The sequence below is a fragment of the Prionailurus viverrinus genome, chromosome A2 (genome assembly GCF_022837055.1).
Source record: "Prionailurus viverrinus isolate Anna chromosome A2, UM_Priviv_1.0, whole genome shotgun sequence".
Taxonomy (NCBI): domain Eukaryota; kingdom Metazoa; phylum Chordata; class Mammalia; order Carnivora; family Felidae; genus Prionailurus; species Prionailurus viverrinus.
The window spans coordinates 110,514,409-110,586,497 of NC_062562.1; the positions used below are offsets into that span (position 1 = coordinate 110,514,409).

The following is a 72,089-nucleotide window of genomic DNA, read 5'->3' on the forward strand; positions in this document are numbered from 1 at the left end:
AGAGTAACAAAGTTATTCTGACTGGTAAGGAAACAACAACAACAAAAGACCAAGGAAACTCTTAGCCTTCCAGTTCAACTCAGATGTGGCCTCCTGAATGAAGCTTTCCCCTCTAGGAAAATATTTAGAGTCCCATTGGTTATCTGCCAGCTCACTGTAACTCTTAGCCAAAAGTTAGCTGAGTCACTGTCTCTCACATAGGTGAAGTTAAGCTCACTATTTGGCATGTCTCCTTGAGCTAGTCTAGCTACAGAGTTTGGCTCTACGTAATCTGTTGTCACACCTCCCTTCTAGAGGTGTGGAAATGTTTCCACAGAATCCTCCCCTTGACCTAAAGAAGACGGCTACGCGGAGGGGGGAGGGCGTCGTTACGTTTTACGTCATCACGCGCAGGGAGGGTGGGGCCCTCAAGGGAATGTAATGAGGGGCGTGGCCAAGTGGCATAGGGCGGGGCTACAACGAGCTGGGCGGGGCCGCAGTGGAGTCGGGGCGCTTCTGCTCTTCAGCCGCTGTGCACTGAGTCCAGAGGCAACGCTGGGAGAGTCCCCTCGACGCTCGGTCCCGAAAACGTGATCAGGACCACCGGCTCAAAGCAGAGGCAGCTGCATAGTCTAGCGGACGCTGGTGGTACGGGAGTGCGGCCGAAGTCTGAGCTCTGCAGGCGGGAAGCACCCGGGATAGGGGAAGCCCCAGGAGCAGCGGAGCTGCGCCTCCCTTACCCGAGGGGCCGCGGCGACGGTCACGGGGCGCGGCGCCACAGCGCGCGACCCAGGCCGGTATTGCAAACAGGCTGCCCAGGCTCCTCCTCCACCCGGGCCGCCTACCTGCGGACAGCGCTACGCCGCCTCTGCCGGTGTTGAAGGCACCTGCGCCGCCTTGCTCTCCGGTCTCCGCCCCTCGCCCCTCAGCGCCAGGCCCGGGCGGCGCACCTGGACGCGCGGGGGCTGCGGGAGCCAGGGTTCGGGGCGCGCGGCGTCCTCGCGAGGACGCAGGTGGAGCGGGCGCGACTTCGTGGAATCCGGCGCCGGCCGCTGCAGTCGTCCGGGTCGCTCCGGGTCCCGGGAACCTGGCCGTCTGCGCCCGCTCCTGGGGAGGAGCCGCCGCCGGCGGAGCACCATGAACAGCAGCAGCTCTCACATCACCTACGCCAGTCGCAAGCGGCGGAAGCCGGTGCAGAAAACGTGAGTGTGCAGAGCTAGTCTTCCGCGCGGAGTGTGCGCCACTGCACCCCGGTGCGGGAGGCGGCCCCACCCCGCCTCCAAATCCCCGCCGTGCAGAGATTAGGTTCATTCGCGGTACAGTCCGTGGAATCGAGATTTAGAGGCCGGCCGACAGACCCAGGCCTTGGATTTTTAGTTTTTAATGATCGCGTTTAAAAAAATGCACCCCCTCCCACTTCGCGGTGCACACGCACCCTCCCGCACCCCCACCCATCTGCACCTCTCTTTTCTGTTGTCTTAATTTGTTGACTGGTCTAGCCTGCCCAGTGGGACTGGTGGATTAATTAACACAAAACCGCCTTGAAATCCTCTTCGATTTTTAATATTCTCATTGGTTGGGTTAGAGGACGGTTATTATTTTCATCCTGGTAGGGCCAGATGTTTTAAAGAGCTAAACACGTGCCGTCTGCAAAAAAGGGTCTGAGTTCCTCTGAAGGTATTTTTTGGTCTCTGCAACCGGCTTTCTCTTAGCTCTTATTTACTTATTTGTCAGTAATTTTGTAGCGCTCAACGTGATCATATCGGTGAAATGTATATACAGGGGAGCAGGGATGAATTGAGTGTAGTGGACAGGATACAGCGGGGGATTTGTATTTTCAGCCACCCTTTTGGGGACTTTTCTTACCACTTTTGAAGTGATTTTAGGGTCTGTAAAGTGAAAGATTTAAAGCTGGAATTACTGAAACACGTTTGCATTCTTAGCATTTTTCTCTTTTTCCCTTCCTTCAAAGTTTTATCGATTCTAATAGATTAATTAGAAACTTAGATATTTGTTTTGGTGATATATATTTGTGTGAGATGGTAAATACATTAAAATAATGTTTCAGGAAAAAAATTAATGCTTGACACAGATTGCTGAGATCGTTATATTCACGTGTTTATTACTAATTTGATCTTTGAGCTACTTAACATTTTTTCAAATCTTCATAAACCATTTTAAGAACAGAAACGTTTACTCAGAACAAGTCAGAGTGTACACTTTGCTTAAAACTCAGTTTAGATCACTAATCCAGATCAGAAAAATCACAATTCAGAATTTGTGTTTGGAACCAGTAACAGGTTTAAAAGTTTCATTATTCTGAAGTTTTAATTTCCTTTTAGAATTTCAATTATAGTTCTTCAGGTCTAGACTTGGCCTTAAGAGGAGATACTAACCTATAAGTAGACTGATTAAAATTTGGAAGTCTTATCCTGCAGTGTGGCTGGCATTAGGAATACTGCCTAGTCAGCAGTTTTCTGCCTTGCCAATTCTGTGGCATTGGCTTAAAATACTTATATTTTATAAAGGAGTTCCTTATATAAAAATGTATTTGTCTAACTCGGCCTTGTGTTTGGTGGTTATTTAAAATAACCAGAGGCATCCCAAATGCCTCTTCTATGTATTTGTTAATACAGTAGTATACTTAGCCTAATTATAAAGGCAGTATCATGGATTTTATGTGTATGGTCAGAAAACTTGAAGATCTCCGTGATGAATTTTTAGGTTTTAATCATTGTCATAGCAAAGCATCTAGATGACTTTTTTTAATCAAAAGCCTTAATGTTGTATTCATTATAAAGTTTAACATCTTTGGCTTTTAGTTAGCATTTTATTTATGTAAGATCTATCTTTCGTTGTTTTATTTTAGCGTTTTAATATACTTCAGAAAACTTGTAAATACATTTGTATTTAACAATCTCTTGTAATACAGTATAACTAAAGCATTATCCACGTTCACATTCATTTTATTTTAGTATAGATTTTATCAGATCTTTATTGAGCACTTTGTGTTGCTTGTAGTCATATAAATGCCTTAACATGTCACCATATCGCTCCCTTAAGGAAAGCCTAGTGCTGGCATTTGCAGAATCACGTGAAATTGATTATAAGTTGTTTTTACCTGAATGAAAAACGGATTACTCTATAATGCAGTTAGTCAAGGTTTATTTTAGGAATGTGGCCATTAAACCTAATGCTATGTTTAACATGCATTTAAATTACTAGTTTTTAGCTAATGAGGTCTAAAATATGCCAGCATTATCAGAAAAACACTAGTCTGAGCTGAAAATGGTATTTAACTTTGATTCCTTAAGTGAGAGTCATTTTATTTTACTTAAAGAAAAAAAAAACATATGTTGTATCATAATTATAGGACTGTTAACAATACAGTCAATTTAATATCCAGTTTCATAAAATTTTATAATCAAGTATGTGACAACTTTAATCTGAAGCTCTTCCAGTGCCTCTTCAATTGACTGTATTAAACAAGATAATCTCCCCCTAGTGGCAAGTCTAACATTGAAAATTATCTAATTGGCACCAAATACAACTTAAATGTGTTAAATTTAATCCCACTAAAGTATCTTGTACATAGTAGATGCTCAGTAAATGTTTCCCTTCTTTTTGCAATAATTAAGTTAGGAAATTAAAGGATCCTAACCAACCTTGCACCAGACCCATGTTCCTAAAGGAAATTTCCAAAGATACCCTTAGGCATGGATTCTACCGTTGCTTTCCTTAAGGTGTTGCTCTATATGTAATCACTCTGCTTAGAACACAAACAAATGAAATTCTTCTTTTTAATTTAAATTAGGTTCCTGTTTTGTTTTCTTTGGAGATGAAAATGTTGTTCATTTGTTTAGTTACTTTGTCTCATGAAGGTAGGTGAAAAGGATACCATTGAATTAAATAGAATCTTTTTTTCCTGTTGATAATAACTTTGTATATATTTTTACATTTTTTAAAGTTTTGTTACTACTGGAAAAGTCGAACGGTACTTCAGTTTACTGTTTTTCTACAAAGTTATTACTGATTGTTGGTAAATAATAGGTGTTGAGTAAATGACATCTACACTTAAAAATGATAGTCACAGCAGTGGTGATCAAGACAGCCATCATGAAATGCCTGTATGGGTAATAACTTCTCAGTATTAGATGATCCTGGTTACCTCGTTAATATACTAGTTATATAATACAAAAGCATGGTCTTTGTTGCTGTATTTGCTAAGTTACTGTTTATTTAAGCTTCATAAGCCTCATTTATATATAGTAGTGGAATAAAATTATATATTGTTTTACTGAAAGTATTTCATATAAATATACTATGGTATCATTTCCCAAATAGCTTTTAAAATAAAGGGATAGGTCTTTTCACTTCCATAATTATTATTTTATCATATTTTTCAGATAGCTTTCCTTAGTTTATGCATAATGACTACAGAGATCCTTACATATTGGAACTATGAAATGAATAAGTGAAAGTGTTTAGTTGTCAGCATTTATGAAAAATAACTGGCAGAAAGAGGGAAAAATGAGAAATAAATGGAAAGAGCATTAGGTCTAAACTAAAGGATGAGGCCTAGTTTCTTTGCTCTTGTAGATCCAAGCAAGTGATTGACCAGTAAAGGAGCATAGTCAATACCTACACAGTCAGTCTCACAACTAAAATGAGAAGAACAGAACTTTTTATAAACTGTAAAGACTGTAAATCATTGTTTAATGATATAAATGAAATGGAAAATTCTATTCTATAAATAATTATAGCTTACATTATCACAGAACAATCAGTTCTCCTGTAAGAGGCAGTATATGATTATGTTCTCAATTATGATTATGGCTGAAATGTGGTACTTCACTGACATCTAAACTTATATAGTGCATGCTTAGCATTGTATATAATTAGGACAGTTACTTAGAAATAAATACCATGCAAATCTCTAACAACAGTACCTTTCTACTTCCGCAGTTTTTTTTTTAAATGGATTTTTTTTGCCCAAAAGTTTATCAAAAAGCTTCTGTTCATTAGTACTTATTGTGATATATATATGCATGATGTTTTACATTTTATTTTATTTTTATGATGGTAGCGTGAAAAGGTATTACTATTTATTTTATAGATAGGGATCTGGGATTCAGATTCAGAATTGTTAGGTAGCAAATGAGAAAGCTGAGTTTGAATATCAGATTTCAGGTCTTATGGCTACAAAGCTTATGTTATTACCAACTTCACAATAATGCTCAGGTAAGTAAGTGATTTTTATGGCACACCCATATACTAGGGATTTCCTTAATGCCCCCATTTCTCCTTAAATAATTAGTGTTATTTGCAATAATAACATTAATTAGTGTTATATGAAATAAATGATTTTCTGTTTGCCAGACTTGTGCTTACCTCCGTACTTGCATTCATGGTCTTTCCTCTTGGTCTTTCTTATGATTTACTACCTGCCTCCCTTCCTTTATAATTCCTATATGGTTTTCAGTGGCTGCATAGTACTCCATTCTGTAAATGTTCCATGGTTTATTTAACTATTTTGGTTTTGGGGGGAAATTCTGTTACTTCCAACTTCTTAATATTTTATCTGGTATTTCAGAGAATATCCTTGAGATACATGAGTTTCTATGCAGATTCTTAGTTGTTTCCTTAGGAAAAATTCCTATATGTGGAATTTGGAGGTACAAAGGTGTGTATGCATACTTTCAAGGTTGAGCCAAATATACTTTGAAATAGTATCAAATTACTCTACAAAAAAATTTATTCCTGTGGATAGTATGGGAGAGTGCCTGTGTCCTTGCATTTTTGCTTTAAAATGTGAATTGTCCATTTCATAGGCAAAAAAGAGAGGAGGGGTAGGTAATTCAACTTAAATGTTGGGTTTGTGAGTGTGTGTGTGTGTGTGTGTGTGTGTGTGTGTGTGCGCGCGCGCATGTGTGTATGAAGTTGTAATACTAGTAGTAATAGTTTATTTGCAGATTTTTCTACTTGAAGTGTATTGTTTGCTTTGTCTTATATTTTTCATTTTGCTCTTTTCCCTTTGATCGAAATACTTTTTTGGGACAGTATTCCTATTAAATAACACATGCATGGTTAAACAAGTCAAGGGTATGTGTATCACGCTATCTTTTCAGCATATTAGGTATTTTCTGTTGATGTTTTATTGTCATAGTTAAAGTGATTGTTACTTCATATCTCCTCCCCCCTCACCTTCTTCACTCTCCCAATATAACTTTTTCACTGTTACGGATTAAATTAACTTTGGGTGTTTCCGTATTTTTTAACTGTAAATATTGTTTACTGCTGAGCTAAGTAATATACTGTGAGTACATTTTCCTTCCTGTTCTATGTTATCATTGATTTTGTTTGTACCTATTTTTCATCTCCGTATTATTTATATCTGGGTTTAGCTATCTTTTAGGTTTATTGGATACAGATTGTTTCTGTCTCTTGTTTTCCTTTCTAGCATGAATTATCTGAAGAGAAGGATCTTTTTAGAGAGCTGTGTACTTGGCTGTCACAAAACCAGAAGTGACTTACCTGTCTTTTTAGACCTGGTTTAGATGCCAGATCTTCATGAACCTTCCCCTATTGTTCTACCTGCTCTTACTTTCCTGAACTCCTGAGCATCACTTTTATGGCAACTGTATGGCACATTTGTTTGATATTGCCTTCTTATAATGCATCTCCTCCTAGTAAGAAAGATAAGTTCTTCAAGGTTAGCTCAGGCTTTTATTTGCGTTTGTAGCCACCAGAGCTTCTTAATACCATGCACACGGTCAGTATTTACAATTATTTACTAAACAATTGACCACCTCTTAAAATTCTCATGTTTTAGTGATTTTAGTATAGTAGATACTTTTTATATGGGTTTCAAAGGACATACTGAAAAAAATGTACATTCATATAAGAAAGGAAAAAGGAAACACTTTCAGTGACTTTTTTCAGGATTTTGGAAGTAACCGTGATTTCTAGGGCATCTTTCATGTTCCAGGTTTTCACTGTTAAAGTCTTGTGCTAGAGATTATGTGCTGTTTGAACCTTATTGCCTATCCTTAGGTATAGCAAAAAGGGGGAAAGGGAAGGACTCATCACAACTATACAGTGGCAGCAGCAGGTGATTGAAGAATTCTGGCTCATTAAAAGTGACTTTCAGCTAGAATTCTCAGAAGTTTCTGTAGATTTTTTCCCCCTTCATCTGGGAAAGTAAAATATCCATCTGTATTCACCCTGCCAATGAAATATGACTTTATTTGTGTCACAGATCACCTGTCCAATGTTACATTAATCATATAATTTATGACTTGAAACATTTAACATTTACTTTCAGAGATAAATAAGTACACACTGAAGCCATTGAGGTGGAAATGGTGAATGAATGGCTTGAGTAAAGTCAGTATGGGGCAGAGATTTATTGAGGATTATTTCAGTTTCATAGCCATTGGCTAAAGTGAAGAGTAGTACCGTATCACATGCTAAGAAGGGGGTGCCTAAATTCTGGAAAATATAAATGAGAAGACACCCAGGTACAGGAGCTGGAAATAAAGATTAGCAATTTATTGGTAAATTGACAGAAGCAGTGGGAATAGATTAAATCACTGAGAGGAAAAAGCTGATAGAGCAGACTCAGTACTGCGATAGGTAATCTGTTAGAAAACGTTGCTTTAATCTCATAGGATTACTGAAACTGTATCTTTGTGTGACATTTGAGGTTTTATGATAAATGTCATATGAAAACATAAACATTTACAGCTGTAGTAACTTATAGTAACCCAGATTAAACTGGGTTAGACATTTAGCTTGTTTTCAACACTGGGCGCAAGTGAGGAGTCTAATAGACACTCTACACTGGGATATTGAAAAGGCTTTAAAGATGGCACTCATACTAGCATTGGATGTGGCGTTGGGCTTGTCAATAGCAGTACTTACAGCATGCAGGGCTTTGAAAACAGAAGCATGGCACACAGTCAGCTAGAGTCTTGATTTCACAACAGTTTTGATTTGCAGGTTGGGACAAGGTTTTGAGGTAAGGCTTTAAGAAAATAATAAATTGCTTCTTTGCTTTATCGACATCAGTGGTCTCTCTATGTCAAGAGATATCTTAACTTCAGATCTCCCAAGTCTAAGGTTACAGGGATGTTTGTTTATATTTCAAATATAGCCTCTCATTTAAATAGGTAGTTGGCAGTATATATTTTGGCATAGATTTAAAGGCGATACGAAAGTAAAAGTACTAGCATAACCCAAGTCAGGTGTAACTGATGTAAGTTTACTTTTTCTATCTAATTATTATGCGCATCTTTAAGATGTGTAGATAAGAATGAAATACTTTCACAAAATAATTGTAAACATTTCTCACAAAATCAGTGACAGAGTATGCCACGTTGGTTGCTTTAGTTTTAACAGTAGTGCATTTGAAATGCCACATCCGGTGGGTACTTCTCATTTAATTTTTCTGTGTATTTGATTTTGTTTTGTAATATCCAGAATATTCCGACCTGGTTCTTTTCCTGTCTTCTTGTAATTCCTCCTCTGTTGTCTTTGCCTGTGCCTCTTCCCCAATGCTATGCCTAAATGTCTGTATCATCAAGCTCTGTCCTCTCGTCTCGTTCTCTTTGTTTGGTGTACCTTCCATTAGGAAGTATAGTCCTTACCCCAACCTGCTTCTTCCTCACTCCATGTTTTCCTCTTCCGTACTTCCTGTGCCCCATCAGCAAACATTGGAGTCTTGCTATATAGCAAGCTTTATGATGGGCATAAAGTGCTGTGTTGAAGTATCTCATACCAGGCCTTACTTACTTTCTTTCCTATCACTGCCTTTGGTCAGGTCCTGATAACTCTTTTTCCAGATACTTTTGATCAGCAAACATTAATTGAAGGTCCACTCTGTGGATAGTACTATGTTGAGCACTGGGGATACAAAAACGATCAAGTTTACAGGCATAAGAGCAATAAACAAGTCTAAGTATTACCAGTTGCATAACACGTAAGAAATTTGATCTCATGCTAAATATTCCGTAATGTGTATGATAGATAACACATTAGAGCTGTGGAAGGTTTTATGTTTTGCAAAGAAGTAGGTTCATCTAGCTCATGGTTGAGCATTGCAGAGAGACAGCACAAGAATGACAGCAGGACTTCATGGAGCAATATCTTGAATGATTTTTTTTTTCTTTTTTTGTATCGTGATTGTTATTTCTCTGCGTCCTCTTAGTTTGTCTTGGTTCATTGTGTTACTGTCTTGTCCCCAATGTTTTATAATCATTACTGGAAAGCTACCAAGAGTGCAAGACAAAATGCGTTTCCAGTTTATTGGAAATACTATCTGCACAGGATATTCCTTAATGGAATGGTTGTATAAGACATTTGCTTAAGATGCATAAGGTACAGAAGTAGTACAAGAGGGATCCATTGTGAGTAGGTCAGGGAGGACTTTACAGAAGTCATCTAACTGAGCACGGCTTTGTAGCGGATGAGACAGAACAAGAGGATTCCGGGGAGTAACATGTATGAAAGCACCAAAATATATATTGATAACTAAGTACTTTCTTCTGTCTGGAGTATAATGGACAAGAAAGGCTTTGGCTGCAGGAAATGAGACCAGAGGAATAGTTAGGGGGCTATAAAAGATCAAGAGGTGTTTTGCTTCTAGGCTAAGGAACATGGGCTGTCCAGAGCGACTGAAATTTTTAAATCCGAGGAGTGTTGTAGATTTGTATTTTAGAAACAAGTGCTAGCTTCACTGAGAGTTGCCCTACATTTCATGCTCGTCATCGCCAGAGTCAGCTTAGTAAAACACAAGACTGGTCATGTAAATCCCAGCTCAGAGCTTAAGGTGACTCCCAGATACCAGACTCTAATTTTACACCATTTCTGTGAGGAAATTGTCTGTTTGCTCTATCTTGAACATTTTTTTTTTTTTCATCAGATACCCGCACAGCTCACTCCTTCGTTGTATTTATGTCTGTGCTGAAATGTAACATCAGAGACCCTTCCTGGCTATCAAAACCAGCATGCTTGTCACTCTTTAGTTCCTTATCTTGCTTTATTTTTCTTTTTAACACTTAGCAGCTCTGAAAGTTATATGTTTATTTATTCACTCAACTAGTTATTTATGTTTCCTGCCACTGGAATGTAAGCTTCATGAGAACAGGAACATTAGTACATGTAATATAGTTCACTGCTGAGTCTTCTGTGCCTTGCCCATGGTAGGTGTTTACTATTTGTTGCATGAATGTGGCCACAACCACTTTCCCCTTTCTCTTCTCTCTTGTACTCTATGCTTCACACTCCGGACAGGGGACTTTTCACAGGCCACCGTTTCTCAGCCCTGCCTCCTCCTGAAATCCCGTTCATCTTTAAAGGTCCATATCAGATACTACCTTGTCTATAAAGATCTTAATTCAAGTAGTTAGTTGCTCACATACTTTGCTCCCATAACACTTTTTGAATATGTAGGAGAGGAATGTTTTCCTAGACTACCCAGGACATGATAACTGCAAGTAAATATTTGTGTCAACAAGAAATTAATCAGAGAATTATTCAGGGAGGTAGACATGCATTATAGGTAACTTTTGAAAATCATTTGATTAATTGAAGAAATTTAGAGATGACTTGAATTTGATTACAAATGCAGTATGATTAAGGAAAAATAGAGAAAGAATCATCTGTTTCTGTTAAGTATGCAATTACACAGTCTGGAGAAAGTACCTGATTTATTTTGTATGTATGCCATATACTTTATCAATTTATTAATTCTTACTTTTGTAGAAATAACATGAACTGGGGGCGCCTGGGTGGCTCAGTTGGTTAAGCGTCCGACTTCGGCTCAGGTCATGATCTCAGTTCGTGAGTTCAAGCCCCGCGTTGGGCTCTGTGCTAACAGCTCAGAGCCTGGAGCCTGCTTCGGATTCTGTGTCTCCCTCTGTCTCTGCCCTATCCCCACTTATGCTCTGTCTCTCTCTGTTTTAAAAAGTAAAACATTAAAAAAAAAAAATAATAACATGAACTGTAATAAAAACAGAAATAGATAAGTTTTGAAGAAATTACTTGTTGGGAACAATATATAACAAACATTAAAATTTTTATTGACTTTATAAAAAGATTTTTTAATATTAATTTCTGAGAGAGAGAGAGAGAGAGAGAGAGAGAGAGAGACAGACAGTGAGTGAGTGGGGGAGGGGCAGAGAGAGAGGGAGACACAGAATCCGAAGCAGGCTCCAGGCTCCCATCTGTCAGCACAGAGCCCAACACGGGGCTTGAACACGTGAACCGTGAGATCGTGACCTGAGCCGAAGTCAGATGCTTAACTGACTGAGCCACCCAGGTGCCCCTTTATTGACTTTTTATTAATTTTTAAATAAATTATTACTTCTCCACATACAACATTGAAAACATAAAGTATCTAGAAATATTTCGATTAAATCAGCACTATATTCAGGCCAATTTCTACTTTTGAAGATGCCATCATTTGAATTGTCGAAAATGCCTTTGTCTTCTCAATAAAGGCTGGAGGGAAATGTCTTTGTTGTAAGAATGCCCTGCATAAGATTTTATTTTTCTGGCAAATGGAAAGGTGAAGAGGCATGATCTTTGTTTTTTGGTTTTTTTTTTTTTAATATCTTGTCTATATTTCATTGTGTGTGTGATGATCTGTCAGTTCATTTTAAATAATGAATTTCTGCTGTGAAATCCTGGCTAAGACCTTTCTGTGAAGTTATGCAGTTTCTCATATCTGAACTCAGGTTCTACTCTTAACTATAAATATCTTTTCTCTCAGATGAAAATCATGCTACATGTTGGGGATTCATTGAATTTTCTAAGACATAAGCTATGAAAGCTAATAATTAAGTAGAATTATTGACCAGCCCTGAATGCAAAATTTGTAAGGAATTACAGTTAACCTCTAATATCTGTCACTCAACAAATATAAATAACCAAAGCCAATTTTTTTTAAATATTGGAGGACCCCATTAAATGCCTAGATGACCATATAGAGGTGCCAGAAGGACTTTGAATAGTTGTCACTGACAGGATGAAAGTGTTAAATATAGGAAGCTGGGGTGATTAGGGTAGCTCCTATTTATCTACATCATAAATGATGCCAAGATGCTTCTGGAGGAAGATAGCAAAGGAAGCATAATCTTCACATAATTAATTGCAGATTTCTTTTTCATTTCTTTCTGGAACAGTGTCTGGGTTTGAAAAAATAATCCTACTGGATTTGTTACTGGGAATCACTGTACCACAAATGTATGAAGTGAAGGAAGTATGAAGTATATAAGATGCACTCAGCATTTTCTTGAGTTCATAAGCTTTTAATAAAACATTATGAGGAATTTTACCAATTTTTTTTGTTTTTCTTAATTACGATACAAAGGAGCCTTTTGAAGGGATTTACGTAAACTTGAGTAGACTTTTTGGTGTGTGTTTCATTAGAGAAATACCTGAAGAGCTATAATGCAATATAAATTTTTACTTTATCTATCTTATTTTGTGGTATTTTGTTTGTTTTTCAGTGTCAAGCCAATCCCACCTGAAGGAATCAAGTCCAATCCTTCCAAGCGACATAGAGACCGGCTTAATACAGAGTTGGACCGTTTGGCTAGCCTGCTGCCTTTTCCACAAGATGTTATTAATAAGCTGGACAAACTTTCAGTTCTCAGGCTCAGTGTCAGTTACCTAAGAGCCAAGAGCTTCTTTGATGGTAAGAAGAAGTTTTGTTTATTGCTATATATTAAAATTTAAGTAGCAGAGCCAAACTTGTAGTATTTCTAAAAATACGTGTTCCAGGTTCATTCATCAGAAAGATGCTTCCACTTGCCTGATTTGTAGTGTCATTCTGTGAAAATCATAGGTTTGAAAGTTATGCCCATATAGTTTCCAGTTCCACTACTCCTTCCAATGCAATTGTTTAAAGTCTCTGTCCCTCCCCCCCCCCCATTCTCTCAATGAAGGGAATAAAACACATATACTATGACATATTTTTGCTTATTTCCTTCAATATGTTTGGGTAGATATTTATTCTTTAAAAAAATTATGTACACTTCTACTACTATATATTAACCGTGTGTTTACTCCAGGAAAATGTAAATAATTTTTTTCCACCAGAAGAAGTATTACATTACAGGAGTCAGAATTGGATTTCAATCTCATTGTGCCATGATAAACTATTTGATTTTAACCAAACCATTTACCATCCCTGTACCTCAGTTTACTCAGCCATGTAGTTACTTTCTAACCATATATGATTTCATAGCAGTTAAGTATTTTATTGGAAATTTTTATTGAAAAATAAAGTTTCATTGTATATTCTTATGTAAAATAATTCCTCAGTTTCTCTTTTTATCTGTTTATATGTCAGAAATAGATTTTTTTTCGGGAAATGTTGATTCTTTTAAATATATCATGCTATTTAACAAATAGTAGTAAAGAATTAGTGATAAAATCTGAGTGCCCTAGTCAGTGCTTCTCAAACTTTGAGTATCTACAAATCACATAGGGATCTTACTAAGATGGGAGTTCTTATTTAGTAGGCTTAGGTGGTAGTCAGAGATTTTGCATTTTTTTTTAACATTTATTTCCTTTTGAGAGACAGAAGTGAGACAGAACAGCAGTGGGGGAGGGCAGAGAGAGATAAGGGACACAGCATCTGAGTCAGACTCCAGGCTCTGAGCTGTGAGCATAGAGCCCGATGCGGGGCTCAAACTCACAAGCTGTAAGATCATGACCTGAGCCAAAGTCAGACCCTTAACCGACTGAGCCACCCAAGCGGGCCAAGATTTTGCATTTCTCACAGGATCTCAGATGCTGCTGCTGCTGCTGCCCTAGACCCATCTACAGATACTTGAATTTATAATATGTGTTTAGAATATTGGAAAACAGTTATTCCCCTGCAGGTTTATATTTAAATGGTTTGCTGTGTTTAGTCTGGGCATTTTTTTATTTGCTTGCTGTGTATGATCTTTATTTTGGATAAAAACTATGTAGTTTAACAGTTGTGATTTGAGCAATGCACACTGATTATGAGGATAATCATTTCAGGTCAGATTATATGTTTAAAGGTTCATAGTAGACACTTAAAATTGTTTCTTATCTATAAAGTCTTTGAATTTTCCTTTACACCAGATCCTTCATCTCTAGGATGGGTTATGTGGGATTCGGGGTGTGTGTGTGTGTGTGTGTGTGTGTGTGTGTGTGTGTGTGAGTGAGTGTGAGTGTGTGTTTATCAACTAAACAGTAATTCTTTGATAGAGTTGGAACTAGAACCCTGGTTTCTGGATGCCCTGTGTTGTTTTTCCTAACCATCTTCCAATTACTTCTCTTTTCTGGGAACCATTTATATAGCACAGTCCTGAGGACTTTCCCCTGATCTGTGGTTCTCAAAGCGTAGTCCCCAGATAAGCAGTAGTGTCACCTGGGAACTTGTTACAAATGCCAGATCTTGGGCCCACCCTAGACCTGCAGAATAAAACTCTGGTAGAGTGGTGGGGCTGGATGTATGTGGAAGTTTGGGAGCCCCTATCATAGACTGTAACCACTCCCAGCTTTGTGGAATAGCTGTCCTAATCCTCAGCATTAGTTCACATGCAGTGCTTACTGCTTGACCTTGTGGCAAGGGGTTCTATGACAAACAGGATCTGGTTTCTGCCCTTAGAAAGTTGACTGACTAGAAACCAGAGAGATGTTATTCCTTGACTTTGGTAAAGATGCATTGATGTTAGTCATTTTTGCCTTTTTGTTTCTTGCTCCTGTATGATAGGAAATCAAACTATAAATGTTAAAAAGAGAAAAGGGGCACGTGAGTGGCTCAGTTAAGCATCTGCCTCTAGATTACCGCTAAGGTTATGATCTCACTGTTCCTGGGATTAAGCCCCATGTAGGGCTCTGCCCTTTAAGCATAGAGCCTGCTTGGGATTCTCTCTCTGTCTCTGTCTCTGTCTCTGTCTCTCTCCCTCTCTCCCTCTCCCCCACTCATTTGTGCATGTGTGAGCACAAGTGCCCCCTCTCCCTCTCTCTCTGTCTCTCTCTCTCTCTCTCTCAAAATAAATAAATACACTTAAAAAAAAAAAAAGAAAAAATGTATAGATTGTGCCCTGTTTAGAAGTAGTGGGTAAGGGGCTCTTGGGTGGCTCAGTCAGTTAAGCATTGGACCAATCTCAGCTCAGGTCATGATCTCACGGTTCGTCAGTTTGAGCTCTGAATCGGGGTCTGTGCTGAAGGTGCAGAGCCTGCTTGGGATTCTCTCTCTTTCTTTCTCTCTCTCTCTCTCTCTCTCTCTCCCTCTCTCCCTCTCTCCCTCTCTCCCTCTCCCTCTCCTTTTCCCTCTCCCTCTCCCTCTCCCTTTCTCTGCCCCTTCTACACACTGATTCTCCCTTTCTCTCTCAAAAAAAATTAAAAGAAAAGAAATAGTGGGTTAGCATTGAACCTACTTAGCGAGTAGCCAGGTACCATTTAAGCGCTAACATAATTACCGTTTTCTAGGCAGTGTGTGTGTTTATATCTATGCACACACACATATGCTAATTAAAGTAATATATGTATGTTTAATGTATAAATTTATATAGATATATTTTTTTCATGAGACACATGTGTCCTGTTGAATACCACAAGTAAGGTAGATTTCAAACTACCTTACAAAGAATGTTATTATAGCATAGCTGGGCTCCTTTGGGAGATCTTACATATTAACAGTTATTTTCTTAGCTCTTCATTAATGAGTTAATTTTTCATTCTGGTTCAGTGTATTTAACAATAGGATCTTATTATCCTTCATCATTCCTTCATCAGTTACATTACCTTTAATTTTAGGTCCTTTGCATTACAGTTTTTAAACTTCAGTGTGTATCAGAATAACCTGGAAAGGTTATTAAAAGGCATATTCTAGGGCATGCCCCTCTTATTGCTGATTCTGAGTGGCTTCAGTGTAGAACCAAGGAATCTGTATTTTTATTATGGATCCTAGATGAGTCTGAGGCATTGATTTAACTTGGTTTTGATTACGCCTGAATTACTTAAAAAATTTTCTCTTTGCCTTCAGAAAAACAAATCCAAATGTACAAAATTTTAAGAAGAATATAAATGTGTTTGCTTAGGTTTTAGTGGAATGTATACCCTAAGTAGTTTCTAAGTTGTTCACGGAATTAGACGGAAACTGAGAGATACAATCAGTAGAAAAGATTCCAGTCTTTTCCAGGCCTCCAGTGATGTAGGATGGCAATTCAATATTTTGAAAGGACGCAGACAATTCATTTTTCAAGGTAATGTTTAAGATCTGAACAGATGCTAAATGCTACAAACCAGGAGACTTGGAGCATGCGGACAGTTTAGGATTCTAATGTGGAGTAAAACCACTCTCCTACTAGGGAAAACAGTATAGCGAAGTGAGGGGAAGCTCTAAGTGAATAACAGGATGCAAACAGGGGGTGTGTGATTCCTGCGGAAAGAACAATATAAACGAGTAATCATACAATCTTGTTAAAAAGGAAACTCAAGTTTTACTGTAACAATAGATATTTTTCCAAGAAAATACATCTATTTATTGCAAGTTTAAATAATCCAGCTTGGGTGGATCTTCTTAAACTTTGGAGCCATGACTCTAATACTGCTCTGACTGTCTGAAAAGCAGCACTTAGGATTTAAGTACACTACTATTTATCCATTTCTAATTGATCAAAACATTCTGAAATACAACTTTGAACAAAATATTTATTTTTCAAGTATGATAAAGTTAGCACTTTCTTTGACACTGTTAGATTAAAATTATTATATAATACATTTGTAATTCAGGATTGCACTTTATTCTAAACCCTTTGCAGGTGCTGAATTCACAAAAAAGAAAAAGAGGTAGAAAAAGATTTCTGCTCTCTAATAGCTCAAGGTCTAGTGTTTCAGCAACTGTGACAAATATAGTATGTGAAATCCTTTAAAAATGTACCTATTCAGTATTTATAATGCACTACTTAGGGAATATTTCAAAGGAAGTAAGAAGATTAGAAGTTTTGTTAGTTATTTTAGTTTGAACTGAAGAAGTAATTGAGGGAATCTTTGAATGCTGAATCCTTGAAAACTTGTAAACTATATTCTAGAAAATAAAGCTCAGATAATTATTTTTCAGTTTGTATTCTGTTTATGCCACAAATGAAGTAATCATTACAAACATTTTCATTTCTATATTATAGTGCTTTGGTTTTTCTGGTGCACTTAAAATTCCTATATATCGCCTGTTTCACTAACTAGAATGGAAACTCCTTGAGGGTATTATGTGTACTGTTGTACCTTAACACACTTAGAACAATGTCCGTCCCATAGTAGGCATTCAGTAAATATTTATTAACTCAGTTTCACTAACTTATATCTGAAAAACAATGTAAATTTCATGTTGAAATTTTAGATTATGGATTTAAATGTACAGTTGTGGGACTTAGTTTCAGATGTTAATATTTTGCTTTTGCCAGATACTCTCTCTGCTAGTAGCCAATTACAGTTATTGGTTCTATTGGGTTTATTTTCTATCTATAAATATGCAGATATGAGAAATATTTTATGGAATTGTAGCAGTAAATTTTTTACATGGTCTCTGATTGGCTGGGTCATACAGTGAAGTGTGTACAAGAATTTAAAGATGCAAATGTGAAAGCTACATACATCTTTTTAGGATGAATTAGTATCAGCTGTATCCTTCTCCAATCAGTACTTCCCTTTGCATTCCTTGCCTGTCTCTCTGCTCCTTTGCCTTCTCTTTATGAGTATTGTTCCTGATTCGCTGGTTCTTTGCTTCTTTGTTGGATGCTCCTTTTGTACCTGCCGGCAGTCTGGCAGTCTTGGGACTTAAAAAAAAAATTTTTATTAGTGTAGACGGAATGTGCAAATAGAGCTAAGTATTAAAAAAAAAAACTCCCTTTTGTAAATTTGATAAGAATAAGGTGATACTTTATTTTTAATTTATGCACAATGGACACACGTAGACATATTTTAAGGATTAATAACAATATTAATAATGATAGATTAAAATAGTAAAAGCTGTTGAAGTTCTATTCAATTTCCTCAGTAACATTGCTCTTCTGGGTTCTCTTTTATTTTTCTGTGCCTATTTCTTTTTATAAAGACTCCTCTAAATTATGTATCTTTGAAGTTTCTTTGTAGAGTCTTTTCTGTCTTTAGAAAATTAATACCCAGGGGCACCTGGGTGGCTCAGTTGGTTAAGCGTCTGACTTTTGATTTTGGCTCAAGTCATGATCTTGCAGTTCCTGGGATCGAAACCTGCATTGGGCATCTGCTAACAGCAGATTCTCTCTCTCCCTCTCTCTCTGCTCCTCCCCACTGACTGTGCACACACACTCTCTCTCAAATAAATAAACATAAATCAATATTGAAAAAAAGAAAAAAATACCCACAATCCAAAATTGATGTTTTCTGATGTTGGTGATTAAACACAGTAAAGTGCCATTTTTGCCTGTCAAGGCAAATTAAATCAGACCAGAGGGGAGCCTGAGGACAGTTATAGGATCACATAGAGCTGTGACCTGACAAGTCAGTGTGGACTTAGGTTCTGGAAATACAGAATGGAAGACTAAAGTCTTTAACATTATATTTAAACTTTTTCACCAAATTCTAGAATGTTAAGATTAAATCATACTTTTTTAATTAAAAAGAAAAGAGGAGCATAAAAGGAAGACCCAAGTTACAAAATGAGTATTAAACTCAAATATCATGTTACCTCTGAGAGGGAAAATATCTAAGAAGTTTAAATAATTTACTGACTGTGACCAGTAATAGTTTATTCAGGGAGACTAGGATTTGGGTGGTTATAACCCAGCCTTTAAAATTGGGTGGTATTAAGGGAAAGGCTTGTTTCCTCTTGTATTGTGTCTATTAGTTCCAAGTTTAACAGTGGACATTGGGTTTGTTGACTGATTGGAATCAGTATGGTAATGTCATATTCTTGGTAAGAGTAATTGTAGCATCTAAAAAATTTGAGTTAGATTTCATTGTCTCTTTTTAAAATATTCATTATTATGTCAGTGTTGCATTTAAATTACTTTACTTTTGGACAGCATTCCCAAAATTACAATTCATATGTCTGCTGAGGCACAGTATCTAATGAGGTAGAAAAGGCAGAAAAGTTTTCTTTCAGTGAGGCAATAGTACGGATCAGTGGCATGTAGTATTATGTCAATAAAATATTCATAGTATATATTACACCATTAAAATATAATTATTAACTGTGAAGTCTTTTATATACTCCATTATATATGTCATGGGTTATATTTTGTGACATCTTTATAATTGAGATACATAAATTTAACCTGTGGAAAGGAAAACTTAAACACAAGAAAGAGATGATTTTGTCTAGGTTTCAGTAAGCCTGACAAGTTTGAGGACCTGAGATCTAATTCCCAACTCCTGCATAGGCAGCTGTTATAGGGAGTAGTTTCTGGTTATTTTAAAAACTAAGTAACATAGGGGAAAATAATTCTGAACCATTACATGTACTTAAAATAATCACCATTTTATAAAGTGTAGTATTATTTACATAGTGGAATGTTCTAAATTCATGAAGTCTAAAAAATGCTCTAAGAGGGGAGGATAACAATAGTTAACTTACATGATGTGGTGATCTAACATTTAGTCAACCTCATTGTCGAATATGGATCTTTGTTGACTTTATTTTAAATTAAAAAATTGCCCGTGCTCTTTTCTTGGTCTTCCTTTTGTCTTTAGTTAACAGTTCATTTCCAGTTCATTAGGTTTTCAAAAGAGAGCTATTGTGTTTATTCATCTTGAGCTTGTGTGTTTCTCTGGATTTCAATCCTGTTTTGGTGTCTGAGTAACCCAGAACACTGTCTTGAGAAACATGTGCAGAGAATGAGCTTGAACAGGCAGAGAAATGAATTAAATAAAAAGCCCTTTCAGGGGTTGAAATTTTATAAAGTTTAAGGGTTTTATTATATGTGTGCTTTTCATTCATGGGATTTGTATGCTAATTTCATCTACATTAATTATATAATTTTGAAGTTACTGTATAGCAAGTAGTTTGCAAAAGTTTCAGCAATGTGGTACCACAGCAAATGTGATTTCTTAATTCCAGAAAGTTCTATGGTAGGTTTGTTTGCGTAAATGATGAGCATGTTTGAAATCATCATATAGGATTCAGTTTCACTTATGTGTGGTGTTATCTACCTTACTATAATTGAACTATATATTTTTTTCCAGAATTCATATTCTAAACGTGAAACTAATTATAACATTCATGATAACTACATAATTAAAGCTATAAAATGTAAAGATTTAAAAATGTAAAGGTTCTTTTAAATTTTAATGTATGGACTTTCTATAATCTAATCAATGTAAACTGAAACAGGGACAAATAAAAGGAATAGTAGAATATTTTTGTTGAGTCCAGTTGAAGTTGTATTAAATCCTGGCTCTTACATTTAATAATATGATCTCTTTGGATAAGGAATATACTTTCTCTTTTCTTCAGATATTGTAACTTACAAGATTCATTAGATTCTGTGAATAAGTTTAACATTTTATGATATTTTATATAGGATACTTTCATCACTGAGTATTCATTTGCTTTGATAGGTATTTTCAAAAAAGACAACAAGTGCATATTAAAGATTCAGACTGAACCTGAACTTGCTATATCTTTTATTATGTTTTGCTTTTTTTCCTCTTGTAAATTTACTGCTTTTTAAATGGGTTTTCTCTTTGATCATACTTAGCGTTGTATGTCTGTAGGATCCTTAATTGCTTGGCCATGAGCAGGTCCAGGTGGTCATAAATTGATGCGTTTAGCTTTTTTTTTTTTTTTTTTTTAGGAAGATTACCATTGGGGTAATATTAAAAACAATTTTTTTTAATGTTTATTTTATTTTTGAGAGAGAGAGAGACAGAACATGAGCAGGGGAAGGGCAGAGAGAGAGGGAGACACAGAATCTGAAGCAGGCTCCAGGCTCCAAGCTGCCAGCACAGAGCCGGATGTGGGGCTCAAACCCATGAATCATGAGATCATGACCTGAGCTGAAGTCTGACACATAACCTACTGAGGCACCCGGGCACACCCATTGGGGTAATATTAAAGCCCTCCAACTTGCAATTTTTCCTTTTTTCCCCCAAATAAAGATTTTAAATGTCTGTAGTTAATTTGATATTTTTTGTGTGTGTTGATTTTTGTGTGTGTGTGTGATCTGGTTAATGCAAATCTACAGCAGCATCTTGTTGTAGTGTTTTAGAAATTGTATTTACGTATAGTAGAAAATTAATCACTTTAAGGCCTGATATAGTTACATTAATTAATCGCTTTAAGGCCTGAAGTATAGTTACATTACCATTAATCATTTTTAGTTAGTAATCATATTTATGTCGTATTTTGAAATCATGCTTTTACAGCTTTTCTACTTTTTTTTTTTTTCAACGTTTATTTATTTTTGGGACAGAGAGAGACAGAGCATGAACGGGGGAGGGGCAGAGAGAGAGGGAGACACAGAATTGGAAACAGGCTTCAGGCTCTGAGCCATCAGCCCAGAGCCTGACGCGGGGCTCGAACTCACGGACCGCGAGATCGTGACCTGGCTGAAGTCGGACGCTTAACCGACTGCGCCACCCAGGCGCCCCCAGTACTAACCAGGCCCGACCCTGCTTAGCTTCCGAGATCAGACGAGATCGGGCGCGTTCAGGGTGGTATGGCTGTAGATTTTCTACTTTTTGATCAACCATTTTTTCAAAAAAATTTTAACGTTTATTCAATTTTGAGAGACAGACACAGAACATGAGTGGAGGAGGGGCAGAGAGGGAGACACAGAATCTGAAGCAGGCTCCAGGCTCCCTGCTCCCAGCTGTCAGCACAGAGCCTGATGCAGGGCTCGAACCCACAAACCGTGAAGTTATGACCTGAGCCAAAGTCAGACACTTAACTGACTGAGCCACCCAGGCACTCCATAGCTCAAATTCTTGTTTGTTCAATAGCTGGAGATTTAGATTTTGGAATCATTATAATACAGTTGAAATAATATTTTAAACCATGAAAGTGAATAAAATATTCCAGAGGAGAGCATATAGAATAAGATGAAAAATACCAGAGATTAGATGTTTTAAGGAGCAGTGAAGGAGAGCAAATCTGTGTGTACATGGAGTATGAAACTGTGCTGAGGTGAGACTTTGCTTAAAGATGCCTTCATTTGGATGTATTACTTGGCAGTCAAAAAGAATGAAATCTTGCCTTTTGCAACAAGGTGGATGGAACTAGAGTGTATTATGCTAAGCGAGATTAGAGAAGTGTCAGAGAAAGACAAATATCATATGACTTCACTCATATGCGGAATTTAAGATATAAAACAGATGAACATAAGGGAAGGGAAGCAAAACTAATATAAAAACAGAGGGGGACAAAACATAAGAAACTTAAATATAGAGAACAAACTGAGGGTTGGTGGAGAGGTTGTGGGTGGTGGGATGGGCTAAATGGGAGGAGCATTAAGGAGGATACTGGATGTTATATGTAGGGGACGGATCCCCGAATTCTACTCCTGAAATCATTACAGCATTATATACTAACTAGCTTGGATGTAAATTTGAAGATGTATATCCATGAAAAAAAAAAAGATACCTTCTTTTGCTATTTCAAGTTCTTAGAGGCTCAAAAGAAAATTGCACATGAAAGTGTAAACTAAAACGACATCAGAGTCCAGAGAGAAAAATTACATTACTGCAGGAGATCATTTCTGGTCCCTGACTGTCCATAGAGGCCAGAAAGCCATTCAGGTGCTTGCCGTAGAGGTTGGGAAGGGAAACAAGCAAGTCACTTCGAATCCATCTAACCTAAAATTGTATTGAATTATTCTGCTTTCTTCTAGCCTTAAATTTTCTCATATGATGTGGCGTGCCTCTTATGGTCACTTTTACAGATATTGTTGTCAACTGGAGTGTTAATTGTGTCTAGTGTCATTACGTCTGGTCTCTCTGTTATGGAGTCAGCCTCCTGTCTCTTTATCTTAGGATGGCAGAGGCGGATTGTCACGGAACAAAAGCACAGGCAGGCAGGAGACATAGAGGCTAAGCCTTTGGCCTTAGATAAGACCTTTAACCTCACTGTTGCCCAGAGCCTTCATCGTCTCAGCATGGACAATAAGAATGTTTGCCTCCCCCATGTGCTAAGTTTGTGGTGGATTTATCCTAAAAGTATGAGCTGTATGAAGTGAATTTTACAACTAAAATTTTATATAAATTATAATTATTAATTACGGAACACTGATATTTTACTTCTTTTAATGGGCAATTTTGTTGTCATTGTTGGATATGCGTAGAGGCCTTTCAGACCTGGCGCTAATATTCTCTGACAATCTCTTGAGTTAATATTATATTTTGATTTAGAGATAGAAATTTGCTAGTAAACTTTTTAACGTTTAAGCATAATATGTAATTATTTCCCCATATTGTTTCCTCTTCAGAAGTGGCACACACTGAAATCGAGACACTTTGTTCAGGGAAAAGTGACATGGCTTGCTTTGGTGAGGAATACACTGTGGGCTATGTGCTACTTGCTGTATTTGTATATATACAGAATTTTTTGTTACTGCTTTATATTTTAGTCTTAAATTATGTGCTTCTGTTTTGATCTTTATAAAAGTGGCATTGAGTCATTTACTGAAGACATTCATATTAATGAAAGCACTCTTTAAGCAGAGGAATAATAATTTTAAAAAAATAATAAGAGAATGAGATTCAGAACATTTAAAAGTTTATGAATTTCTAGTCACTGGTTCTCAAAATGTGTCACCTGGTCCCAGCATCACTTGGGAACTTGTTAGCAACGCGCACTATAAGGCCCCATCCTAGATCTCCTAAATCAGAAATTTTAGAGGGTGAGGTCCCGCAGTGTCTTTTAATAGCCGTAGCCTTATAGGTAATTGTACTGTCTATGAACGTTTGAGAATCACTGCTTTAATTGGTTACATTCTTCTACTTGGAATGCAGTTTGAATTCCAGTCTTGAATATGTAGAAAGCTCAGTGCAACTCTTTCCCCACTACAAAGGTAAACTAACTGCTCTTGTTGGTTCCATTACCTCAGGGCCCTAACACAGTTACAGTAGAATTGATTATCACTAAATGGAAAACTGGGGAAAAGTTAAATAACATCTTTGGAAGTCAGTTTCCACTTACTTGAGAGCAGGAATAGGTCTAACTTTTAAGGACTTACTTGGCTTTAAAATAATGTGTTTTAGATTGGCTAAAAAGATAGACTACCAGTCATGCAACCTACATTCATTCTTAAAGATAGAAGCGTGCATTTGCATTTTCAAAAACTGAATTTACTTTATTTCTGCCTTTGGTGATTAGAAATTTGTAGGTAGAAAAAAAAATCTGTCAATATCATAGGGGGAAGTATTGTGTAAACTATATAGACCTAGTCTTTGTGTCCTAGGAACTCAGCATGTTCAAGAACTCAAGAAAAGTAGCATACTTTTCTTGAATTTCAGTTTCTTCCTTCTTTCCCTCAAAAGAAGAACACTTCATTTACAAACAAAAACTTAGAGTTGAAATATTTCTTTTACCCCAAAGTATGTAGAAGAAGCTCTCCTTAGGTACAGTTAATATATTATTTGGAAATTATTTATAAATACTTATCCATATTGGACTAAACTAGGAATGTTTTGTTTATATTTAAGAATTACTGCATTACTTAACTCTTCCTAATTTATAGAAGTTTATGTGGTTGAATTTTATAGTGATAGCTTTGCTCTCTCTTATGCTTATATCAGTGTGCAAATGGAATTTAACTTTTTCTGCCAGAAGTAATCAAGGGGATAATAATTATTATAAAATAAATTGAATTTAAATCAATAAGTAGAGATTTAAAAATCTTATGCTTTTTCCTGGCAAGATACTTACCATGTCATCTTTCTGTTTAATTACAAATACAGTAGCCTACAAAATATAATTTACCATATGCAATATTTCTTCCTCATGAATTTCTCTGTTGAACACTTCAGAGCATGCTTTCAAAGAGGAAATATTTAGTTTATAGGAGAAATGGAAATCCAAGCTTAGATGTATAAGGAAGGAAGGTGTCATATAGGAAATGGATATGGTTAAATACACGTGGGAGTTAAGACTTGAATCACTTGTTTAAATGACCATTTGATAATGCTCTGATGATATTTACCCTCTAGATTCATTCATCCATTAGATTAAATTCCTGTATAATGGCTTCAGTGACTTCTCAATGAAGAATTAGGTGAAATATTTTGATGCTATAAAATCTTAATATTCCTCAGACTGTTCAAAGTCACATCTTTATATTTTAGAAAGTGTATTCTTGCAGATGGGGAGGATTTTAACAAGTGTCTGTTTATTATAGCAAATGCTTCTCATGTAACAGAATTGGCTGTGACTTACTTTCAGATGTTACATTTTGTTTCTGTGAAATATTGTATATTTCATTCCAGTGATGTAATGTATAAGTGTCCTATGCATCTGATTATTCATATAACTTTTGTAACAATTCATCATTGTAAAGTGCTTTCAAATCTATAATGTATAGGCATCATAACAGTCCTAATAGATGATATTCATTAATACTCCCTGTTTAGAAATGAAAATATGCTCAGTTATCTCTGGTGTGCATTAAAATTTTTTTTTTAAGTTTATTTATTTTGAGAGACAGTATGAGTGGTGGAGGGGCAGAAAGAAGGAGAGAGAGAATCCTAAGCAGACTCCATACTGCCAGTGCAGAGCCTGACGTGAGGCTTGAACTCATGAAATCTCGAGATTATGACCTGAGCTGAAACCAAGAGTCAGATGCTTAACCGACTGAACCACCTAGGTGCCCCTCTGATGTGCATTTTCAGTGTCGATTTTCATAATGATTTCAGGGTATATCAACTCAACATATAGCCCATTATCTCAATTATCTCAATCCTGGGCTGTAAATTGTGATTCTAGGTATTACTTAGGTACTCCACATCTTACTTTAGCTCTAACAAGAATTTGTCTCCAGAAGTATCCTTGTCCTCACTTAAAGATGAAGACACTAAAGGTCAAAGGTGGTTGGCATAGGTGAGGAGTCCAGCATGTGGTTAATAATAGCTTGCACGAGTAGGCTACCTGGGTTTGATCTAGACTTCACTGCTTTAAGCCCTCTGACCTGGAGACGGTTTCCTAACCTCTCTAAGTCTCAGTTTCATTGAAAGGACAAAATAATACCAATCTCCCAGGATACTGTTTGGAAGACTGATAAGATCTAGTGTATGGAAACTGCTTGGCATACAGTGTGTGCTCAGTTACGTATCACATCTTATTACTAAGGAAATCATTTTAGGCCACTTCGATGGTATGAAGTACACTGGTGCCAGTACCCCAAGTCATCTCACTCTTCTGTGGCTTTCTAATCAAGGCGAGAAATGCATACATGAAAATGACTAGTATTAAAATAGCTCAAGCAGTTTTAAGAAGGGAGAGGTGGTAGGTATGATGTCAGGAAACAGAGGACAAACTTCATGGAGGGGCATAGTTTGGGACTGGAGGCCCAGACGTAAAGTAAGATCTCTAAAAAGTCACATTAGTATATTTGTAAAACGAGAATGCGAAGGGAATGCATCTTTCCTGGACTCATCTTTGCACAGTATTTATTTAAATTCTTATTAGCCTTATTAACTAGTTATTAACTAGTTATTAACCTTAAACCTAAAAGCAACAGAAATATCTTTGGAAGAACTCTCCGGTGATCCCTCCCTAATATGTAGTCACTTTTCCTACTTAAGCAGTTACACGTATTAAACATAAACCTTCCAACATTTAGAATTGTAAGCCCTGTTGTTTAAAAAGGGTTTGTTTTCTTTTTTCTTCCAAGATCCTGTAAAACTTTAATTAAATCCCATTTTGCTACTTAATCATTTCTGACATTCTTAGTTCTTTATTTCTATAAGTTCTATTCCCAGCTAAGGGCAGAGTCTGATTTCTAATTACATTGGCTAATATCCCTAATGCAAAGCCAGAAACAAATTGTAACTTGTTCTGAGTTGAATAGTGTCAGTGGTCCAGTAGCTCTGGTTGGAACTGGCACCAGTTGTTTTAATTGAAAATTAATTTTAAGAGATTCCTGATAATTTAGACATTTTAAAATTTGATACTAGTAATGTCTATCCATTTTTATAATTACATACTTTGCTTTTTGCAATGTGTAGGTTTTGGTTTTGTTGTTTTCTTTTTAACAGTAAACCTTTTTTTCTTTAATATGAAATTTATTGTCAAATTGTCTTCCATACAACACCCATTGCTCATCCCAACAGGTGCCCTCTTCAATGCCCATCACCCATTTTCCCCTCTCCCCCACCCTCCATCAACCCTCAGTTTATTCTCAGTTTTTAACAGTCTCTTATATTTTGGCTCCCTCCCTCCCTAACTTTTTTTTTTCCCCGTTCCCCTCCCCCATGGTCTTCTGTTAAGTTTCTCAGGATCCACATAAGAGTGAAAACATAGGGTATCTGTCTTTCTCTGTATGACTTATTTCACTTAGCATAATATTCTCCAGTTCAATCTACGTTGCTACAAAAGGCCTTATTTCATTCTTTTTCATTGCCACGTAGTATTCCATTGTGTATATAACCCACAATTTCTTTATCCATTCATCAGTTGATGGACATTCAGGCTCTTTCCATAATTTGGCTGTTGTTGAAAGTGCTGCTATAAACATTGGGGTACAAGTGCCCCTATGCATCAGCACTCCTGTATCTCTTGGGTAAATTCCTAGCAGTGTTATTGCTGGAAACCCTCTTGCACTGTTGGTGACAATGCAAACTGGTGTAGCCACTCTGGAAAACAGTGTGGAGGTTCCTCAAAAAATTAATAATAGATCTACCCTATGACCCAGCACTAGCACCGCTCGGAAGTTAACAGTAAATCTTACTGATATTTGGTGTAACTCTTTTTTTTTTTTTTAATGTTTATTTACCTTTGAGAGAGAGAGACACAGAGCACAAGTGGGGGAGGGGCAGACAGAGAGGGAGACAGAGAGGGGGACACAGAATCCGAAGCAAGCTCCAGGCTCCAGGCTGTCAGCACAGAGCCTGATGTGGGGCTTGAACTCACAAATGGTGAGATCATGACCTGAGCCGAAGTCAGACACTCAACCCACTGAGCCACCCAGGCACCCCTGGTGTAACTCTTAAATGGTGCCTTGCACTGGAGCTTTTGGAAAAGTGAGAGTATAGTTAACCCTGACATTGTGAGGTTTTAATGCACTCAGTCAAATTTGACGATTAGAAAGCAAGCAGCAACAGAACAGGAAAGGAGAAAAAGCCTTTTTCTCTTCTACTTACATTGAGAAAGATTAACCATTTCCTTTGGTCTTGATTAACTGTTAGATCAATTTATGTACCTCAAACTATTTTTTTGGCCCAAGGAAATATGTTCTTTGGCCTCTTGAAATTGTTACATTCAGAGGCCAAACTTTTGGCCTCTTCTTTCAAAGTGGTATGTTTCAAGTTCTGCAAAAGCAAGAACTTGGCATAAGATTCCAGTGTGACACATGCACTGATTTACCAGAAAATATACTTCAGCGTGAAAATGTTTTATATGTGAGGCTTTGCTCAACTGGAGAGAAAATCTGGTTATTAGTAAATCTTGTTTTTTGCCAAGCCAGATTATCTTTGGTGCAATAAAAATCTAATGAAATGAGTCTTAAAAGGAATGTCAAAGTCAGTTTCACTTAATGATTTCTCTTATTTGACATTGAAGGTTAAAAATAGATCAGAAAAATGGAAATACTGTATTGTAATTGTATCTAAAAGGTTGCATATTATAACAAGATAATCTATAGGATCTGGGAAACACTGCTAATAATTTACCATTTATTGAATTACTATTGAGCTGCTGAATACCAGGAACTTCACATATATTCTCACTACTCTTCACAATAACCCTGCAAAATTGTTTTTTTGTTTGTTTGTTTTTGATTACCGGTTCACATATTAGGACAGAGGCTCAAAGACCCTACACATTTTAATAAATGGCAAAGCTAAGATTCGAACTTAATTCTGCCAGATACTACTATTAAATGAGATAATATTTGAGAGTGCTTGGAAAAATTCTAAGAACATAGCAGCTATTATTAGTACCCTCAGCTGTGGTGCCTCCCAAGCTACACACACACACACACACACACACACACACACTATGAAGAAGAGAGATGGGAGGGTAGGAGAGAGATCATTATAACATGCTACCTCCAGAAGTAAGCATCCCACCATGGCAACAGACTTCCCCTTCAATCCATAATCCACAAGCAGTTAGGAAGGGGAAGGCATTTTACAGGATGGAATACGTAGAATAAACATAAAAATGTACAAATCTTTTTTTGTGGAAACTTTAAAATATTCTAGTGAGACAAAAAAATATAGATATGAACAAAAGGAAGAAAATGCATGTTCTTGGATCGAATGATTCAAAATCACAACGACGTTAATTCTCCATGAGTTGATTTATAAATTTAGCAAGACTCTGCTAACAATACTAATCCCTTTTTTACCCAAAAGTTAGACAAGAAGATTCTAAACTTGATGGAAATATATTTCTTAATAAAGCATATGGTTGATTCTTTCTCCTCACCACTACTAGTTCACTGTTTAGATAAGTGTATATTAGTATGAAAATAATTTATTTTCATGAGTAAAGAGAAATGGGAGGCGTAGTTATAGAGGTACCATGCAGGTCTTTAAAACTCTTAAGTTATGTGCCAGAAATCATAATGAGCTCATCAGAAGTTGTTTCTATTAGTTTAAATAAATTATTTATTTGTAATTAATAATTTTTAGCAATCTGTCCATTGACTTGGAAACCGCTCATTGACAAAGGAATATTTGCTTAGTCTTATAGTAGCAGTAGACACCGGTATTTCAAATTGTGTCTTTGTTAGGTATATAGAGACTTTTCCATTATAGCCCTTTGAAATCGCTCACTCTATCGTTGCTTTTTCCTTTTCTCCACAGTTGCATTACAGGCCTCCCCAGCTGACAGAAATGGAATTCAGGAAAACTGTAGAACAAAATTCAGAGAAGGCCTGAGTCTGCAAGAAGGAGAATTCTTATTACAGGTGAATTTTAGTAAATATAGCTTCTCCTAATAAAAAACATTGTAAATGGAAGACTAATTGATCAGTCTTTTAGTTACTCCCGTTTACTTAGAACTCACCCAGGGTGCTTCATGCCATGTTTACTGGGACTGCAACAGTGGTATAATGCTACTCTATGAAAAAGTGTAATGGTATCGAGTAGATGAGAAGTCTACCTATCAGTTTCCCTATTGTATTTCTTTATTTTATTTTATTTATTTATTTTTTTAATTTTTTTTTTCAACGTTTATTTATTTTTTTTGGGACAGAGAGAGACAGAACATGAACAGGGGAGGGGCAGAGAGAGAGGGAGACACAGAATCGGAAACAGGCTCCAGGCTCTGAGCCATCAGCCCAGAGCCTGACGCGGGGCTCAAACTCCCGGACCGCGAGATCGTGACCTGGCTGAAGTCGGACGCTTAACCGACTGCGCCACCCAGGCGCCCCAATTGTATTTCTTTAAATAGCAAAACTCCTACATTATTTTTAAGGTTCTCATTTAAGACACCGAATTTATATGTACCTTTTCAGGACTATAGCTTCATTAAAGCAGTTAATTGTATTTACTTAACAGTTCAAAAATGTTCTTACCTGAATTTTATTTTTCACTATGTTCTTAACTCTTAGCTATGGGGTATGTCGTATCAACACGCTACAGATTTTCTTAACAGCTGTAAGTCCTAATTTTTGTTTTAGAACTTAGTTTCTAGATTTGTCTGTGAAAATATTGTAATTTTCTTTTTTTTTTTTTTTTACTCTATTTCTTGGAATTGATAGGATGCTTGATTGTCAGCTAAAATTCTCAGGTATTTATTTTGTTAAAAAAAAAGATAGAATGAGTATGTGTGCTTTGATATGTTATTACTATTAAGTGATCATCTTCAATTCTACCCGGTGAACCTAGTGAAGAACTTTTGTTTGCCATTGTAACAGAAAGTAGCCGCAACTTTTGGTAGCTCCATTAATTCTTTCTGAAAATGCTTATGTGTAACCCAACAATTTATAACATTTTTTATTATAATTTTGTAATTATGAAAATTAAGTTTTGCACCCATTAGGTTAAACAAATTAAATATATTCAAGCATGAGTACTCAACCTGTCCCTGGCTGAGGATGTTTATGTATATAATAGCTTGAAACCTAAAGACTCCTTCTTCAGGTTATAGGAAAACATTCTAATAATTGTTGCTTCATGTGATTAAACACACACCATGGGTTATGTAGTAAAGTAATAAGGAAGTCCTTTATTTCAAATGAAAATAATCACATATGGAATGCTTAGCATTTGGTAAAACTGTTTAAATTATGGGCCAATGATTTTTTTTTTCCCTCATAGAATATTTAGGCAAATTGTAAACATATTCTATGTCAACGACAAAGAATAAAAATAATACTAATGAAAAACTAGTCTCATTTTTTTAATTATCTGAAAATTGAAAACATTTAGGTCTTTAAAATAGATGCATCTGTTATGAATTATATTGCATATCAGTAGTAGATTTTCCATTTGGAAGCATCACACGTTATCTGATTTGCTAGTATCATGCTTGGCTGTTATCTCTTCTGAAATAGCTGACCAAACACCTTGTAGACACGTGAAAATGGCATACTTCATTATATACAGTTGCCATAATGGCATCTAACTTTATACTTTCAACATGTGATTATCAACCAATTATCCCTCAGACATAGAGAATGTTTCCAGAGGTAGAGTATACCCTCTGGCATGAAACTTTTTAATGAGAAATCTTTTCCTTTGGTTTTAACTAAGGAGATACATAAAGAAAATGTTACATAATAGCTTATTAGCAAAAATTTTAAATAATTACTTTTAAACTTAGCTTAAATTTATTACTGTTTTACCAGGAATAAAAATGAAAAAAAATGACTTTTTGTATCTTCTCATTAGCCATTATTTATTTCAGACATTTATTTTCATTTATTTCATCACGTTCTGTCTGGTGCTATTTACTGTGGTGCTGATTATAATCAACAGCTTTGTTGTTGAGTTAACAGCCATTGAAACAATAATTAACACTACTGATTGCAGTTTATTTGTCTTGCGTTAAATAGTAAGTGAACCTCAACATGACTTTCGGATAGGTAGGGCAAATTTTTGTAAGTCTAAAGAATGATAGTTTCTTTCATTAATATGTAATTACCATATTTTTATTGACTCTTTCAGTATAATAACTTTCTTCCATATAGTATTTAAGATCATTTGAGGTATACATAAAATCAGGATGCATATATTCTTTTTAAAGGCTTTTTATTTCTGACAATTCACCGTCTAAGAAAGTGTGATATTATAACTTAAATTATCTTTGTGTCTTCTGGCATAATGAGCTCATTGGAAAGTACTAAATTCGTTTCGCTGTTTGAGAAAGCAGGACACTCTGCAAAATGAAATGCATATGATAAGTGGATACTCCTATTTAAAAAGAAGATATTTTTGGAAGGAAAAAATACAAAAACGGTATATCTATTATTACTGCCAACTGAAATTTAAGAATAATTTGTAGGGTGTTAATGAGTAAATATTTAAGTTCCTGTTGGGTGCCAGCCCCATTCCTTCTGGGGAAATCACCAGGCATTGTAGCCATAATCTCTGAAATCAAGAACTTTAGAGCTCAGTTGGGATTAAAAGTGTAACAGTCCTGCCACAGCTGGCGAGCAATACTCCTAGAGGAGGCAGACCATGATAGGTACGTGGACAGGCTTCATTGAGCAAGGCTAGTTGTTTCCTGGCTCAGCTTCGCTCTGTGACCTTTGGCAAGTTGTTTTGCAGTTCACCTCGTTTACCTGATTGCAATACTGGAATATGGCACCTACCTCAATGGAATGTTGACGAATAAACAAAAACGTTTAGAAAAGTGGCTGTTAAATAGTAGATGCTGTTTATTGTCTTTGCAGTCAGTTTTGCAGGCGTATATTAGAGATCAAGAATCTTGAAGATGAAAAAATTAGAGTGAAAAGGAAGACAGCTGCTGTTCATCTACTGTATCTAATAATTAAGGTAGATACTTACCTGACTTTGCTAGCATTCTAAGCACAGTGGCAATGTCTTGGTAATTCTCTAGTTCCAGTACTTGATAGCTGTCCTCTTCAGTTTGTCATCATTGATTAAGTGTTGAATTAGCTAATTGTTGTCATTATATACCTCAACAGTTCACAAAGCATGGTCATGTAAATATTTGCTCATTTCCACAACCTTATAGTAATGGTGCCTTATGTTAATTGAGTGCCGACTCTGTGCCAGGTGCTAAGATGAAATAGGCTCTTAACCAAATTGCCTGTTTTTCAAATGATGACACTAAAATTTGAAGGCATAAATAACCAAAGCCACCGAGATAATAAGAGACTGGGAAAGTAATCCAGTTCAAATCTGACTCCAAACTGTATGGTTCTCACTAAACCACACCATGTCTCCTTTTACATGAAGAAGAGGAGAGCCTCAGAAGGGTTTAGCCCTGATAACATAGCAAAGAACACATTGAACTCTGCTGAGCTGAATTGAAGCAGGAAACAGTGAAGGCTTATAGAAATAAAATATGTGATAACCATAAATGTTTAAAGTGATCTAAATAAATACTCTTTCTTTTATCCAAGAGTATAGAAATATTAACAGTGGACTTGAGTAATGATTGAAAGAATAGAAAAGAGTACAAATTTCCAAGCTGAAAGTAGGGGAGCAAAGGGAATAATAAAAATAAAAAATTGGCCAAAAGCAGGTAAAATTGAAAGAAAAAGAAGTATAATATAGATGGAAATAATAGAAATAGCACATATAAAATGATAGCTTTAAACTTGACTATATTAGTAATTAGATGGAAATCTGTCTTATATAAAATGACAGCTTTAAACTTGAATATATTAGTAATTAAAGTGTATATTTGTATTACATGTATATTATGTGTATTTTATGTGCAGTCCATATATGTGATTATATTGCCAATAAAAGTTTTTAAATTGTTTTAATGCTTTGGGAGTATTCAGATTTCAAATTGCTTCAATGTGTGAATGGTCTGTGCAAAGATGTTCTATCAAATTTCTCTTCAGAAAATAATAAGCATCTTTACAGACTATCTTTCTCTAAAAAGCAATGTGATAGATTCTAATACATGTTTATACAATTTAAAAAACATGTACAATAAAAATATGCAGTATATTTAAAGCAATATCTGAAGCACGAGGAAGACAAAACCAATTTTACTGAAGTTACTGTGACTGAGCATTAAATTTAGCTGTAAGCTTTTCCTTACCTAAATCAAAAGGTATGAATAGATTCCACTCATCCCACAGTATACAGTGTATCTGTGTTTATGAGGTGTGATTTTAGCCATTTTAAAGAGAAAATTTTTCAGCAATAAAGTAACAGCCTTAAGCAACCTCATTATTTATGAGTGACCATATTGTTATTTAGTCACATTACTAATTTTAGAATCTTTTTCTAATTACTAATCTTTTTCTTTGTAGGCTCTGAATGGCTTTGTGCTGGTTGTCACTACAGATGCTTTGGTCTTTTATGCTTCTTCTACTATACAAGATTACTTAGGGTTCCAGCAGGTAAATATATTTTTCTTGGGTCATTTAAAATCTTTTTAGAAATTAACTCTATGTATCATACATTTTAGGGATGTAATTGATACTTTGTGTATAGAAAATGTCAATTAAAATATGCTTATAAAAATCATCTTTTTGCAGCTAATAATTTCTATACTGTTAATAATTTACTGCATTATAATTTTCTTAAATGTTTTATGAGATTCATGGATATTGTGTTTCATCTTTCACTTATTAAGGAATCTCTTATATATTAGAAACATTGGCTGGGGGGCAGACAGGAGATTATTTGCCATCAAATTAGTTATGGATACTATGGAGGGCATGCGGCAGCTCTGAAATGAATGAGGTGATATGTAAAGGTACAGGCAAAATATCATGGTTTGTATCTTTAATTCTGACTTAATGCTGATAATGGAAGCTTTCCTGATGCAAATGGTATTTAAGCATAAGATTCAGAGGGTGGACTTCAGTGTAGGAGGAGCACAGGAAAGAAGAGATAGAAGCACTACCATAAGCAGTAGACTGGAAGTGCTTAAAGAGATGAATGTATTTGGTTTGTTTAATGTTCTTGAATAAATGGTGCATAAATGGAGTGGTGTTTGTCATATTTGAGGGACAAGAGCATCTGATATGATGTGAGAACAGTTTGTAAGTACACTTGACTGCTAGCTATTCTTATGTATCACTAGTTCTTAAATTCTAATGTGTTAAGACTCACTGGAAGAACTTGATGCAAAACTAAAATCTTTGGTCCCCACTCCGACATACTCTGATTTAGTGCGTCAGAGTGGGGCCTATGAATTCGTATGTCAAACAATCTCACAGGTGATGCTGAGACTGCTGGCTTGAATAACAGTGTCTACACTGTTAAACCGACTGAAGTTTAAAGTATGTTAAGTACACAGTGGAAGCCTCTAAGCTTTTTTTGTTAAGGGAACCTGTGCTACAGTCTTGTTTCTGAGAAGAACTCTGGTAATCGGGTAATGGACTGCATAGAGATGGTTTAATGCTAGTTACGTTCACAAGGAGGTTTAAGTCTAGATAGCTAAACCAGCGGAACCTGGCTCTGCGACAAAGCCTATCTTGTGGAGAGTCAAGTGGTAGAAGAAGGATTCTGACCTGGTAAAGGTATAATCCCTTATTCTTCCAGAGTGGACCGGAAATAAAAATTTAACATTAAAGAAAGTCATTAGAGGACAGTGAAAGAAATAATTTAATACTCTTAAGCTTAAAGAAGTCTAAGACAACTGGATTTTCAGACAAGCGTTTGTGAAAGAAATAGGATTTAAAAGATCAAGAAGTGGCTAAAAAGACACAGAACTTAATGTGTTGCCATGAAGGAGTGAAGAGTTGACTTCTATAATTGAAGAGCATTCAGCTAGGGGAGTGATGGCAAGGAACTCTTGCTCACCAGTGACAGTGCTCCCCTCTCTCTAACTTTTCCTACCTTGGATGACTGGACAGCTCTGTGATCATCTGTCTGATTCATGTGCATTCATCACCATTAACGACCACCCCGTAATGTAGCTACATTTTGAAATTAACTTAGTAAGACATATTTTTTTAATCACGGCTTTAAAAAAATTTCCCTGTATGTTTTTTCTTTAGTCTGATGTCATACACCAGAGTGTGTATGAACTTATTCACACTGAAGATCGACCTGAATTTCAGCGTCAGCTGCACTGGACATTAAACCCTACGCAGTGTGCAGACTCTGGACAAAGAATTGATGGTAAGAATGTTTACCGAAAGATAGTGTTGGGGAGTTTTTAATGTAAGTCTGTGAAAAGAGGCAGAGAACCTTTGGAGGCATAGAACTCTTTGGTTAAGGTTGGGAAGAAGTGGAAAGACAGGAGTCTGCAGTTGGATGTCACAGCCAAGTCACAGATTGAAGACCTAAGGAATATTTTGACAAATGACCACCATTGATGAATTTCAAGCAAAGAAGTGTTACCATACTTGGTAATATATTTTATACAAATAACTTTTGAAAGATTGGAAGGAATGTATAAGGTTGATCCTGGAGTGTGTAGAAGTTGTTCTGTCTGTAAAATGCACCAAATAAAAATCCAAAGGTAAAATCTTTTCTCAATCAATGCTTTTAGAAATGTGTGAAGGTGCTAAGAAGATAAAAAGTGTTAGAGAATATGAAGATTATTGACAATAGAAATAAAAACAAAACTGAGTAGGTGAAGTTCTGTGTAGTAAAAGTGATATTCTGTACGTGTATTTCTTTTCATTAGCTCCTCTTCTGAAAATGATTCTTCATTTCTGTATTCAGAATAGAATCTGGTTAAGAAATTAACACAAATTTTATCTACCGCAAAACACCTGATTGTACAGCAAAATGGGATGTAAATTTGTGTTGCTATTATTTCTCTAGAAGCTAATGGCCTCCCGCAGCCAGCAGTCTGTTATAACCCAGACCAGCTTCCTCCAGAAAACTCTTCCTTTATGGAGAGGAGCTTCGTGTGCCGACTAAGGTGTCTCCTGGATAATTCATCTGGTTTCCTGGTAAGGTGCAAAATCTAATGATACTGGCAATTGCAGTTCAGAAAGTAAGAAATAAATGTTGAAACCATTTTCTTCGGTTAGATTTGAGTTTGATTTTAAAAACCTCCTTTATAAAATAATTGCATGAAGGAAAGTAACTTTTTTTTTTTCAGATTTCTAGTATCTTCCATAACTCCAAATCTCGATCTTTTAGGATATAGTAACAAAGACTGAGTGAAATAACATGGACTTTGTATCTTGGCAAAATATTTCTGGGACTTTTTTATGTAAAAGAGAACTTAGTAGCCGTTTAGCAGCAGACTGTTTGCATTTAATTCCTGCTGAACAGAAAATTATCATGTCCTTTGCTACACAGCTACAGTAACTGCCATATAGAAAAATGGTTGTAGGGCCACCTGGGTAAATCAGTCAGTTAAGCGTCCGGCTTAGGCTCAGGTTATGATCTCATGGTTTGTGGGTTTGAACCTCGTGTTGGTCTCTGTGCTGACAGCTTGGAGCCTGGAGCCTGCTCCAGATCGTGTCTTACTCTCTCTCTCCCCCTCCCCTGCTTGCAGTCTCTCTCTAAAAAATAAATAAAAACATTTAAAAAGAAAGAAAAATGGTTGTATATTCATGATTGCAAAGTAGTCATCTGGTATGAGATGCTGTTGTTCTGAACACCTGAACAGGATAATCAGGGAGCAGCTTTCGCAGGATGCTCAGATTCATACTGTGTTTGTCCTTAAGGAAGTGCACTCCACTAGGCACAGAAGACAGTACAAAGCATAGTGCATATTACTCTTGTGAATTAGCAGGAATTTGAAGTAACCAGATCTTAAACATTATTAGCAAACAGTGATTTTTGTTAATGTGTTTATTTCTGAAGATAATTTTGCTGACCCAGAGTTAGAACTGTGCTTTGAGATAGCTTTCCTAGTACTGATGATCAGCTAATATGTATTTCTCAGGTGGAATTTGCATAATTGGGTCTTTGGTTCCTTGTGCTGCTACCATATCACACTGAGGTCAGAATCATCCCTCAGCCTGATTAATACTGTTTTAAGCAACTAAGTTGATCATGTTCACATTTAAATCATCTTTGTTTCCTCGATCTTCTTTCTAAAAGTACCCTTTATTGTTACTTTGAGTTCTGCATTCTTTTTTTTTTTTTTTTTTTTTTTCCAACATTTTTTTTTATTTATTTTGGGGACAGAGAGAAACAGAGCATGAACGGGGGAGGGGCAGAGAGAGAGGGAGCCACAGAATCGGAAACAGGCTCCAGCCTCCGAGCTATCAGCCCAGAGCCTGACGCGGGGCTCGAACTCACAGACCGCGAGATCGTGACCTGGCTGAAGTCGGACGCTTAACCGACTGCGCCACCCAGGCGCCCCGAGTTCTGCATTCTTTATGTGATTTTATGATTAATTTTAGCATTTTAATGAAATTGCATTTTATCTGTATATGAAAGATTGCCATGAGTTGTGAAATAGAGCATGAGCTGTGGAATATAGCTCATCTCTATTTGAAAATTAATGTGTACTTGATGACTTTATCATTATTCGTTAATTCAGGAAACATGTATTGAATGCCATGGGGGGAAGGAGCTACGTCCTCTAGGTGCGAATGACAGGGCATTTATGAGCTCAGAAGATGATACGGGTATTTTTGTTGTGACAGTTAAAAAGGAGTACCTTATTGGGCTGCCCCTTTAGCATCTAATTCGTATTGCCTTTTGGGATAATTATAATGGGCTTCTTGTGGAGAAAAGAATGGATGTAACATCAGTCAGCCTCAGGAACTTTTATGGAATTATCAACAACACTGGAAATGGCCATGATTGAGCCTTTGGAAATTAACAGTTTTAAAGGGTTAATTTTAATAAGCCAGTTTTGGTTTTTTAAAGGCAATGAATTTCCAGGGGAGGTTAAAGTATCTTCACGGACAGAACAAGAAAGGCAAAGATGGGTCAATCCTTCCACCTCAGTTGGCTTTGTTTGCAATAGCTACCCCACTGCAGCCACCCTCCATACTTGAAATTCGAACCAAAAACTTCATCTTTAGAACCAAACACAAATTGGACTTTACACCTACTGGTTGTGATGCCAAGTAAGTAAAACTTGTTCAGTTTTCTTTCATTAAATGTATATTTTGTTGTAGCAAATCTCTCTTAGTATGTAAAATATGTAGTGTAAATTATAATGTTTATTATTAAATTAGCTGTTATTTCATACTCTTTCAGTGTAGCCTTTTAAAATAATTTCCTCAGGCTCACAAATCCTCTTGTAATTTTTTTTACGATACTTGTCACAGTTTCTGTGTCATAAAGATGATTTGCTTGTATTAGTAAGATTCACTATCCTGATGACATTTGTTGGTTTGTTTTACATTTTTTAATGCACAGACTCTATTTGATTTTTAGCCCTAGAAGTTGAGTAACTTCCAGAAAATTATGAGGTAGACTGTGATATTAGCATTCATACTGTGTCAAAACCTATAATTGGTTTTCCCCTAATATGAAAATGCAGACAGATGTGAAAAGCTTTGCCCCTTGAAATGGAATATATGCTTTCTAGGTTTTTATTAAAGATTCTGTTTTACCTACATAATCTACTCTGTTAGATCCATCTTTAGCCATGCTAATTTTCAACAGTTTTTTTTCAGAAGAAGAAAATAAAACTGATATTAACAGTCATAAACAAAAGAGAGCACTTGCATGAATATGGTTTTTTCTACTGCTCATCTGAAATTCTGAATCAAGGAAAACAGTGCAGAAAATAGCATATAACTGATCAATTAGGTTATTTCATTTATGTTAAATTTTAATTTCTTATTTACCTTTTTTTTTTTTTTTTTAAACAGAGGAAAACTTGTTTTAGGCTACACTGAAGCAGAGTTGTGCATGAGAGGATCAGGATATCAATTTATTCATGCTGCTGATATGCTTTATTGTGCAGAGTACCATATCCGGAGTAAGTTGTATTTTGTTATGAACGTGTCCAAAAAAACTGCATATATTCTAGTACATGTTTCCAATTTTACATAAGGTAATGAGTTTAAAACAACTGGCTAAACTTACAGTCGATGTCAAACCATTATGATTAACCTGAATTGCACTCAATTTATTAACTGCCTTACACCTACCATGCAAGAGTCTAGTACTTTAATTACTATGAAAATGAACATTTTGCCCAATGTTTTGCTTAATTTTTAATGGCATTTTAATGGTATCATTAATTTATAAATCTATGCTAATGTAGATTATGCTTTAAAATGGTTAAATAAATTCCTAAGTGGTAGAAACATTCCCTTTTTATTTTTTTATTTTATTTTTTTTAATTTTTTTTTTCAACGTTTATTTATTTTTGGGACAGAGAGAGACAGAGCATGAATGGGGGAGGGGCAGAGAGAGAGGGAGACACAGAATCGGAAACAGGCTCCAGGCTCTGAGCCATCAGCCCAGAGCCTGACGCGGGGCTCGAACTCACTGACCGCGAGATCGTGACCTGGCTGAAGTCGGACGCTTAACCGACTGCGCCACCCAGGTGCCCCTAAACATTCCCTTTTTAAAATGAAATTAATTTTAATCGTTTTGTTTTCCCCAAATTGTGTACCCTCTCTGTAGTTAGATGCATTACCAGAATTTTCTGATTTAATCTTCCCTTTAATCTACTAAATAATAAATTTAGTCTTGGGGCGTCTGGGTGGCTCAGTCGGTTAAGCGACTGACTTCGTCTCAAGTCATGATCTCCTGGTTTGGGAGTTCGAGCCCCATGTCGGGCTCTTTGCTGACAGCTCAGAGCCTGGAGCCTCCTTCGGATTCTGTGTCCCCACTCTCTCTCTGCCTCTTCCTACCTCGTGCTCTGTCTCTCTCTCTGAAAAATAAACATTAAGAAAAAAATTTTTTTAAATAATGTTTAGTCTGATGTAAAAAATAAACAACTCTGAAGAACTGTTTCCATACATTTTAATATATTGTGTTTAAAAGTTGTCAAGACATATATCATCTTTGGTGATAAAAGAAATATGTCCAAAAAATATGTCATAGGGGCTTTGTTTCAGAGGTTTTCTTTAAAATGTTGATTTCAGGGGCACTTGGGTGGCTCAGTCAGTTAAGTGACTGACTTCGTATCAGATCATGATCTTATGGTTCTTGAGTTTGATCCCCACGTGGGGCTCTGTGCTGACAGCTCAGAGCCTGGAGCTTGCTTCAGATTTTGTGTCTTCCTGTCTCTCAGCCCTTCCCTCACTCATGCTGTGTCTCTGTCTCTCAGAAATAAACATTAAAAAGAATTAAAATGTTGTTTTCAGGTTTGATAATTTAATTTTTGGATTTTGTTTTAGTGATTAAGACTGGAGAAAGTGGCATGATAGTATTCAGGCTTCTCACCAAAGACAATCGATGGACCTGGGTTCAGTCTAATGCACGCTTAGTGTATAAAAATGGAAGACCAGATTATATCATTGCAACTCAGAGACCACTGACGTAAGTACAAAGACAAAATGTTACATGTATTCATTTCTTTTTTTTTTTTTTTAATAACACTTTGGTTTTTAAATCCTCTTACATGAAAACCTCAAAATAAATTTTATGAGAATTTTCTCTGGAAGTAAAAACTGAAAATATGTAAAGAAACAAGGCATAAATGAAGGGCATTGAGAAGACAGAATTGACAAACTTTATTGAACAACTGAATAGGTGGAATTACAGAAAGAGAATAACCAAAGAAAACTCCAGGTTTTTTCCTGATGTATGAAGAAAAGATGAAAAGCTAGTGCCATATATAAAATAAAATAAATGCATAACCGTCCTGTGCTTAGTACATGTTTTCTAAACAGGCAGAGGTTTTTGTGTTTCATATAGATTCTATAAATAAGCATTTTGTCAGATATTTGTATTAGAAATGTTTTCTATGCTCTAGAGAGCTGATTTTTTGTTTGTATGTGACTTGAGGTAAGATCAACATTAATATTTTCCTTTATATGTATATCCAGTTGATCAGAATCACTTATTGACAAGGCTGCTTTTTTTCCCTGCTCCACTGCATTTTGATCAGGGGATTGTGTCTGTGGTTCTGTTTCTGGATTCCATTAGTCTACTTGTCTGTTTTCACCTCAATAGCACATTATCTTTATTACTACATCTTTATAGTAAATCCTGATATTTGTGTGTCAGCTTTCCATATTAGTTGAGGAATTTTTGTTCTCCTCTAGCATTGTCTCCTCTCTTCTTTATCCTTTATATTTTAGAAATAAGTTGTCAGATTTCACCGGAGTATCTGTTGTGATTTTGAACGGAATAGCATTGAAACTATAGTTTATTTTGGGATAATCAGCGACTTTACAATACTGACTCTTCCAACCCTTGAACATGGTGAATATATGTATGTGCATATAGGTACTTGAGTCTGTACCTATGTCTTTGTCTTAATAATGAGTTGTATTTTTCTTACCTGACTCTTACGTATCTTTTTCTTAATTTTATTTCTAGTTGTTTGATGTTTTGTGATGCTGTTTTTAAATGGTGTGCATGGTGTGGTGCCTGGGTGGCTCAGTCGGTTAAGTATCCAGCTCTTGATTTCAGCTCAGGTCATGATCTCATGGTTGGTGAGATCGAGCCCCAAGTCAGGCTCTTGTACTGACATCATGGAGCCTGCTTGAGATTCTCTGTCTGTCCTCCCCCTTCCACTCTTTTGCTCAAAAAAAAAAATAAATAAAACATTAAAAAGAATAGTATGCATGTGTACACCAGTTTCTAATCGTTGAATTTTTTAATGCTGGCTTGTATTCAGTGAACTTATTGAAATCCACTTATTCTCATAAGTGTCTGGATCCTTCACAATTTACTACATAACATTTGCAATAATTTTTTTAATCTTTAGACATTTATTATTTTTTAAAATTCCTTTATTGCACTGGTTAGGCCCTCAGTAAAATGTGAAAGAAATAATGATATCAGGTTTTGTTTTTGTCTTATTACCAGTCTCAGGGGGAAATCTTTTAATATTTTACCATCAAGTATGATGTTGTGGTAGTGCTTTTGCTATTAAATTTTATATATATATATATATATATATATATATATATATACACACACACACACACACACACACACGTGTGTGTGTATGTATACACACATACATATACAATATCTAGATACTACATGCATACATATATACACATATACATTCTGTACATTTATATACGTTATATTCATATATCCATACAGATTATATACATTTTGCTACTAAATATATATTTTTAAGTATATGTACACTCATGTATATATATGTATGATATATATATTCGTGTGTGTGTGTATATATATACATATACGTTTTTAATTTAAGAGCTTCACTTCTCTTTAGTTTACTAAATGTTATCATCATGATGGGTGCTGAATTTTGTTAAATACTTCTGGATTCATTAACATGATGATGATTTTTCTCTTTTATGCTGTATTTCCTTTTCATTTTGTAGTATCTGTACTGACTTTTAAAGAAACATTGTTATTAGCAAATTGTGCCTTCTCAAATAATATTGCTACAAAGCCATTAGTTTCTAATCTTCTCAAGGATCCAACTCTTGGTTTGTTGATTTTTCCTATTGTTTGCTTGTTTTCTGCTGCATTTATATCTGCTTATTACTTCTTTCCTTCTACCCTCTTTTTGCTATTTTTCCAGCCTTTAAGTTATCAATTCCCCCTTAAGCACAACTTTAACTACAGTCCTCGTGTTTTGATGTGTCTTGTTTTTTCTATTCATGATTTTGAAATATAGTAGTATGTACTTTTTACATTGGGGATTTTCTGGGTTTTTTGTTTTAAAAAAAAATTTCTTAATGTCTTCTAGAGCGAGTGCACATGAGTGGGGGAGGGGCAGAGAGATAGGGAGACACAGATCCAAAGCAGGCTCCAGGCTCTGTTCTGTCAGCACAGAGCCCAATGTGGGGCTTGAACCCATGAACCTTGAGATTGTGATCTGAGCCGAAGTTGGACACTCAACCGACTGAGTCACCCAGGTGCCCCTGGTGTTTTTGTTATTGAATTTTACATCAATTCCACTGAAGTTAGAAAACATTCTGTGTGTGATGTCCGTGTTTTGAAATTTGTATTTTTTGTATAATTTATGATCAAATGTTTTATGATCAAATATATAGTCAGTGTTAGTAACATATCCCGTGTGCTCTGGTCAAGAATCTATGTTCTATTGCAGGTATAGTGCTCTTCATTTATCAGTGGTTTCATTTGGGCTGTTCATATTTTTACTATTTGAGTTTGCTTGTTCTGTTAGTTATTAAAAGGTTATTGGTTGCATTTTCTCATTACCAATGAGGCAGGACATCTTTTGTATCTTTCTAGGACATTTTCCTTCTATGAATTGTCCATTCATATTGTTTGTCTATTTTCTCCTATGTTGTTTGCCTCTCTCTGGGTCCTCATTGGAGCTCTTTACTTCCTATGGGTGTTAAGTTGGATATATTTATACACACACATACTATATGTAGTATACATGTGAAATTACAGACATTACACATTTGATCCGTGCATTAACTTGATTTATGAATGCTTGTGCCATGTAAGATTTTTAATTTTTATGTCAATTATGCTAGTATTTTCCTATAGAGATTCTCCATTTTATTTACACATGACTCTTCCCACTCAGATTTCTAAGATTTTTTAAGTATAATTAACATACAATATTTTATTAGTTTCAAATGTACAACATAGTGATTCAACAATGATACACATTATGTAGTGCTTACCGTAAGTGTAGCTGCCATCTGTCAGCATATAAAGTTATTACAGTATTATTGACCGTATTCCCTGCGTCGTACTTTTCATCCCCATAATTTATTATAACTGGGAGTTTATACCTCTTAATCCCATTCGTCTATTTAACCCATCCTCCCAGCACCTTCAGTCTGGCAACCACCAATTTGTTCTCTATTTATGAAACTGTATCTGTTTGTGTGTGTGTGTGTGTGTTTTGTTAGTTTTCTAGATTCCATGTAAGTGAAATCATATGGTATTCATCTTTCTCTAACTTTCACTTAGTGTAACACCTTGTAGGTCCATCCATGTTTTTATAGATAGCAGGATTTCATTCTTTTTTATGGCTGAGCAATATACCATATCTTCTTTATCCTCTCTTCTGTTTAATAGGTTGCTTCCATATTTTGGCTATTGTAAGCAGTGTTGTAGTAAACATAAGGATGTCTCTATCCTTTTGAGTTAGTGTTTTCATTTTCTTTGGGTAAACACCCAGCAGTGAAATTACTGAGTTGCGTGGTGGTTATTTTTTTAATATTTTGAGGAGCTTCTATACTGTTTTCCACAGTGGCTGTGCCAGTTTACATTCCCACCAACAGTGCATGAGGGCTCCCTTTCCTCCACACCCTCGCTACCACTTGTTATTTCTTGTTTTTGATGGTAGCCATTCAGACTGGTGTGAGGTGATATCTCATTGTAGTTTTGATGTGCATTTCCCTGATAATTAGTGATGTTGAACATCTTTTCAACTGTCAGTCGTCTGTTATATTCCCTGGAAAAATGTCTATCAGGTTCTCTTTTTAATCAGATTCTTTTTGGTAAGTTGTATGAATTATTTATATATTTTGGATATTAACCCCTTATTAGATACATCATTTGCAAATATCTTCTATTCAGTAAGTTGTCTTTTCATTTTGTTGATTGTTTTTTTCACTTTGCATAAGCTTTTTATTTTGGTGCAGTCCTAATCATTTGGTTTTGTTTTTGTTTTCCAATTTGTTGGCATACAATTTTTCATATAGTTTCTTATATTTCTGTAGGGTTGGTTGTTACTTCTCTTTTATTTATGATTTTATTTATTTGCATTTTCTCTTTTTTTTTCTTGATCCTCGCTAAAGGTTTATTGATTAATGAAACCAACAGCCTTTGTAAAGATAATCATTTCTTTGTAGTCTCTATTTCATGTATTTCTGCTCTGATCTTTAGTATTTCCTTCCTTATAACTTTGTGTTTATTCTTTTTCTAGTTGCTTTGGGTGAAGGGTTAGATTTGTTTCAGATTTTCCTGGTTTCTTGAGATAGGCCTGTATTGGTTTCAACTACTTAGAACTACTTTGGCTGTGTCCCAAAGATTTGGACCACTGTATTTCCATTTTAATTTGTGTCCAGGTATTTTCTGATTTCCTTTTTCATTTCTTTGTTGTTCCTTTGGTTTTTTAATACCCTGTTGTTCAGCCTCCATGTATTTGTGTTTTTTCTAGTTTTTTTTTTTTGTTTTTTTTTTTTTTTGTTTGTGTTTTTTTCCTTAACAGTTTATTTCTAGTTTCATTTATCTGTGGTCAGAAAAAATCCTTGTTTGGATTTCAGTCTCAAATTTACTGACACTAGTTTTGTGACTTAACATGATCTGTCTTAGAGAATGTTCTGTGTGCATTTGAATGTGCATTCTACTTCTTTTAGATGGAATTCCCTGTTATAGATTAACTCCATCTGGTCTAATGTATCATTCAAAGCCACTGTTTCCTCATTAATGTTTTGCCCAGATGATCTATCCACTGATGTAAGTGGGGTGCTCAAGTCCCCTACTACTGTTGTATTGTCATTTTGTGTCCCTTTATGTCTTTCATTTAGGCTTCATGTATTTACTGATCCTCTACTAGGTGCATAGATATTTCCATTTGTTAAATCCTTTTGTTGGATTGATCCCTTTATCATTATGCAACGCCCTTCCTTGTCTCTTGTTATAGTCTTTGTTTTAAAATGTATTTTGTCTTGTAAGTATTGTTACCCCAGCTTATTTTATTTTTCTTTCATTTGCATGGAAAATACTTTCATATCCCTTCACTTTTAGTCTGAATTTGTCTTTAGTCTGAAGTTAGTCTCTTGTAGGTAGCATATAGATGGGTCTTGTTTTTTATCCAGTCACCTTGTATCTTTTGATTGAAGCATTTAGACCATTTATATTTAATTAATACATTAATTGCCATTGTGTTCACTGTTCTGATTTTTTTTTTTTTTGTAGTTCTTCTCTTTTCCCTTATTTTCTTGCTTCCCTTCTGATGGGTATCTTTCTTCAGTGTCATACTTGGATTTCTTTCTCTTTATTTGATATTATTTTTTAAATCTTTTACATATTTTTGGTCTGCAGTAACCTTAAGGTTCATATATAACATCCCAAGTATATAGCAGTTTATATTAAGTTGATGGTTGCTTAAGTTTGAACACATTTCTAAAAGTACTATGTTTTTGCTGCCCTTTCCATTTTTTATATATTTGATGTTATGTTTTATCTTTGATTCCCTAAACTAATATTTAGATCTAATTCATTTTTACTGCTTTTGTCTTTTCATCATCATAAGGTTAAATCATGCATTTATAAATGATTGATCTCCTGCCTGTACTCTAGGTTTGCCAGTGACAATTTTCCTTTCTTAATTTTCTCACTTCTTGTTGTGACCTATTTTTTCCTGAAAGAAGTCCCTTTACATTTCTTTTAAGTGGTTTAGTGGTGATGAATTCCCTTTAACTTTTGTGTGGGAAAGTTTTCATCTCTTCTTCAATTCTGAGTGATAGCCTTGCTGTAGGTTTGTTTCCTTTCAGTACTTGGAATATCTCATGACAGCCCCTTCTGGCCTGCAGAGTTTGGCTGCTTCCTGGACCAGAAAACCTGTTTCCTTCCCCAGTTTAGGGAATTTTTCAGCCCCTTTCCTTCTGTCTTCTTCTTCTAGGAGCCCTATAATGTGAATGTTTGTGTGTTTGATGTTGTCTCAGAGACCCCTTAACTTATCCTTTTTCTTTTTGCTGTTCTCCTCGCCTACTTTCCATTACCTGTGCTCCAGGTCACTGATCCATTCTCCTGCATCGTCTGACCTGTTGTTGATTCCTTCTGTATTTTTCATTTTAGTTATTGTATTCAACTCTGATTTTTTTTTATATTTTATGTCTCTTAGCTGAAGCAGTCACTGAGTTTGTCTACTCTTCTCCCAACTCCAGTGAGCATTTCTTTGAACTCTTTATCAGGTAGATTGTTTATCTCCATTTTGTTTAGTTTTTCTCAAGTTTTGTCTTACTCTTTTGTTGGAAGTGTTATCCTATCTTCTCATTTTGACTTTCTCATTAGGTTTAACAGGTACTCCCAACCTTGAAGGAGCAGACTTGTGTAGAAGGATCTCCTATGTAGGTTGCATGTCTCTGGCACCTTTGGCTGAATGACTAGTGCTGTAGTGGGCAAGGAGTCCCCAGTTGCTCTGCACAGGGGTTGCCTTGGCTGGGATGGTTAATTCCTAAGTGTTATAGTTTGTTTTTATAGTTGGATCTTTATTCCACTTTGAATTTATTTTTTTCAGGAGGATTTCAGGGGTGGTAACTGAGAATGGATATAATGACTAAATTCTGGGATAAATTCTAAATCACTTAAATTTTTCTAAGAAGTTTTCTAACACTTGTTATCTGGAACATTTATGTCAAAGTAAAGTTCATGCTCCAGATCAAACTCAATTACAATGTATTTTGCTTTTATATTGTTTTTCTATTACATTTTTCTAAGTGTTTGATATAACTTTTTTTTTCTCATACCCAATTTTAGAGATGAAGAAGGAACAGACCATTTACGAAAACGAACTATGAAGTTGCCTTTTATGTTTACTTCTGGAGAAGCTGTGTTATACCAGGTAAACAACCCTTTTCCTCCCATGATGGATCCCTTACCAGTGAGGACTAAAACTACTGCTTGTGGAAGAGAGTCTGCTACCACATCAACTCTAAATAAGGAATCTTTCAATCCCAATTCTCTCCTGGGTGCCATGATGCAACAAGATGAGTCTATTTATCTCTATCCTGCTTCCAGTAACACAGCTTTTGAAAGAAATCTTTTTAACGAACCTATGAATGAATGCAGTAATTGGCAAGACAGTATGGCACCAGTGGGAAATAACAGTATCCTGAAACACGAGCAAATAGGTCTGTCTCAGGACATGAACCCAGCAGTCTCTGGAGGTCAATCAGGGCCCTTTGCAGACAACAGAAATAGTGACTTGTACAGCATTATGAAACACCTAGGCATTGATTTTGAAGATATCAAAGACATGCAACAGAATGAGGAATTTTTCAGAACTGACTTTTCTGGTGAGGATGACTTCAGAGATATTGACCTCACAGATGAAATCCTGACATATGTCCAAGATTCTTTAAGCAAGCCTGCCTTCCAGTGTCCCGGTTACCAGCAGCAACAGGCCGTGGCTGTGAACTCAAGTTGTATGGTACAGGAGCACCTGCAGCTAGAACAGCAGCAGCAGCGGCAGCAGCAGCGGCTGCAGCACCAGCAAAACCTCGTAGCATCGGAGCAGCAGCAACAACTGTGTCAGAAAATGCAGCATATGCAAGTTAATGGCATGTTTGCCAATTGGAGCGCTAACCAGTCTGTGCCTTTTGGTTGTCCGCAGCAAGAGCTACAGCAGTATAATGTCCTTTCAGACTTACCTGGGACCAGTCAAGAGTGTCCCTACAAATCTGAGACGGATGCTATGCCTTATACACACAACTTTATCCCCTGTGATCAGTCTGTGCTACCACAACATTCCCAGGGGCCACAGTTAGACTTTCCCTTAGGGACCTTCGAACCATCCCCGTACCCTACTACTTCTAATTTAGAAGATTTCTTCACGTGTTTACAAGCTCCTGAGAACCAAACACACGGACTTACTCCCGAGCCACCCATAGTAACTCCTCAGACGTGTTATGCCGGGGCTGTGTCCATGTACCAGTGCCAGCCGGAACCTCCGCACAGCCACGAGGCCCAGATGCAGTACAATCCCACCATGCCGGACCCACAGGCATTTTTAAACAAGGTAAGGGTTTTCTCAGGCTGAGTAAACCTTTTTAGTGATTCTTCTTACATTTATAGACATCAATTATAAAATTTTTATGTGACTGTTTTTTAATAAGCCAGTGCTTTTCCAGTAGTAGTGTGTTACTAATAGATCTTTTTTAACTGAACAACCAAGGAGGAAAAAAATCAAGGGCTACAGCAACAAGAATATGTCAAATATTGTTTAGAATAGATCCTTTGGTTTATCTCTGTTCTTTGTAATTATAGGACCCTTTAAAAATTCAGACTTCAGAGGCGCCTGGGTGTCTCAGTTGGTTAAGCATCCAACTTTGGTCGTGATCTCGTGGTTTGTGAGTTCCAGCCCCACTTTGGGCTCTGTTGTTGACCGCTCAGAGCCTGGAGCCTACTTCCAATTCTGTGTCTCCGTCCCCCACTCACTCTCTGTCTCTGTCTCTCTCAAAAGTAAATAAACATTAAAAAAAAACCTTTTTTTTTAATATCAGATTTCAAATATATATTTGCATTTTTAAAAGTAATTTCTTAAAGCTCAATCTTTTTTGTGTATGTTAAAATCAGGTTAAAGTCAACACAGTTATGTTTTCAGACCCTTAGTCCTTGGTGATCCCTGAATTCAGTCTGAGGGTCCTCAGTGTTCTATGGCAATCCCTCCATGTTATCTGCCCAATCCTCATTTTATCCTTCAAGATGGAATGTTTTTTTCTAGCATCTTGTAAAAAAGCATAACTTACTGGCTTTCTCTCATGTGGTCAAGCTGGGTACTGTGCTAAATTTTCTACTTGTCTAAAAGTTTTGTTTGTTTATTTGAGAGAGAGACAGATCGAGCAGGAGAGGAGCAGAGAAAGAGGGAGAGAGAGAGAATCCCAAGCAGGCTCTGCACTGTCAGCACAGAACCCCATGGCTTGTACTCATGAATTGTGAGATCCTGATCTGAGCCAAAATCTAGAGTCGGACACTTAACAGGTTGAGCCACCCAGGACCCCCCAGAATTTTTACTTATTTTTTAAGGGGCTTGAACTCACAACCCTGAGATCAAAACTCACATGCTTTACCAACTGAGCCAGCCAGGAGCCCCTATATTTTTAAACTATGTCATCAGAATACGTCCAGCAGCAAGCACACTTTAAATCTAAAATAATTATATATATATATTTATGTGTGTATATATATATATATATACATATATATATATATTTTAGATTTAAACATATATGTGTGTCTGTGTGTGTGTGTGTGTGTGTGTATATATATATATATATATATATATTTAGATTTAAACAGTAATGGTAGCTGCTCTCTGTGGCCACTGGGGAATACATCATTTTTTCATTCATGCTTTTCTGTTAGAAAATGTTGAGTTAATTTTATAGTATAATTAAATAGGCTTTTGAAGAAAATCTTGATTTAAACTAAGTTCAGTGGTTTCTGTTTTCTGTGTATTATAGGTTAGCAACAAAGATTCAAGTTAACATTTGTAATTGTCTTACATTTGGCTTGTATATGAGTTTTTTGATAGAAAATGGTAATGAAAGTTTTTCTTATCCTCATTTCTGACATCTTCAATTATATCGGAATTATTCAGTACACTCTCACAACATTGCTATGAAGTACCATGGATAGGTAACTTGAGTAAGTTGTTGACAACTTAATTATTTACGTAACCTAAAATTTCATTACCAGGTTCTTTCGAGTTTTTTTTTTTTTTCCTTCCCTCCCTGCCACTTTGTATTACTTCTTTATCAACAGTGAGTTAATAGCAAGTCTGTAGACCTATGTATTTCCCTAGGGAGTTACTTTTAAAAATTGCCTATGTGGCTCACAGTATTATTTTATTGAATAGCATTGTTTTTGATAATATACTCCAAGACAATTGCTGACTTGCATTGTGTTAATGACTGGTAAGAGTAAGTTACTCAAAGGCTACCATTCTCTGCATAATAACTTCCATTTGAAGGCTCCACAGCCGCCATTCACTGAAGACCTGGATTATATGACTTTATATATTTAATGTGTGTTTTAGAGGATCTTTTAAATCTGTGTTTCAAGGAATTAAGGGTATGATTTTGATCTATATGAAAATTTCCATAACTTTCACTAACTATATCCAATACAAAGGCCCTATAATCTATAAAAGCGTACAGACTATGTATCTGTTTTTTTTTTTCAGTAGCAGCTATAGACTCATTAGACTATTTGCATTATAAGAGGACAAGAGCAAGCATTTTATTTGATAAAAATCTATAATTAGGATACTTTTTAATAGTACTTACTAAAAGCCTGTAACAAAAATGGTTTAGGAAATCATACCCATGCTGTAATATTTTAGGAATATTAAAGATGCTTCTATCAGAAATGACCTCTTATAGAAAAGTTCTACGTCTGCAGTCCAGTCTAGTCGTTTTGAATGCAGTCAAGACTTTGGTACCCAGAACTCGCCTGAGATGAAATCTGGTCAAAGCCAACCTATGTATGACGGATATATCTAACTGTGATTCATAACTGGTACTCTCTGATCCATCATTTCCTATCCAGACCAAAGGCAATTTGTTAATCAAATACTCTCCTAATACCACTTCTGAGCTGAGACCCATGTATCACACATCTGTACCATCTAATGGAGAAACCAAATTGTTATAAATGCAGCTAATACATAATATTTGCTGTGTTGGTCTTCATTGAATGATGTAAAGGATCTGAAGTTTAACATGCAAGGCAAAGATTTTAAAAATACTTTTTAATATATCATTTAGTGGCTTAAGATACTTGAAAAATCTAATAAGTTCCATTGCTATTTTTGTTTGCAGTTTCAGAATGGAGGAGTTTTAAATGAAACCTATCCAGCTGAATTAAATAATATAAATAGCACTCAGACTCCCACACACCTTCAGCCCCTTCATCACACGTCAGAAGCCAGACCTTTCCCCGACTTGACATCCAGTGGATTCCTGTAATGCCAAGCCCATTTTTCACCATGGATTAAAGAAGATTACAGAATAATAGAACTATCAGTGTTGGACATCAGCAACTTTACATGGAGGCATTGATGTATGTTGTTCGCACTATTATTCCAAACCAAACTTTAATGTTTTTAAGAGTTAAAAAAAATTACCAAAACTACATATACTATAGTCATTAAAAAAGAAAGTGTACTGCCAGAGAGAGGGAGATGCTATCTTTCTTTCACTTTATAGTCTGAGTACTAGAGAATATACAAAATGTATTCAGGGTAACTTTATGACACTTTTAAATAAAAAATTTCTGTCAGAAAAAAATGGAATACTTTTGAGTTTTCAACTTATCTATTCTTATTAGTACACCAAATAACAAACTATTTCCTTTTATCTTCTGCTTTTATCTCAGATGTTAAAATAAGTGGTTTGGTGCTTTTATAAAAAGATAATCTCAGTGCTTTCCTCCTTTGTTGTGTAAGTGCCTCACAATTTTTTATACCTATAACACTGTAGGATGTATATTTGATAGAAAGTAAACTTTTTAATAACTTTCTGCACACAAATGTTATTTGCATTTCTTAAATTCAGTCCTTTGTATTAGTCCAGGCATGTTTTAACTGCACTACTCACCCACTTTCTTCAGGAAAAGGGCAAGTTATGATTGAAAAAATATTTATTACCTAGTTGCTTCTACATATTAAATGTTGCTATGTGCCTTACGTTGAAAAATTTTGAAAGTAAAATGTCTTTCCAAATTATTTTTTGATCATCAAATAAAGACTGCAGCACTAAAATGTCAACAGTGTTTTCGGGAGAAAGAGATACACTGCAACTTACCTTTACTGAAATCTCCACCATGGTGGTTCAGTGTTGCAGGTGCGCAAAGATCTGCTTGAATGGGACCGTGTTTATCAACTTGCAACGAGGAGGAAGTAGCTTTATTTCTAGCTCTTTAATCACCATTTCACTGTGTATAAATTCTTTCAAAACTACTTTAGACCTAGAATGAACTTTAAGGTAGAATATGTTGACTTTATAACTTTCACTTACTAGTACAGTGGAAACTATTTGTTTTTTCTCATATTTGAGGAGCGTGAAGTTTGAACGTGGCAATGTTTGATGCAAAGTATTGTTATGAGTGACACGATTGGTGCATTTATATAGTTTATAATGAACAAAATTATATTTAAAGTATTTTCAAGCTTTCATTTGAAAATAGTCTATACCTTATATGTGCACGTAATTTGAGTCTTATATTCTTGCGTCTTTTCAAAATATCAAATAATGAATCCAACTGCTTTTACTTTGGTCTTAAGACACCCATGCCATTCTCTTAACTTCAAACATTACATTGTTTCTAGGATACAATGGCCTTTATTACTGGGAAGGCAAATGATCCCCCTGCCAACTTTACTGTCCTCAGGTAATTTTTAAAAAAGACTCCTTTATTTAAATGTGACATCTGAAGGGCAGGCACATTTTTCATGTATTCTATAAAAAACATGACGGAATCTTAAACCAAGGTATAGTATTAAAATGCACTATTTTCACTTATTTTTTTTTTTTTAGTAAATTAATGTATATCAAAGTGGCTTCAGAAAAAATATGTCCGTTCTATGAATTTTCAGTTCATACTTTGAATCCATAGAATCAATTTAAGGAAAAAAAAAAAACAATTTGTCTAAAACATTTCATAATTTGTTTCCAGTATGAGGCATCACTAAAGATTTAGACCAGTGGTCTGGCTTAATATTCCATTTTTACATTTAAGCTTTTCATTAAAAGCCTTCACAATAACCATTTTTGTTAGTGTCTTCCACATGCCGTTGGGTGAATTATTTAGTGGAAAAATAGGCTTTTTAAAGTGTCAATAGGATTACAGTTCTACACTTACAAAATTAAAAACGTTTAAAGCAATATTGTATATTTTTATCTATATAAAATGAAATGTATCTAAGAATAATAAAATCACATTAAACCAAATACACATTTGTCTGTATTGCTAAGTGCCAAACAGAGAATGCTCCGTGTGCTGGTCTAATGAGGGACTCATTTCTTAGATAATGTGCACTTCTGAGCATGTGGGTATGTCTAATTTGAACTTTTCCTAAACCAAGTTGTTCTTCCGGTAACAGGAGATTTGCCTGTGTTCCAGTGTATGAGGAAGCTTTCATTCATTACTCTGCACCGACTAGCGTTTTTCAGTATTACTAAATTTTTGGTAGATGTTTTCATGACTTTTTTCTTCAAAATATTACTGCATACCTATGTCATACATACATTTTTTGTTCAAAATATGATTTATAATATCCTTATCAAACAAAATTGTATACAATAATATATGGTAATAAAATCAAGTATAAATAACATGTTTTAATGTAAATTCTTTCTGGTTCATATAGAGGAAAACAGCATGTTTAGTACAGTGTTTCAACGATATTAAAGGCAATCTATAATATTGAAGGAGACATGAAGCAATAATTTATAAAATTCTGCCCATGGATATTTTAGCCTTTACATGGATATAAAAAAGGCTCTTCAAGTAATGTCGCAGATTAAAATGCTTCTGAAATGGAGTACTCTTTTAAACTTTGTAGTGGTGTTACAGATGTAGTGGTGTTAGTGTCTCAGATTAAATTTTAAAACTCCGCTTTTAATAGTATTTGATGAGTTTTTAAAACAACTCATGTTGTATTTTGTTCTCAGATTAGAAAAATTATTGCTTAAGCCTATCCTCTAACAAATATAAATGATACGTTAGGCCTTTGGCATTAAACTCAGGAAAACATTCACTAAGAATGTTGCAATTAGAATTATTTGAAGAAAAAAAATCCTAAAACAACAGTTTTCATTCTATTAACTTTTTTTACATTAGTCTTATGTTTAGCCATTACAATCATTAGATATTTCTTCTCAACACTCGACATAGAAGCATGGCAAGTCACCAACACCATACCTAATTTGGACATTTTAGAAATACTGTGTCTTTTGTCTAAGAGTTCCATATTCAGTTTTAATCATTTGATCTGAAAACATCAAGTAAAAAAATCGGGATCATGATAATTGTCTTTGCTTTCACTCCAGTGGCTTCTATCAGCAGGAATGACTTCCAGTTGTGCCCCTTCACCGAGCCTGCCAAATACTGACCAGTGGTGTTAGTTACTCACAGGACTGGATACTACTCTCATGTTTGCCTCCCAGTGTCTGCGGATGACCTTGCTTCTAGTGTTACTAATACAATTGAAATCATCAGAAACCTGTAACGCATCCTTAGTGTGTCTGTACCTTGACCTCAACAGTGCCACTACCCTTGATCTCTTAGGCTCACCTACAGTATGTGAGGAGAGCTTCCCCTAACTTCCAGATGAATACCCTTCCTTTCCAAGTCTTGTGCACATAGTGTCTACATTGCCCCTGTCCAGTCTTTGTTCTATAAACTTCTCTCTGTGCTGCTTCTCCCTCCAGCCTGGAAAATACTTACTTGACCCTGCATCCTTTTCTTACTAAATTCTTTACCTCCTTTCTCTAAAATAATTTTTTATCTCCTAAAATCTTGTTTTATTTTTCATCTTTCTATTAAAATGCTTTATGGACATTCACTTAACTTCCTTCCCACCAGAGGCTAATTCTATATCCCTGCAGGCCAAATTGTACCATTCGTACCATCGACGAACTTTTTTCTTCCCTTAGCTTCCGTGACATCCATTGTTCTGCAACCTTCTATTAGTCCTTGTCTTTCCTGTGTTAGCTACTCTCCCTTCTCCCACCTGGTGACAGACTGGATTCTGACATTTTGTTTTTTTTTTTCCTATATACTGTACCTTTGGAAGCTCATCCATTCTGCAACTCCTGCCTTTATGATGAACTGCTGCAAAACCTGTTATTTCTTATCTTACCTCTGCTAATCACTGACTGACATTGTGGAACATCTTCTCCCTCTGAGAGCATAGCAAAGCTTAGCACACAGACTCTGGAGTGTGATTCTTGGCTTTGTACATACATGATATGGATCATTGGGAAGGTGTCTTACTCTGAATCATAGTTTCTACAAAATAAGGATAACCATAATATCTGCCTCACTGGATTGTTGGAGGATTCAATAAATGATTTATGATCAACTACTTAGTTCCCAATGGCCAAAACTGGAACAATTTGAAAAACATAATAACAGCATTGGATTAAAACCCAAAGAATAAAATAAATATTCTGAGTCCATCCTGATCTATATAAATGATTAAACACAAATGAGCAAGAAGGGGTAAATTTTCCTTACAGAAGAATCCTAAGTGTTTGTAGATACTACACTCTCCAATAGATGGAGCTTAGTACCCCTTCCTTTTGAATGTGGGCCAAACTTAGTAACTTGCTTCCCAAGAACAGAGTCCAGAAAAGGGAAAAAAAAAAAACATAATGACTTTACACTGTAGCAATCTGGCAAGCACTGCTTTAACCCAGTGATTGGGGTTCACATCACCAAGGGTAAGTCATGGCAGCGTGTTCTCTCTAAGTGATGCTCTGACAAGCACACTTCAGCTCTACTGAATCCCAGTCTAATTGTGTGAAAGTATCAGACAAACCTGAAGTGAGAAACCATGCACAAAATTCCTGAGTATTCTGCAAAATGTCAAGGTCAAGAAAAACAGACCAAGACACTGTCACAGACCAAAGGAGACTAAGGAGGTAAATGGGCACTAAATATATTACGGCATCTTGGATTGCATCCTGCCATTGAGAAAGGACACAGCTGCAAACAAGGGTCCAATTCGACAAAAAACAGCAACAGTTACAGAAATCCCAATAAAGTTTGCTTGACATTAATTTATTTCCTTGTTTCACCAATGTCCCATGGCTATGAAAGACACTGTATGGTGTTAGAGCAAGTTTTCATCCCCTTCATTCAGGTTCCTCTATTTTTTCGGGGTGCTTGGGTGGCTTAGTCTGTTAAGCAGCCGACTTCAGCTCAGGTCATGATCTCGCAGTCTGTAAATTTGAGCCCCACCTCAGGTTCTGTGCTGACAGCTCAGAGCCTATAGTCTGCTTCCCATTCTGTGTTTCCCTCTCTCCCTTTCCCTCCCCTGCTTGCTCTCCCTCAAAAATAATAAACATTAAAAAAAAATGCTCTGTTTTTGCATCTCTAATTTAAATCTAAAATTATTCCAAAATAGTTTACTTAAAAATCATTTTCTGGGGCACCTGGGTCCCCTGGCTCAGTTGGTTAAGCATCCGACTTTGGCTCAGTCACAGCTCATGATCTCACAGCTCATGAGTTTGAGCCCCATGTCCAGCTCTGTGCTGACAACTTAGAGCCTAGAGTCTGCTGCAGATTCTGCGTCTCTCTCTACTCCGCTCACACTCTGTCTCAAAAATAGACATTAACAAAGAAATCATTTTCATATTAAATAAACAGTTTGATGATAACCACATAGCAACTACTCAATAACTATCTGCTTTTACTATTTCCCTGTGATATCCATGCAACCTCTTCTCAGTTGGAGGTACATCTATGCCTGACACTAATCCTTTTTTTACATTGTTTTATTTTATATTTGAGAGAGAAAGAGAGAGAGAGAGACAGAGCATGAGCAGGGGAGGGACAGAGATGGAGACAGAATCTGAAGTAGGCTCCAGGCTCCACGCTGTCAGCACAGAGCCCGATGCAAGGCTTGAACCCACCAACTGCGAGATCATGACTCGAGCTGAAGTCAGATGCTTAACTAACTGAGCCACCCGGGCACTCCACGACACTAATCCTTCTCAATCTGTTCACTGTTGATTTGATGAACATCTTGGTTTTTAGTCTCCAGGTCAATGTCCCTTTCCACTTTTATCTCCTGACATCATCATCCTCAAGGATCCTTCTGTAATTCCTACACATCAACTCTAATCATCTACTTTTCCATTCCAGATGAGTACACCCACAGCTCAGACTTGGAGCGCATGTAAATGCCTTCACTCTGCCAACTTGTAATTTGCTTTTCTAATCACACTATTTTCTCTCCTTTCCCAATCCTGTCTTCTTTGTTCAACTAGCTCTTCACCTTATTGTCCTCTCCAGTTCCTAGCGTGCAGTCCCTTCTTTTTCAGTCCCTCAGCCTGGACCTCAGTATCAGGATTTCAACAGTATTTTTGCTTGTATACTTGAATTGCTCACCACCTCCTTGGCAACCGCCACTCCCATCCATAGCCTGGGCCAAAACACCTTCTTTTCCTGGTCAACTAGACAAAGTGACAGAACTGATGGCCTCACCAAAAACGTTTACCGTGTCTGTGGCAGCGAGTGGCAATAGAATCTTCCCTTCTTTCATTGTAGGAGAACTGTGACTTTCCTCTGGTCACAATGAGGGAAAAAGACTACATTTTTCAGCCTCCTTCATGGATAAGTGTAGCTAATGTGAGTTTTGGCCAAATATATGAAAGGAAAATCTGTGTGGTAACTTCCAGAAAGGATGCCTCAATACACATGATGCAGCGGCACGGAACCTAGTTTGCGTTTGCCCTTTCCTCTGCTAGCCAGCACGTGTGCACATGATGAAGACAGAGCTAGAAGTTCCCTGGAGCCTGTAAAACAGACGCTAGAAACTAGAAAGGTGAAGCCACAATAGGATGAGCCAAGGTTCCTCAGAACTTAGAGCCAGAAACCCAACTTTTGTCTGCCTACCTCTGTACCTCTTTTATAGAAAAGATAAGACTTCAGTCTCAGTTAAACCATCTAATATCTATCCCCCACTCATCTAACCCCATCTTTCTAATATCTACCCCCCGGCCCCATGGCCTCCTCATTTCTGGCTACAATAACATTCTAATTTGACTGGAAACAATCGAACATCAACTTCAGTATTCTACTCTTTGACTTTTACGTTTCTGTCAACCATCCTCTCAGATTTCCCTTACTCCACTTTCTCACATCTTCAGTGCAATGGTTTCTTCAGCATACAAGCATAGTCCATTGCCTTCTAAGGAAAAGAAATCAAACTATATCATTCTTCTGTTTTGTTTTCATTACTGAATCGAGCAGCTGGCAATGACTTGCTTGCTTTACTTCATCACTGGCCTCTTATTTAATCTTCACACTCTGAATTTCACTATTTCCAATTTTATGGGGTGCAAATATGCTATTAAGGGGAAAGTTTTTCTTCCTTAATATTTTCTTTCCTTGGCTTCCCTATCATTGTCCTCAAATTTCTTGATCTCGGATCACTCTTTGTCCCTCTGTCCAACCTTCTGTAACTCTACAGATAGACATTTTTATAAGGTTTGGTCTGTCCCTTTTCCTCTTGTCTCTGTATGTTTCTGTCTTCATGATCTCACCTAATTATATCACTTATGTATGACTCTGTGTGTGGTCTAGACCATTCCTCTGAGTTTCTGGCCCGGACTTTCCATGGTTTATTTTGTACAATATTTAGTACCGTTTTTAAATATCCTACAAGAACCTTAAATGGTCTTTGAACAAAACTGAATGAACCATTTTCCCTCATAAATCTAGTGATTCTCCCATAATTTTTGTTCACACCTCCATCTCTGTGTTTCCCTCTCCATTACCATAGGAGTCACTTCCACTGCACAGTGGCATCTTTTGCTTCTGTACTTCAACGATCTTACAAACTTTAGATTACAATCACAGCTAGAACTCAGCTAGAGTGATGTGCTGACCCACACCTCAGAAAAGGCAAACTAAGGGGCAAAACTCTTCTACATAAGATGGCAAAGGAGTGTGTAGGAGACAAACAATTATAGGGATTGAGAGAAGTTTTAAAATTAAAGACATGTTTTCAACAAGCAAGGATTTGGGAGTGGTTAGAGAGAGGGAGTAGGGAATCATTTATTCCATGAATATTTAGCCAACCAAGTGCAATAGGGTGCAGTTTGAGATTGATGTTCAAGAACCCAGTTGAATAGTTTCTATTTTACTCCCTCCCATCAGGAGGGAGTCCCTCATTAACGGTCCAGGTCCTTAAGGACATGGGGTCCATGAATGAACCAGAAATAGTCTATTTTCCTGGGTGTTCATGGGCCATCTTGCATCCATATCATAGGAGGAATGCTATAAAAGTTAGATTTCTGAAGACACTTCATGCTCAAAAATCTTGAGAATCTTGTTTTTTTAAATTGCTTTTTTTACATTTATTTATTTTTGAGAGACAGAGAGAGACAGAACACAAGTTGGGGAGGGGCTGAGAGAGAAGGAGACACAGAATCCCAAGCAGGCTCCAGGCTCTGAGCCATCGCACAGAGCCTGACCCGGGGCTTGAACCCACAAACCACGAGATCATGACCTGAGCCGAAGTCGGACACTCAACCGAGCCACCCAAGTGCCCCGAAAATCTTATTTTTAACAAGCATTTCTGACGATTCATATGTACATTAAAATGTGGAAAACAACACATTCTTATGATTTAATTATTAGAATGTGGAGGCCCGCCCTAGGCTACCCTGTCCTGGGGACCCTCTGACTCCCACCTGAGAAGCAAAATCACCTTCATTAGGTAAACTTGTCTGCTTTCCTAGTATATGATCTTTAAGATATCAACACTTGCTTGGATAGAATTTATGTCTGTCCAATTTGCTTTCCTGTGCTGTTTAATTGAAACTTTTAAAACTTCACCCTAGGCAGAACAAGTTTTGGCCTCTTTCCCCACCTCCAATCCCACCACCAGCTTGGACAGGATCCACAGCTCCTAAGGATCAGCTTCTGAAACTAGGCCCTAGAAAGGCCCTAGGCCCTAGGCCCTAGGCTCCAACGAAATTTTTCAGGAGGATGGATAGACAAAATTATGTCTGTGGTATCTGATGTATACAGCCTGCATGAAGCAACTCACATTTTAAAACCAATAAGAACCATGAGGGAATACAAATTCATACATAGAAGAATTAATAGGAATCAGGAACTAAGACATTGGAAAACAAAAGAATTGTCTGTGACATGATTGCTTCAGATAACTGACATACTAACACGGGGGAAAAAACATTCTTGTTTATGGTACAGAAGTTAATTGAGGATCAATGATAAAGGTTACAAGCTATTAGAGTTTACCTTAATGTAAAGAAGACTATCATTAAAAGATACTTGGAGATGAATTAGGCAGATATGAAATATAATGATCTGTCTTTAGAAATGATCATTTACAATTTATGAGAAAATTCAAAATTCTGATGTGTATATATATATCACATTATCACTACTCAATTTCCTTCTACTTCTGACAATCTGTGATTACATAATTTCTGTGTTAGATATGATCTTTGGAATGATTTATTTCGTGTCCCCCCATTTTATGTTTGAAAAGAAAACAAAAACTATCCTGTACAAGTCTCTTTAGTTGGTGATACACTGACCTCATATATCTTGAGTTCTGGTCCAGTATATTTTCCCCAATCCAAGAAGGTCACATTAGTCTCCACTTAGGAAAATCAAAATACTCAAATACCTTTTTTACCCTTGATACATGAAACTGCTTATTTTCTTTTATTCAGAATTATAGTTTCAGATAATGCTGGATATTGTAATGCTTGCAGAATATCTATACAGTTATTCTCAACTCCATTTTTCCATGATGCTGTATCTTTAAAATGTTTTCTAAACTACCCATTTATTGACATTTTAGGGTATTGACATCCAATTTGAGGACTCTGGCATAAAGACCTAGAAGAGAGACTGTAATCTGTGTTTTAGAATTAGGTTAACATAGTTAGAATTTAACAAATTCTAAGTGGGTATCTATTTTCTAGGGTATTAATTTCTATTCCCTTTGAAGATACTTACCTTCCTCTTAATTGTATCAACTGATTAGCATCTGTGTTGGTTCCCCACAAGGCAAGACAAACATCTTGACATGCACTTAAAAGAAAGGAACCCTAAACTGAGGGAACACTCATCTTTTTTAATGGTGGTAGGCATGCCTGACCCTTTGCTGTGAAAGAAGACACTACCTGTTCTGAGGCTGTTCACTATGCAAATATCTTGAAAAGATTGTTTCCGAACAAAAGAAATTGGTAACTTCTGCAAAATTTGCAGAAAGCCCACAGAAAATTGCCTCCATCACTTATGACTGTTCTGCTTGCTCTTTCAAGCATACCGCTTTCCTTGCTGGACATGCTCCCCATTCTTGACCACAGACATAACATGACAAACCAGAAATACTCTCTATCCTCAAAATACATTATTCTAAAGCTCCTTGGAAATTGTTCTGAAACTGTGTCTTTAACACTCTGCCCCAAGTCCTTGTCCCAATGCAACATGCCAGGGTACATTATGTTTGAACTCTGGCTCTCCTCTCTTGTTAGACGTGTGATATGAGGATCTTATTTAAATTTTATGTGCCTTTAGTTCCCTTCTATGTAAGAAGAAGATAGGGACACCTGGGTGGCTCAGTCGATTAAGCCTCGGACTTCTGTGCAGGTCATGATGTCAGTTTGTGCGTTGGAGCCCCATGTTGGGCTCTATGCTGACAGCTCAGAGACTGGAGCCTGCTTCAGGTTCTTTGTCCACCTCTCTCTCTCTGCCCCTCCCCCACTCATGCTTGCTCACTCTCTCTCTCTCTCTCAAAAATAAATGAAAAATATTAAAAAAAAAGAAGATAATATAATGAGGTTTACCTTATAGGATCTTCTGGAAAACTAATGGGATAATACATGTAAAGTGCTCAGCATAGTCACTAGCACGTGATAATAAATGTTAAAATTGCTAGCTCTTAAAATTTTTGTAAACTCTATTAGTTGGAGTAAAGGCCAATCTGGTAATAATGAAGAGACCAAAAGTGCATCGTGTCAAAAATAGACATTGGTCTATTATAAATAGGCTTTACTCCACAAAGCCACCCAGACAGGTCGGGCAACCCTTCCATCCTCAATATGCTCTAGCCACTGTCTTTTCCAACCAGGAGGAAGGAAAGGAAGGAACTCTCCCAGACCATGGATCTTTGAGAAAGTAAGTTAGAAATTACACATACTACACTTCTGCCCACATTCTGTACCCACGAAGTTAGTCACGTGGTCACACCTGGTTGCAACCATCGGCCCAGCTAACATTATTTTTCTATGGAAGAAGAAGAAATAGATTTTGGTTGATAGCATAAAGCATTTAACAAAAAACAAATAGCACTTCTCTTTTCCGTTTGAATTTTGAAGCTATTGAGAAATAGGGAAGAAATATGAAAATTTGTCATCATTACAAATGGTAACTTAGCCCAAAAGTCAAACAGGGATCACCTGCTCTATTCCCCAGTCTTACATCTAGGCCTTAGAATGGACTATTGTGAGATGCTCTGAGCTGGCAGAGCCAGCCTAGTTTTCCATGTCACTGCCTCTTACACTTTCAGCCAAAGGAAAAAAATGGGAAAAAATATAATCCCTTGTGCCCAGGACCACTGATGGATTTGTTTCACATATTTGAAGAATGTGGACAGTGGCTCTAACCCACTTGGCCTTTCTCCTATGGAGGGATGAGCAAGATAAAATGTTGGCCAATAAAACTTAGGAGCATTTACAGCAGATAGACTGGCTCAGTGCAGAAGTGGTGCCTTAAGATAATGTGATGATGACTCTGAATACTGGTTTTAATCCTGTCTGCCTTTCCAGAGGCTATGGCAGTGTCTTCATTATCATTCTCTTTGACACTGATTTTGTAAAATTATTTGCAATGTCCATGACATTTTTTGTTTGTCGGCCCCTCTCATATTCCCAATCCTAGTTGTCTAACATATTGTACTGTTTCCTATCTTATAGATTCTCAGTTTTCTTGGCTGGACCAGAGAACCAAGAGGGCACCCAGTGTGATGACTTGAGAACTGATGTGTGGACACCAGAGAAACATTGCCCCAAATCTCTTATAAATAAGTGGGTGGGACTGTGGGAAGGTTGTTAAGTCCTTTCTTTTGTAGGTGGGGTTATATTGACACTTATGTCAGGGCTACCAATCCTCATAGCCTGATCAGAAAACTCCACTTATTCATAGAGATGAGGAAACAGAGCCAAAAGGCAAAGCTTCATGTTCAGGTCACAGAGGCAGTAGTGGGTACAGAATCCAAGCTTTGTACTTCTGAATTAACAACACTTTCAATGAGTAAATTTTCCCAAGGCCATCATTCAAGGGCTTTGCCATATTGCTTAATCCAGATTATCTTGCTGACTCATGATACATCCCATAAGGTAAATATATTGTCCCAATTGACACATGATGAAAGTATTCTAAAAAAGCAATAAAAATGACCAAGATGATTGTGATAGACAGACTAATGCCTCCCCCGCCCCAACTGCCAAAGATGTTCATATTTGAATCCCCAGACTAGATAGCAAAAGACTTCGTAGATGTTATTAAGATGGAGATAGGAAGGCTATCCTTGATTATCTTGGTGTATACCAAGTTCCTATGAGGAAGGCAGGAATGTCAGGGTCAGATAAAGAGATGTGATGACAGAAGCGTAGGTCAATGAGAGAGAGAGAGACAGAGAGATTTAAAGATACTCTGCTGCTTGCCTTGAAGATGGAGGGCCACAGGCCAAGGAATATAGGCAGCTTCCAGAAGCTGGAAAGGGCAAGGAAACCAAGCCTTCCCTAGTGCTTGAAGGCAGCTCTACCAACACCTTGATTTTAGGATTTCTGACCTGCAGTACTACAAAATTATACATTTGTATTGTTTGAAGCCACAAAATTTGTGGTTATTTGTTACAGCATCAATAGAAAACCAACACCATGGTTATAAATTTTCAGAAGGCAGGGGAGCCATTATGAGGAAAATATTTACTCTGCCATTATAATACTATATAGAGAAGAATAGACAAGCTGTTCTCCATATCTCTTCTTGGCCTTTCTGCAGGGGAGGATCAGGAAGGTCTGGCAGTGTTCCCCATCCTTCCTCTCCACCCTTAGACACATCTGGGCCTGCAAAAGGACCTCCACTTTATGAGGATGATAGTGGTGCCTGATGGGCTCCAGCCTTGCTTTGGCATTGCAAAGAAATGTGCAAGAACACAGCCAACTCACAGCTTCATTACAGCTTTGGCTTTTCCAGATGTTTAGCTCATGTCAGAAGCCAGGAAATACATTGCTTACAGCCCCACATGTGTTTCTGAAGAAGGTCCTGATAAATGTGTCTGATCTTTCCAAATAACCCAAAAAACTGGCTTAATTCCTAGAAGAAACATTGCTTTATTTCAGTAAGTTAGACATTACACAAGTAGCGTCAGATATGCATCTTTAAGTGTTTGTTCTGCATTTAAAATTAACAAAACTATTTTGCACATCCTTTTACAGCCATGCATTTAAAGTGCTTGAGTATGAAAAGTTTTGGGTTTTGTTTTTTTACTGGTAGGTACCATGATGTGATCATGTACTCATGTCTAATAAAGATCATTAAAAAAGAATAAGTGGCAAGAAGCATATGCTTAAGAAATAGAATTTATAAAAAAGGGAGGAAGCCACCCAAAACTATCAGAAAAGCTTTTTTTATTTTTTCTGAAGATAGTACAGCATACATTTGTTCAATGCGTTATTTGCACAGCAATTTCCTATCCATTTTCAGAATTAATTTTGACTACTCTAGTATAAGGGGAGTTTTTACTGAAAACAATCAAAAAATATTATTCAGCACACATAGCGACTAACAGGTGGCATCAAAGACTCTGCTCAAGTCATCAGTCTTCCAAGTTCAAATTTTGATTATTTTTTTTTCCAAGTTCTAACTTAAAAAAAAATATTTCAAGGTGGTCTCTGATCGGGTACAAGAGTTGAATCGTCGATTTAACTACATGCACCAAGCAGCTACAATTTCTCTTGAAGTTAAATGCTCAACTGGGTTAACTCTCAGATAGCAAGGCAGGATTACTACTTTGGAATCTATTGAGGACTTACTATTGAAAAGTTATTATGACTATAGTTGAGTAAATTGAGGCTAGAATGGGAGATAATTAATGCTTATTCTACCTAAAATGCTCCTCATTTGTCTAGCAAATAAAACCAAATTTAAGATTTGGCCATTTGACTGACCAATCATTCAGAAAGTTTCCCTCCTTTATTAAAGTGAAATATAAAATTAAATATCTCCCACTGAACATTCATCAGCTAAGATGTTCATGATGGCTCTTCGCTCTTGACAGAACTGAATCTTTCCTGGAAAATTAACGTGTGCCTCTCTGCACAAAGTCCATTTGTAAAATTTATACTCACATTTGTGTATTTATCAAAGTTCTTAATTGAAAAATGGACATTGCAAGACTTACATCAGTATCTGTTTAAAACAGAAGTATGACAACACTTAGATAATAGACTCCCATGCTTTTTTTGAAATCACAGCTACAGCATTTAAAAATTCATTTAAAAGTCATCTTACCAAACAGATAGTACAGAAAGGAACTCTGACTTCTGTTTTTCTTCCATGTTCCAAGTGTTCAATATACAATTTTTCACTAGCCTTTCAGTATTTGAGGAAGCCACACTTTTTTTTGAAATAGATTGACCAGAATTGTATTCTGGCTGTGGTATGCAAGAGCTTTGAGTTAATGTCTATTGTTTCCTTTGCTAGAACTTTCTTCACAATGACATTTTTAAAGCTATTTTAATCTTAACAGCACATCAAGTCAATGTCTTCTGAAACTACAAAATGTTTTTAAATGCATGGTTTTTATAGAATATGAGTCACACAAGATGTCAACATGTGGATTTGATGATCAAATAAGTTTGGGAAAACTTAGGCAAAGAAAAGTTAATCAGATACCCTTTATTACAGGTCTCTAATGTGTTACTGCGTATCATGATTATCCAAGAGAGGGAACTGGTGTTTAATATTTTCCAAACTTACTTGACGATGGAACCATCTTCAGAGCTCATCCAATGATGTTAGTTATTCCAAGAAAAATACTTTGAGAAAATTCTGAACTGTGGTAAAAGATCCCAGGATCTTCTCTTGGACTGTTCCTATGGTTCAGAGTCCTATTATTTTATTTTTTTTTTCAACGTTTATTTATTTTTGGGACAGAGAGAGACAGAGCATGAACAGGGGAGGGGCAGAGAGAGAGGGAGACACAGAATCGGAAACAGGCTCCAGGCTCTGAGCCATCAGCCCAGAGCCCGACGCGGGGCTCGAACTCCCGGACCGCGAGATCGTGACCTGGCTGAAGTCAGAAGCTTAACCGACTGCGCCACCCAGGCGCCCCAGAGTCCTATTATTTTATAGGTAAGATGAGAATAGCTATGGTATGCCCTTTTTACATTAAACTTATCTGCCATTTCTCTGCCTAAGCACATAGATTCCCCAATCCAGCTTTTTAATATGTGGAAGAGTTTAATGTTATTTCCACACCCAAAGTACTCACTGTATGGTCTCTTAGCTGTATCACATATAACCATACTCGAAATTTTTCTTTTAGTCAAGATTAACCATCACAAAACTCTTTGTGGTTTAGGCATGTTATTTTCACCATCCTCGCAGAGAGTTTCATTGAGTTTTGTTTTGGTGTTTTTGATCTGAATTTTTATTGTGGGGTACTAGGAAAAGCAGTTTTAAGAAATTATGGCATTTACAGTAGGGGATGTATTTAAGTCCCTTAGAAAGGATCCATATGCTTTCTTAGTGTTAGAACTAGGAAAACAGCATGTTTTCTCCTCATCAAACTGTAATTGACTCTCTTTTTATTTTGAACACCAGGCAACTTAAAACCAAATCACAGAACAACTAGAACAATGATTTATGCCTTTAGAGCTTGCACATTTGGGTTACATTTTTATCTCTCCCTAACTTGCATTAACCTCCTACTCCAGTTTATATTGTTACTGCTTTATTTTGCATTTATTTTTCTTTTCACGCTATCCTATTTTATTTTATGTGTTCTCATTCTAACCAAATTCATTTTTAGTTCTTGGAATAATTTTTAAGAATGTAAAAAAAGAAAAGAAAGAAAAATAATTCTGGTTCCAACCGTGACTACTACACGCTGCGGTATTGGCTATAACTGGTGCTGTGAGATCATTTAACATTCATCGTTTAATTTGGAATACAATGTCAATGATGCTCATGACATGATTGTTTTCCTGGTTTTATAATGGTGCCAGTGTACACGTTAGAAGATTCAAATTCTTTAATCTTCCTTAATTGCTTCAGTTAAAAATCTCCAAGTGCCTAAAAGTTTGACACAAACCATCGAGATAGTTATGAATGAGGAGCTCAATCAAGCTGGAAATGTAGGAGGTTCCCGAATTCCCCTTCTCCCCCACGCACATCAGATCTATAGTTACAAAGCAATTACCAATGAACGAAATCTAGAAACTAATGAACAACTCCTACACATTAGGCAAATGAGAAAATACCAACATCAAAATGGGCAGGAAAGGCTGAGGTACACTTTGCCATAAACCCTACCCCTGGCACAACACCACACATTTGGGAGGGAACTCCCAACTCTCAGCTTCTCCCTGAGGAGCACAGGGTTTGGACCTAACATTTAGTACTTAACTTTTAAGACTTTCAACTGAGGGACAGTCCCCCAAAACATAAAGCTAACAAAGACTGTGTCCATACCAACAGCAAACAAAGGAGCAGTTGTTAACATTGTGGAAGCACTTGCTGTTAAGGCTCTGCCCCTAGGATTCAGTGCAGAGAGAGCAGGCAAAATTGCCCGTCATTTAGTCTTTGTCTGAAAGCGTACATCTGCAAACTTTGAAAGCTGCTGCCTCAGTCAGGCTTCTAACTTAGCATACATATAGGGGCTGGCTGCACTCATCCCTGAAAACCAAGGAAACTGACCAACACCTCTCCCACTGACTGCTTGTAGTCTTCTCCAAGCCACCAGTATCTCCCTAGAAGGAGCATGTATACATGTCCATGCCCCAGCTTTTGCAGCTTCTGCCCAAAGGGTGAATCCCTGGTATGCCTACTGTACTGGTTAAGGGGTTTCCACTTACAAATCCAGTAAGACTATAGAAGTCAGTCAGGATCACCTTCCTATGGCTATATACCTGAGCCCAGGATAGACAAAGAATGACAGAACATCCATCTCCTTGTTTTTCCCTGAAAGGGACTTAACTGCATACATTTTCAGCTGCTGCCTGAGCTTCCAGCTTCCGTTTAATCTACATCTGGCACTGAAGGCACTCCTTTCCTTTTGGACACTGATAGGTCTTGGCATGCCTTCAACTACTGGGATTCACTAAGAACAAAAAGGCAGCTTGGACAATCACAAAGGTTGAAAGAAAACTGAAAGCCCAGGCCAAACTGATAGATAAGGTTTATCTCCTACTTGAGGCCACTCTGTTAAGACCTAGAAGGTGGATGTTTTATCTAATGCACAGAAACCAACAAAAAGGCAAGCAAAATAAAGAAACCAAAGTATGTTTCAAACAAAAGAACAAGATCAATTTCCAGAAATAGATTTTTAATGAAAAAGATGTACATAATCTACTTGATAAATAACAATCATGAAGATATTCACCGAGATCCAGAGAGCAAAGTATGAACAAAGAATTTCAACAAGAACAAAAAAATAGAAAATATTAAAAATTACCAAACAGCAAGCACCTGAGTGACACAGTTGGTTGAAAGTATGACAGCTCAGGTCATGATCTTGCGATTTCTGAGTTTCAGCACCACCTCGGTTTCACTGCTGTCAGCCTGTCGATGGAGAACCTGTTTCTGATCCTCTGTCCCTCTCTCTCTGCCCCCCTCCCCCTTGCACTCTCTCAAAAATAAATAAATATTTTTAAAAAGTCTACCAAACAGAAACCATAGAATTGAAGAATAAATTAACTGAAAAATTCAATAGAGGGATTCAATAACAAACCCAATCAAATGAAAGAAACGATCAGTAGACTCAAAGACACAGCAGTGGGATTCATCCAATTAGAGTAGCAAGAAGAAAAATCAAGGAGAAACAGTGAAGATAACTGAAGGCACTTATTGGACACAATCAAGCAGACCAGACCAATATTCACATGATAGAGGCTCTACAAGGAGAAAAGAGAGAGAAAGAGGCAAAAAGCTTATTCAAAGAAGTAGTGGCTGAAAACTTCCCTCATCTCAGGAAAGAAATGCACATCCAGGTGCAGATCCAGGAATCCTATAGAATTCCAAATAAGAAGAATCTGAAGATATCTACACCAAGACACATTATAATTAAATCGCCAAAAGTTAAAGACAAGGAAATAATCTTAAAAACAGCAGTAAAGAAGTAAGTTGTTACATACAAGGGAACCCTCAAAAGACTATCAGCAGATTTTTCAGCAGCTACTTTGCAGGCCAGAAGGGAATAATAAGATATATTCAAAATGCTGAAAGAAAAAAAAAATACCAACATGAATACTCTACCTTGCAAAGTTGTCCTTCACAAGTGAAGGATAAATCGTTTCCCAAACAAAATCAGAAGGTATTCATCAACATGAGACTAGTCTTACAAGAAAGGTTAAAGAGGGTTCTTCAAGCTGAACCAAAAGGATGCCAATTAGCAAAAGGAAAAAGATGATATAAAATTCACTGGTAAACATAAATATATAATTAAATTCAGAATACTCTAATGTGGTAAATGTGGTAGGTAAGTCACTTACAACTCTAGTATAAAGATAAAAGTTATTAAAAAGAACCATAACTATAATCATTTGTTAATGGATACACATGGTAAAAATGTATAAATTGTGACATCAAAACATAAAATGTTGGGAGAGTTAAAATTCAGAGCTTTTGTATACACTCAAAGTTAAGTTGTTACCAGATTAAAATAGACTGATATATATATATATATATATATATATATATATATATATATATACATACACACACACACACACACACACACATATATATACATATCTATGTGTGTGTGTGTGTGTGTATATATATATATATATATATATATGTTTTATGTATATAGCATATATGCCTCATGATAACCACAAAGAGTAAATACACAAAGATAAAGCTAAGCACACCACCATAAAAAAATCTTCAAATCACAAAGGAAAAGAGGAACAAAGGAACAAAGGATTTCTAAAATAACCAGGAAACAGTTAACAAAATGGCAATAGTATGATCATACCTATCAATAATTACTTTATTTTTTTATTTTTTTTTAACGTTTATTTGTTTTTGAGAGACAGAGACAGAGTATGAACAGGGAACGGGCAGAGAGAGAGAAAGACACAGAATCTGAAGCAGGCTCCAGGCTCTAAGCTGTCAGCACA

The 72,089-nt window shown here is 36.5% G+C and overlaps 1 protein-coding gene across 1 annotated transcript; it reads left to right on the forward strand.

The window, feature by feature from the left end:
• The first annotated feature begins 479 nt into the window (after nucleotides 1–479).
• On the forward strand, nucleotides 480–54,911 carry AHR (aryl hydrocarbon receptor). Its single transcript, XM_047849377.1, has 11 exons — nucleotides 480–1,181; nucleotides 12,492–12,679; nucleotides 29,965–30,068; nucleotides 34,563–34,652; nucleotides 36,261–36,384; nucleotides 37,036–37,166; nucleotides 39,049–39,251; nucleotides 40,005–40,114; nucleotides 41,487–41,628; nucleotides 48,718–49,978; nucleotides 52,782–54,911. The coding sequence occupies exons 1-11, from the start codon at nucleotides 1,117–1,119 to the stop codon at nucleotides 52,926–52,928; spliced, it is 2,565 nt and encodes an 854-aa protein (XP_047705333.1). The 5' UTR covers nucleotides 480–1,116; the 3' UTR covers nucleotides 52,929–54,911.
• Nucleotides 54,912–72,089: the final 17,178 nt, after the last annotated feature.

What these genes read in the sequence shown, in the direction of transcription:
- AHR (XM_047849377.1), top strand. Translation starts at nt 1,117, where the DNA reads ATGAACAGCAGCAGCTCTCACATCACCTACGCCAGTCGCAAGCGGCGG. An exon ending in CGGAAGCCGGTGCAGAAAAC is followed by an intron (nt 1,182 to 12,491) that starts GTGAGTGTGCAG and finishes TTTGTTTTTCAG; the next exon opens with TGTCAAGCCAATCCCACCTG. An exon ending in GCAACTCAGAGACCACTGAC is followed by an intron (nt 41,629 to 48,717) that starts GTAAGTACAAAG and finishes ACCCAATTTTAG; the next exon opens with AGATGAAGAAGGAACAGACC.